Here is a 70,992-nt window from a genome sequence, read left to right as displayed (position 1 = left end):
AAATGTATCCTCAAGGAGAAAATGTAGTCAATATATTCATTGAAACATCATTTATAATGATGAAAAATGAGAAAATCAAAGTTCAAAATAAAATTATTACTTAACTGAAGGGTTGGAAAACTAAGACAGCCTATGGACAAAACCCAATGCATTGGCTGTTTTTATAAAGTTTTAGTTGACACACAGCCATGCCTATTTGTTTACGTATAGTCTGTGGCTGCTTTTACATTAAGTCAGCAAAGCTGAGTAGTAGTGATCAAGACCAAAGGGCCCAAAACCCAAAAATAATTACTACCAGTCCCTTCGTAGAAAAAGTTTACCAACTTTTACTTAATTTATGGTACTTCCATACAACAAAATATGATTCAATCATTTAAAAGTACATTTATTAGAGAAAGTTCAATGACATGAATAAAGATTTGAGATTTAATGTCAAGTTAAATATGCATATGCACTTTGATTCCAACCATGACAACAATATGCAGAGAACTCATTTATAGCCTCAATATTCATTGGTTCCACACTGCACCTCAGAACATGTTTTCAAAACACTGCTGCAGGTCAGGGTGGGGACGATTCCTTCACACAGATAACTAAACAGGCCATGATGATGCAGCCACACAAATGCCCTGAAAGAGGAACTAGAGGTCACATACGCACACAGGAGCAATGTCTGACCTGAGCCTGGGCCCAGGGGATGCCTCCAGAAGACGTGGTGTTTCCATCTACAGCCTGAAGCAAGCGGGTACACTCCAGGGAGCTACAGAGAGAAAGTGCTCATCAGAAAGCAGCAAACCAGGGAGAAACAGGGTAAATCAAAGCCTGAGGGCAAGAGAGGAGTCAACCCTGCCAGACGCCTAAAGCCAAGCCATCATAGCCACAACTCGGGGTTTGAAGGGACACCAAAGAAACCCGGTCAGGACAAAATCTAGCATGAATAATCACACCACCATCCCCTTCTCTCTCCCTGGCCTCCTCCCTTTCCCAAGAAGGAAGAATTGACATCAAGGGCAGTTGAGTCATTGTACACAGTAAGAAGTAGGGAAGAGTGAAGAAAAGGGAGAGAGCAACACCTTTGCATGAATAAGAAATGCAAGTAAAATGTTTTAGTTATTTTTTTAGGACCTGTTGAAATTTGTTTCCTTAAACAGACACTTGGAACTGGACAACATGGGCCCTGAAATTATAAAGATCCAATGTGCTGCAGAGAGAATATATGGCACTTGTCACACACACACAAATAGATTCTTTTTTCAAGACAGGACTTATTTCTATAAATAGACAAGAAGCAAATGCTTTGTCTCATAAATCCTTTTACTGACTTTAAAATTAGATGTTCTTCCAGTACTTCTTGAGGGATTGTCCTCCTTAGTGGAGTCTGGCTGGACACCCCTGCACCATTTACTGAACACCTGAGGACTCACACGATGTGTGGTTGGTATCAGAGCAGTGGATTCAGCCCCACATCCCCACCCCCATTTTGCCTAATTCTAGCACCTTCCGGACCTGGGGAGACTGTGACTTCCTCCTGCATCTTGTTTATGAAGTTCTGTCCATCTCACTCTAGTCTCTCCTCATTGTCAAGGGGAGCACTCAGAAGCCGTGGCCCCATTTTCCTAAGAACACTCTAGAGCTCTGCTGTTCCCACTACTAGATTTCAGCTTTGGCCCCGATTGTCCCCATTCTGGTACCAAATGTAAATGATGCTGTCAATAGTTCTTCCAGAGCCACGCTGCAGGCTGCTGATGCCATCCCTTCTGCGTGTGTGTGTGTGTGTGTGCACGCGCATGCTCGTGCACACTTCCCCCTGCATCACATCATACCGGAATGACCACGGTCACTCACTAAGTGATTTGCCTTCACCAAGCCACTGTGCACATTTTCAAAAGCATCCTTTCTTCAATCACTTCCCTGTTTTGAAAACTTTCAGTGGTTTCCCTTTAGCCGCGGGATAAACTTCATACTCGTTACCCTCATCTGTTCATGTTCCTCAAATTCAGATTACATCTACCTGCAAATCTTCACATTTTACCAGCTCCCATCACTACCATTGAGACAGGCTGCTCAGACTCCTATATGCTCACCCTGCAGAGGACCCGACTTTTCCTTTCCCTCCACCTGAACACAGTCCAGAACCCAAGGCCGGGAGGCTGGGAGCCACCCTGAGCCAGAGATGGTGTTCTCTCTCGTCATTCCTCAGCTCGCTCTCAGCGCACCTCACATTCTGCCACGGCAGATTTCTTCCCATGAACGTGGGGCTTCTCTCCCTAACCAGATCTTAATTTACCTGATAACTAACACTGACTTCCTCAACTTGTACCCAGTGCTCAAAAAATTCACCTGGCGATAGATCATTCCTTTTATGACGGACGCATTCAGGGTCTGCCCTCCCTCGGCATGAAGCCCGTCCCCCAGAGCCGCAAGAGCCTCCTGGCCAGGCTTTCTCCAGGCTGCTGTTGAGGCAAAGCTGAGGCAGTCCAGTTCTGTCTTGGCTGCACACTGCACCTGGGGCTGAACAGACATCTGGCATTGACTGGCTAAGAGCTCAGGGCAGAGAGCAGAGTGCACTCAATCCTGATTTAGGATAAAATGCATTTACCCTTAATATACTAATATTTAGTGTAAAACTCAATAAAAACTGCTAACTATTGAACCCTCATCATACATACGCCTCTAAAACAACACACTGAGTACTTTGCATGTTGTCTCATTTCAGTTTCATAACATTCCAATGAGACAAGCATCATCCGATCTGCTGAGCTGGGAATCAAGAACTTATTAGCGGGACCGATGCTGTGACACAGCAAATGAATGCCACTTCTGATTCAGCTCTCTGCTATGGCTTGAGAAAGCAGTAGAAGATGGCCCAAGTCCTTGGGCCCCTGCACCCAAACAGGAGACCCAGAAGAAGCTCCTGGCTTCTGGCTCCTGGCTTTGGATCAGCACAGCTCTGGCCGTTGCAGCCAACTGGGGAGTGAAACATTGAATGGAAGACCTCTCTCTTTCTCTCTGCCTCTCCTTTCTCTGTGTAACTCTGACTTTCAAATAAATACATAAATCTTTAAAAAATTTTAAAAAGATCATCAAATTCAATGCAAAGATTAAGCTCATTGAAAGTCATGGGCTATTAAAGAAAAAAAGAACTTATTAGCAAGGTCTTGACCAAGGACACCTGTGCTATTGCATGGCACCTGCAGTGCCCTGCTTGAGTGATCCGGTGGAAGGAAGGCAATCAACCTGCTCCTCCTCCCGTCTCTCAGGTAGAGGTGAGGGATCGTGATGATGTGTTGAAGAAGGTGTGGAATAGACAGGAAGGAAACTGGGGGTCTGCTCTATTGCTCAGTTATGGGATCTTCCTATAAGCTTCGAGTCCGAGGCAGGTGAGCCCAGGTACTGCCTGCTTCCTATAACTGAGTATTGACAATGCAGCCATAAAAATAATTATGCATCTACTGGGCAATTTCAACCTCATACTTTCTTTTTTGTTGTTTTTGTTTTGTTTTGTTTTCATCCAAGGACCTCAGAGGCCATAGGTTCAGGCATATACTTTCATGAGTCTGGGAAAAAGGAGCCTGCTAGCTACAAAATAAAAAGTATACAGAAATGTAGCCATTCTAAAAAATAAATAAACAAATAAGCAATGTAGCCAAAACAGAGCACTGCTCTCCCAAGCCTCGTGCACAGGGTGATGTAACTCCACAGGGTCTGTAATTCCATGCAGATCTTCCCCTTGCCACCTGTGACACACGTCAGAGTGGCTGATCACGAGCCACATCATCTCCGACGCCACTGATTCTTTAATCCTCTGTGTGGTTTTGACTCAGACATTGTTCCTTCTGTTCTCCCGGCAAGCAGCTGCCTCCTTTGAAAACCAAGGACACCAACTGATCCAAATGACATTCAAGTCAGTGTCGCTGGATTGCAGTAGACCTGGAAACAGCACACAACTCAGCTTCAATCTCTGGAAAGAAACAAAAAACCAGTCATCTAGCACTCGGCTGATAAAGACATAAAAGACCATTCTCAGAGCCGTTGTTCTGACCATAGTCCATCATTCTGTTACCAGAGAATGGCAGGGTTCTTGTCTTCGTGCAAGAAAGAATTCAGGCGTGAAACAGAGAGTAGTGGGAGGTAAAATAGCAAGGTTTATTAGGGCAGGGACATCTGTAAGAACGGATGGGCACCTCTCCACACAGAACCTGAGGGAGAGTGCCCAGTCGCTCGGACTGGAGGGGGAAGGAGCGAGGTTACATGGTGTGGGGAGAGGTTACACCTGGGCAGGCCAGGTGGGCGGCTCAGCAGAGAGGCAGAGGGCTGAGCTCGCCACCGGTTGAGGCCAGGGGTTTTTAAGGAGATGGGTCTTTGTCTTCACACATCTCCTCCCGAAACAAAGGATTTTATGGATGTAAATATTAAGAAGCTCCTATCTGAGTTTTCCCCTGAAGGTATCAGACAGGAGGAAGCCTAGCTGAGTTTAGAGGAAGGATGAGCAAGACCCCCTGGAGAATTAGGATCCAGAGAAGGGTATTTGAAATGCAGATACTGGGCTGCATCTGGAAGGTTATCAGGCAGAAGGGGCGGGACCCCCACCTGGCAGGTTATCAGGTAGAAGGGGGCAGGGCAGGTTGCAGATACTGGGCTGCCCCTGAAACGTTATCCAGATGGCTTTGAGATGCAGATGCATATGCTGGACATAAATGTCTTTTCTTTAGGCCTTTGTCACACACACATAAGCTCATATCTGACTTCCTACCTAACAATTCCAGATGTCCTGCTACTGACATTTAGGGTAACGGATGACAGGAAGGTATCACCTCGGAATGTACCCTTCTGCAGGCTGGAAACCGACTTGCAAGCCACTCGTCTCTGAAGGATGAGTGAAGATTAATGAGGCACTCTGGCTCTATTGGTCTGAGTTTGAAATGACAGCAAAGGGAGAGAGAGAATAGCACAACAGACTGCTGTCACATACAAAAGGAAACTTTGTTAACAATTCTCCCCCTAAGTCTAGGTTCTGAACTAGCTGAATTGTTGAGCAATTATCTAAATGTCCTCAGTAGATGATAATAATGCCCTCAGTATCTATTGTTATGCCCGGCTTCTCATGTCTTCGTTTGCATTTCCTCCTGATCAGATTTACCTAAGATAATTTTATTAGCATTTTATTGTGCAGTGTGGAATGCCACAGTTCATACTCCAATCAATCTCTTGCAAAAATCCCGGCTGTCTCACCCCTTTCTCCCTTTGCTTAACTCACTTGCAAAATGTGAAAACACAGATGAACCCTGAGGACAGCACACTAAATGAAATAAGCCAGGAAGACTGAGAGGGTTGAGCCAGACAAGATCTTCCCCAGAGTCTCCCCACAGACACCGATCTGAGCAGCTACTCACACACCAATCAACCTTTCGAGAGCAGGGGAAACACCGTGAGGGGGCATAGTGCCTGGTTTTAGTATAATAAGAAAAGACACATTGAGGAAGGCAGGGAAGAGTTGCCTGCGTGTCGTCCCCCCATCCTCTGCCCAGTGTTGCAGAGTGGGGAACACCATGGCCTTATAAAGAAGAGAATTATGCACATGACATCTACTGGTCTCTGTTGAGACCAAGAGGGACTTGTTCAATGGGAGAAGGGTAAGCAGGAAGCGCTTGGCAAGCCTCGCTTGTACAGCAGACACCAGGGATATTTCAAAACCACCGCTCTACCTTCCTTATTCATTTTCTCTGCTGGTGAACTTGTTGTTTTCTTCCATCAGTATGGATTTGTGTTTGACTATTCTGTTTTTCATTCCAATAAAAATCTTGCTAAAGCTTCTTGTTCACAGACATGACTCCGTCTTGTAGATTAAAAAAGAAAAATTAGGGGCAGGTGTTTGGCCCAGAGGTTAAGATACTCATTCAGTCTCCTGTATCCCATATCAGAATGCCTAAGTTCCAGTCCCAGCTCCATCTGGATTCCAGCTTCCCACTAATACACATCCTGGGAGGCCCAGGCGGTGGCTCAAGTAGCTGGATCCCTGCCAAGTATATACAGGACACTTGGATGGAGTTCTGGGCTCCTGGCTTTGGCCTGCCCAGGTCCAGCTGTTGTAGACATTTGGGGAATAAATGGTAGTTCTCCCTTTCTCCCTCCCTCCCTCCCTTTCTCCGTCTCTCTTCTTCTCAAATGAATAAAATAAATAAACTTTATTTTTAAAAAGTTTTTTTAAAAAAATACCTTAAACAAATATCTTCTAAAATTTTCTTCTGATTTTTACAATAAATCTAATTTATGATTTACATTTTTTCTTCTGTCTTTAAAATATCACTTCCCTTCTTTAGTGCTATGGGGTGGGGGGCATTCCTTCAGCTGTTTCTTTACTTATATTTATCACGAACTCAAAGAACCCAACCAGGCCTCATATTAGAAACTAGACCCTGTACTGTGATCATTCTTGTGCGGTTGGTTAAGCCACCACCTGCAATGCCAGCATCCCATATCACAACAAGTCCCAGCTGCTCCGCTTCCCATCTAGATCCCCGCTAATGAACTCGGGAAAGTAGCAGATGATGGTCCAAGTACTCGGGCACCTGCTCCCCATGTGGGAGACCTAAAGGAGTTCTAGGCTCCTTTCAGGCCTGGCCCAGCCCCAACCATTGCAGACATTTGGGAAGTGAACCAGCAGATGGAAGATCTCTTTCTGTCTCTCTCCCTGTCACTCTGCCTTCCAAATAAACAAAATAAACCTTGAAAGAAAGAGAGGAAGGAAGGAAAGGAGGGAGGAAGGAAGAAAAGAGAAAGAATATGTACTGTGCCATTGTGATCTCCATAAAATTGTTAAGAATCCCCCCCCCTTTGAACACTCGTATGAGCTGAGTGCAAGTGTGTGCGCATTCTGAGCCCAGTTCTTACAGGTGGTTCCACCAGGGTTCTTCAGTAAATGTAATAAGCAGCACACACCCCCTTTTATTCCTGAGTGAGAAGAAGAAAATGCAGCTCCCGGGCAACTGAAGCTATCTGTGCACCAGTCCACTTCAGGGAGCAAAGTGAGGAAAGGGAGACTTGCCCTGTAAGCAGCTCTCTCCTGAGGGCTCTCAGCATGAGCCTCTATCCAGCCTCTCACATCTGGGAACCTCCGCTTAGAAGAAAGGCTGTGACTTACACCTCAGACATCAGCGTTCTGTTTGATGATGCCATGCTTTTGCACGTGCTAAAGAAGCCAGCTGCCCTGGCCTGCCATACGCGACCCATCCATCAAGGTTGTTCTCCAGATTTCTGCTCCATGATCTCTTCCTCTGCGAAGACTTTCCTGGAAAACCCCTCATTCAGATGGGACTGGTCTCTGCTACTTATTTGCAGACATACTATTTAATTCATTAGTTTAAATACTCACTGGCCTGGGTTCTGTGGCGCCGGCATCCCATATGGGCGCCGGTTCTAGTCCTGGTTGCTCCTCTTCCAGTCCAGCTCTCTGCTGTGGCCTGGGAAGGCAGTGGAGGATGGCCCGGGTGCTTGGTCCCTGCACCCGCATGGGAGACCAGGGGGAAGCACCTGGCTCCTGGCTTCGGATCAGTGTAGTTATGGCCGTTGCGGCCATTTGGGGAGTGAACCAATGGAAGGAAGACCTTTCTCTCTATCTCTCTCACTGTCTGTAACTCTACCTGTCAAATAAATAAATAAATAATCTTTTTAAAAAATACCCACTGGCCATACTAGACTGTCTCTCTATATCTTTTTTTTTGGGGGGGGGGGGAGAATGAGAGAGAGAGAGAGATCCTTCATCCACCGGTTCACTTCCCAAATGCCCACAACAACAGTCCGAGTTGATTCAGGTCAAATCCAGGAGCCACACAACGTATCTCTCACATGCGTGGTAGAAAACCAAATACTTGGACCATCACCTGCTGCCTCCAAGCACATCTGCAAGATGCTGAATCAGAAGTTGAGGTGGAACTCACTCCAGTAGAGGACATGAGCACCCCACGTTGGCGGCTCAACCCGCTGCACCACAACGCCCTCACTTAGCAAGGGTCCTATCTAATAGTGGATCATCCATGAGTGTTAAACCCAAGGCTGTGCAACAAAAAGACACATGCCAGCTACCTTCAGAAACAGTATTTGTCCTGAGGGAGGCTGTTGCCTCACTCTCCAGTTTCTAGAGCTTTCCTGGAGAAGACCTAGAGGTGGTGAACTAAGGGATCACCTCTGACTGATCCCTGAAGACGCTACAGTAGTGCAGGAGGACCCTGCCAGAGACAGCATGGCTGGAGTCTCCTAACCCAGTCCCACAGTCAAAAGAAGCAATGTGGGTGCCTCCTGGATAATGAAAAATGGTCAGCTCTCATCCTTGACTTTCAGAGCGACTGCAGACTTGATCATGGGAACTTAGGGAAGGGACTGTGCTGAACATCTGCACTTCTAAAAACTGCAGCAGGGGGCCGGCGCCGCGGCTCACAAGGCTAATCCTCTGCCTTGCGGTGCCGGCACTCCGGGTTCTAGTCCTGGTCGGGGCGCCAGATTCTGTCCCGGTTGCCCCTCTTCCAGGCCAGCTCTCTGCTGTGGCCAGGGAGTGCAGTGGAGGATGGACCAAGTACTTGGGCCCTGCACCCCATGGGAGACCAGGAGAAGCACCTGGCTCCTGCCATTGGATCGGCGCGGTGCGCCGGCCGCAGCGTGGAGGCTATTGGAGGGTGAACCAACGGCAAGGGAAGACCTTTCTCTCTGTCTCTCTCTCACTGTCCACTCTGCCTGGCAAAAAAAGAAAAAAAAAAAAAGAAAAAAAAAAACTGCAGCAGGGCTTTGCCCTTCCTGGGAATACAGATACCCAGTGAATTAAACAATTACATTAGCCCATTTTCTCACAGAAGCTTAATGGGTATATGTGGAAGTCTAGTCAAAATGAATCAGATTGCAACAATTTTTTAAAAAACTGCATTCCAGGGGCAGGCAAGATGTGGTTAAGATCATGGTAAAGACATTAATATCCCATATTGGAAAGCCTGGGTTCAAGTCCTGTTTTCATTCCTGATTCCAGCTGCTGGCTAATGCACACTCAGGGAGAAAGCAGGTGCTGACTCAAGTAATTGGATCCCTGTCACCCACATGGGAGATTTGGATTGAGTTCCTGGATTCCAGGTCTAGTCAGTCTAGCCCCAGCCATTGTGAGCATTTGGGGGAGTAAACTAAAAGACAGGAGTCTCTCTCTCACACACACACACACACATGCACACAAATAAAAAAACTCATTTCAGGTCGAAGGTTAGTGGCAGCAGAGGGAAAAAGGCACACAGAGACTGCTTTCAATAAAAGTCATTTAGAATATTTTAGCACCACCTCATGAACTGCTTGGAACCAGAAACATTTGCTGCTGCTGTTGTTATCCTCTGCATTCAAAAAATATTCCACCCATAAAGTCCATGTCCTTGGCAGTAACTCTTGGCAATCTAATTAATTGCTTCCAACAGGGAAAAGGCCAGATATGTTTTTGCTGCCCTTACACAAAATAGTCAATAATCTGAGAGTCAATCTATGGCAATTAGGCAGGCTTTTACTATGTATGTGGAATCACCCGAATCAAAAGCTATTTTCTATCTTACAAATGTCCCTTATCATTGTTGGGAGCTTATGAGTGTGCACTGCAAAGCTGAATAGAGGCCCTTCATTTGTCCATGCAAGACAAGCAACTGAAACTGGCTTGTGGTGTTTATTAGACTATCTCAAACGGTGCCTTTCTTAGTCTAGGCTGAATCCAGTCCCAATCAGTTTTCTTGTTAGAGTTGGCTCAGGACAGCTTCTCTCTTGAGCCAATATTTAAGATATCATAATAGGTGGATTCTTTTTGGTATTTTTTAAATTATTTTATTTATTTGAAAGGGAGATGGAAAGAGAAACAGAGATAGAGTTCTCCCATTTACTAGTTCACTACCCAAATCCCCACAACCCTGGGGGCTGGACCAGGCTGAAGGCAGGAACTAGCAGCCAGGAACTCTGAGTCTCCCACATGGGTACTTAAGCCATAACCTCTGCCTCCCCAGGTGAACGTTAGCAGGAAGCTGGAAATGGAGAACGGAGCTGGGACTCAAACCTAGAGGACCGTGATATGGATGCGAGAGTGCCAGGTGTCACCACTGCACCAAACGCGCACCTCCAGGTATCCTGATAGATGGATTCTAATGCCCAGACACCCAGCTGACACAGAGTTCCCCTCTGCATTCCCTCTGCACCCTCATGCTGATTGCTGCATCCAATTCTTCAGCGGCCCCACCTGCAAATGGGAGGCTTGATCAGGGTTCTCCAGAGAAACAGAACCAAAAGGACTTATGCATGCATGCATCTACAGAGAGAGACAGAGACAGAGAGACTGATTTATAGTAAGGGGTTGGCTCACCTGACCATGGAGGCAGCAAGTCCCAAGACCTGCAGGTAGCCAGCTGCAGACCCGAGAGAGAGCCGACGCTGGAGTTCCTATCCAAAAGCCAGCAGGCACCAGACCCAAAAGAACCAGTGTTTCAATTAGAGTCCAGAGACAAGAGCAGTCAGCTGTCCCAGCTCAGGGCAGCCAGGCAGGAGGCGCTCGCTCTTGCTTGTGCGAAAGGCAGCCTCTTGGTTTGCTACGGCCATCAGTGGATCAGAGGAGGGCCACCCACATGAGACGGGGCCATCTGCTTCTGTCAGGCCACCACAGGCTAACGTCAGCCCCCAACACCCTCACTGCCATACCCAAAATAAATGTTTAACCAGACATCTGGGCACCCCAGCCCAGTCAGGTTAATGCATAAAATTAACCAGTCAGTTGTACCTCCAATACAAACAGCTTTCCCTAATCCGGCTTCCCTAGTGACCCCCAGGCTAGAGTGACAAGGCTGATACTCCACTGTGTCTTCACACAACTACATCTCTCAGTTTCTCAAAGCCCGTGCTGGGTGTGTTTTATTACTAAATCCCCGAATGCAGTCTTCTACTTCCTTTTCCTGGTTTCTTCCTATCTCTCCTTCTGAGTCTCAAGTACTCAAGGGAAGCCTCACTATTCACCCTGATTTTGTGTTGAAAATCTTTAGACCTTCTCCATGGTTCCACAGCCCAGTTCAAATCCAGCTGCATTTTCTGCAATGAGGCTGTGACCAGCAGACAACCCAAGACCACGCCCAGCTAGTGGTGCTCCATCAGCTGCCATCTTGATGTCTAAGCCTGAGATCGCGTAAGAAGAGACCTGGGCCTCTCACCTGGAAGTTTCTGTACATACGATGAGCCTGACACCACACAACACCTTTTGGCTTCAAGCGCAGAACACAGTCCCTCGTCCTCAAAACTTCCTCAGAAAAGTTAGAACGGATGCATCCCAATAAACATAACTATTAAGTATTTTCATGAAAAGTTTTCCATCTGAATTCGTCATTTGAGCTTATAGACTTAACTTCCAGTTTGCAGGGGACAAGAGGGACTAGGAGGACAAGTTAAATATTCCACAAGGCTCACTCGGACTTACCTCCAATGGTGGAACTAGAAATGTGCCAGGGTGTGGGGAGCAACTCGGACTAGACTAAGTTACTGGAATTAAGACTTATTCTATGCATCTGCTCTCCCACAATATGGCGCTGGGAGAGGAGGAAACAGCTTCTACACAGCTGCCTCCAGTTCAACCAATAAACAGCAGGACCTGCTCCTGATTGCAGGAGAGCAGCGTACTCGGTGTGTGGGTAGCAGAGTTGGGATTGGTGGAAAAGGACTATAAAGGAGGAGAGAGACAACATGCACCAGGAACATCTATCTGAAGGAACACCTGTGCAGCCCCCGAGAGAGCCGGCCGGCAGTGTGCCGCTCCCCCGCGGAAGTGGGGAAGGTGGCAGGGGGAACCGCCCTTCCACGGAGGTGGAAGGGATGGTAGCCAACCCAGGAAGAACCCGCAGCAAACCCGGGGAGGGCCGAGCAGACAAAAGAACAACGCAGGGTCCTGTGTCGTTCCTCCACGAAGAGGGGGAGCGACACCAGGGGATTTCAGCTCAATCTTACCAAGGAGGCAGGAACCAATGCCAGCGCACTTGGTAAAGTGATAAGTATAAATACACAACCGATCAAAAAGATAGGGTAAGTGTCGAAGAGATTTCACAAATAAGACCAGTGTAAGCAACTAATGAAGGATAGAATTAAAAGGGAGAAAATGATCCTGCGGGGGAAACAGGACACACAGCAGACTCATAGAATGGCAGCACTCCTGCCTCAGAATCAACCCTTGGGACATTCGGATCTGGCTAAAAGATCCATGAGAGTCTCACAGGCATGGAAAGCCATGACACGGTGGCAAAAAACAATCTAAATGAAAGATCCTGGTGAACAAGACCCCAGCAGAAGGAACAGGCCATCAAGGAGAGAGGCGCCTTTCCCTGAAGGGAGGAAGGAACCTCCACTGTGATTCGGCCTTGACTAAACAAGTTCAGAGTCAGTGAACTCAAGGGGCTTCCATAGCCTAGACAGCTCATAGCAAGAGTCTTGGTGATTGCTGACATCATAAATAAGAGTGCCAATTGTTAATCAATAACGGGAGTCACTGGGTACATGCTCCCCACGTAGGATCTCTGTCCTTAATGTGTTCTACTATGAAACTTAAAAAACAACACTACTAGTCGAACAATACCCTATACCTTGTGCGGTTGTGTGAGTGCAGCCTGTTGAAATCCTTGCTTAGTATATACTAAGTTGATCTTCAGTATATGAAGGTAATTGAAAATGAAACTCGATGAAGGGCGGGATGGGAGAGGGAGTGGGAAAGGGGAGGGCCACGGGAGGGAGGGAGGTTGGTGGTGGGAAGCCATAACAATACAAAAGTTGCACTTTGTAAATTCACATTTATTAAATAAAAATAACTATATAACAAACAAAAAAAGAAAAAGAAAATAAATAAATAAATATTCCACAAGGAAATGGACAAATTGGGGACCTTAAGGCCATCAGGCTTAACTCTTCCAAGATTCTGAAAACTTGAGATGTTACAACCAAATGCAGTGGGTGAATTTAGCCTCAAAGCTATTTTTTACATAAATAAACAAAAGAGTAATAGGCTCATTTATAGATTTTGTTTTGGGACAATGGTGGAATTTTGAGTATGAATTACAGCTTAGTGATATTATGACACTGTTGTTAACTTTCTAAGGTAGATATTTAAAAAGACAAAGTCCTTATGCTTAGGAAAAGCATGCAGAAGAGTTTAGGGATGAAGTGTTGGGAGTTTGCAAAAATAACTTCCAAAATTTACACTACAAAACATATAAAAATAAAGCAATTAAGGCACAATTCTAGTGAGCAATAATTGAAGCCACATGCAGGGTTTATAGGTATAAAGTATACTAGTCTTTAAACTTCTAGGTTTGAATTTTTTCACAATAAAACATTGAGGAAAAAATAATCCTCGGTAAAAGCGCATGCGTTGGGTGAATATTCTGTCCACCTGCGCACTCCAGAGAACCAGCTCAGAGTGGCGGAGCAGTTGGTAGCAGGATCCCAACCCCAGGAGCCTCCACCCCCACCTCCGTGACCTCCCACAGCGGCGCACCGCCCCTCCTGGGGGCCCCATCCCTGGGCTTCTTTTTCCTCCCAGGCCTGCCCCATGCACAAGGAGAGACTGGTACGTCTCCTTGGTCACTCCCCAGCCTGCGTCGGAATGGAAAGGACCTCTCTGATCTCTGATTCTTTCACAGCTCTGTCTGCAGTAAGAGGTGCTCCACAAAGAGCTGACAAAGGAGTCGATGGTGCTTCTGCCTTCCTCCACCATCTTAAAACACCCATCCGGGGCAAGAATTGTGCCTCACTAGTCTCGATAACATGCATTTGGTCTCTGTTCAGAACTTGTAAAAATGGAACTGATGCAGACTGTCCTCATCGCACAGCCGGCAGCTCTGTCTCAGTTTCTGGGCCGACCCCGGGAGCTGAGAAAGCAGAAAGGGAAGCTGCTGGGAGCCTCCATGATCCATGTGTGATTGCCCCCGCCCCCGTCTTCTGCATTTGACCCTCACCAAACCCTAGAGAAGGGTTTCCCAAAGCACAGTCTCGATTGGAAATGGCCGATTTCCCAAGCCCTGACTCGGGGATTCTAACTCATTCGGGTGGAAGCGCGGCCTGGACACCTGCTGCCCTCCATGCTCCCCAGTGACTCTGACAGCAGCCAGGTCTGAGAACCACCCAGCTGCAAGCATTTGTTCTGGTTACTGGTGGTGCACAACCCCCACACCAAACACACACACACACCACACACACACATACCATACACACACCACACGCCATACAAACCACACATACCACATACACACACCTTACACAACACACACAGACACCCACACCATACACACAAACCACAGATACCACATACACACACCATACACCACATACACACACACCATACACGCATACCATACACACAAACCACACACACCACATACACACCACACACCACATACACACCACACACCACACACAGAACTCCCTGTGATTTGGCTCTGCTTGTTTTCCCTCCCCTGGCCCCATATTCCCTCTCTGCCTCAGTCCTAATTCTGCTGCTAACAGCCGGCTCAGCTCATCCTCCCGCCTGGGCTCTGGCTCACTGCACCTTGGGCTTGTCTGTGTCTTTGTGGCTTTTCTCACCCTCCTGTACCTCCCACTCCAGCCTTCAGAAAACCACACAGGCCCCTCACACCCCTCCTGCCTGGAGGAGAGAAAAGCATGGAGGTAGATGCGCCAATGCTGAGGGTACAGAGCTGCGTCCTGCTGCCTGCTGCTACTCCCTTTTTGTCACCACTGTCACCACATGCATACAGCTTCACCGTGACATAATTCAAAACAATAGCTAAGTTAAAGCTGCAACACCCAATTTCCAGCCTCCTTCCCCAAAGCAGTTCCTGGGGTTCAGTTTCCCATCTTTTGCCTTTGCATACACCGAGTTCAATACGTAACTCTCAAAGAGGCAGGGAGAGTTTGCCCCTGGGGGACCTTCAGCAATACCTGGCAATGTTGACGGTTGTTGTACTTGAAAGGGATACAGGCTGAACATCCCAAACCTGAAATACTCCAAAATCCAAAACCTTTGGAACACCCAGCATGATACCACAAGCAGAAAACCCCACACTTGACCTCATGTGACATGTCACAGTTCAAACGCAGCTACACTACAAATATTGTACAAAATTTCCCTTAGACTATGTGCACAGGTATATGCAAAACCCAAGTGAATTTCATGTTCAGATACTCAAAATAGTTCATTACATACACGCAAATATTCCAGATTTAAGAAAAATCTAAAATCCAAAACACCTCCATCCCAAGCATTTCCGATAAGAACTATTCAACCTGTGCGGGCATCTAGTGAGTGGAGGCCAAGGTGAAGTTTCACAGCCTACAATGCACAGCCTCTGCCACAAAGATGAATCTGTCCCTGTGACGGTAGTGTCACAGTTGAGGAACACTGAGTTAAACCACGTGAAACTACTAATGACTGGCCCGTTCCAACCTTCAAAAAGACAATTTCCAATGCTACTGCCAAATACTTTGTACACATGTAGAAACAGAGTTTTGCATCTGACTGTTTTATATGAATGCATTGTACCTATGGCATTAGTCCATTTTCTGTTACTATAATGACATATTTGAGGCTGAGTATACAGAAAAGAGGTTTGTGGGGCTGGCTGTGGTGCAGTAGGTTAATCCTCTGCCTGCAGTGCTGGCATCCCATATGGGCGCCGGTTCAAGACCCAGTTGCTCCACTTCCAATCCAGCTCTCTGCTATGGCCTGGGAAAGCAGTAGAAGATGGCCCAGGTCCTTGGGCCCCTGCACCCACATGGGAGACCAGGAAGAAGCACCTGGCTCCTGGTTTCAGATCAGCGTAGCTCCAGCTGTTGTGGCCATTTGGGGAGTGAACCAATGGAAGGAAGACCTTTCTCTCTCACTGTAACTCTACCTCTCAAATAAATAAATAAAATCTTAAAAGAAAAAAAAAAAAGAAAAGAGGTTTGCATGACTCACGGTTCTGGAGGTTCAAGGGTGTGGCCTAAGCACATGGCATCACAATGGCAGGAGCCTGTGTGAGCAAGAGATCAGTTATGTATGTATGTCTGAATATATGTATGTATTTCATTTGAAAGGCAGAACGCGGACAGAGAGAGACAAAGAGAGAGGGACCTGCTGGTTCACTCCCTAAATGACCCTAACAGCTGGCTGGTCTAGGCCAAACCAGGAGCCCAGAACTGTATCTTGGTGTCCTACATGGGTGACAGAGGCCCAAGTACTTGGGCCATTATCTGCTGCTTCCCAGGTGTACATCAGCAGGAAGCTGAATCAGAAGCAAAGCAGCAAGGACTTGAACCAGAGCTCCGATATGGGATGTTGGCATTGCAGGGGGCAACTGAGCCCATGGCACCCCAACCCTGGCCCCTGGACTCATTTATAAAGAGCAGAGATGTATTCCTTACCATTCTGGAGGCTGGAAGTCCCCCATGGAGAGACTGCACCTGGCGTGGACTTCTTGCTGCATCCTACATGGCAGAAGGCATCACATGATGAGACAGAGCGAAAGAACACACAGAGCGGGGAGCAGCGGGAAGATGACTCATCTGCCAGGAGCCCACTCCCCTGGATGACTAACCCACTCCCGAGACGGTAGCACGAACCCATTCATGAGTCACCTCTTAAAGACCCCACCATCCAGCACCACCGCACCAGGATGACCCTTCTAACACATTCAACCCAATGCAACTCCATAAGACCAATTCTACAAATACCTTCTTTCCTTTAACAAAATGCCTAGAAAGTTCTCAGGGTCAGGAACCAGAGCTCCATCTGACACTGTCCCAGCTGCTGTATAACGCTCTGGCAGAGAGGGCTCCCTGGGGTCCTTTAATCCATCCCTTTCGGAGAACGGCTGGACATTTCCAGATCTCTACCATTGTAGGCAGCGCTGCCGTGAGCATGCTGGCCCATCCCCCTCTCCCCACACTGGTCAGGCCTCAGGTGGGGCTGAGGAAGGGGGACACCGAGGACCAGAGAGGAAGGGGCTGGCGAGGGAGCAGGGGTAGGAGCAGCCTCCATTGTGAGGGAGGGCAGGGAGTTCTGGGCTCCTGCCTACCCCAGCGCTTCCTCAGCCCCCTACAGCAGCACCTGCCACCAGCTCACAGAACTGCCTGCACAGCAGAGGCCATCTCATGCCACCAGCACTTACAACAGTGTAGTGTGAGTCCCTGAGCAGGGCGGGCTCAGGGCCCAGGGAGTGATGGCTACCACTTGCCTGCCATCAGGCCTCTCTTGGGATGCTGGGAGTTTTTGTCATTCCTCTCTGAAACCTCCTCAAATATCAACACAGCACTCAGCAAAGCAGACCCTACTGCCACTAAGCAGGCCATGTCTTCATCTGCAAAGACCCAAAGCGAGAAGAAACCTCTGCTTACCCAGAAATGGTTTAAGGGCTTTAATTATCACGGAGAACTGCATGTGGACTATTCCGAGACAAAAAGATTGCAAGAGATAGAGCATTGTCATCTGAAAGAGTAATTTATTTCCACATAATTGGCTCTATAAAGGGCATCTTTGGTGTCTAATTCCCTAAATAACTGGGGGCCAACTGTCGCCAGTGCTGACCCCATGGGGGAAGGAAAGCAGTAATTAATTGACTCACTTCTGATTAATGCATTCCAGCTTTGCTCTGCTGCCAGTCTTCCAGGGGGAAATGGTCCAGCCCTATGACTCTCTTTCCAAGGATCTAATTCATTTCAAGGAACGGAAGAAATCTGGCTGACAAGCAAGAAGTTGGTTGCTTGTGGAAGAACCCTGGAGGCCACACCTTTCCTGTGTGCTCCTGTCCACCTCAGAAGTTTATCTCAGAAAGGGACTTTGCTCAGCACTCAATAAGGACCTCAACACACACCCGTAAATACCTGCTTTAAAAAAAAAATGTCTTTTTGTCTCTTGGTTCATTTAGTCACTAGGGTTCCTGAAGTAAAGTAGCTAGGTAGATAAGTGTGCAGGAATGGAGAAGAGAGGCAGAGGACAGAGAGAGAAGAGAGGAAGACCAGAAGACCATAAAAGCATTTTGAGCCCTGCCCTCCGCCCCCATATACCATGAAGGCTACCTTGGGTAACACCCAACCAATCTGCTTTCAGAAAGGCTGTGACGTACCAGAAGCTGCCAACACATCCTTCTCGCTGCCCATGGTGTTTTGTGGACAGCCTACTGTGTCTTTTCTTTGATCTTGTTTGGGCTCAAATTCATGGGAATGAGTAACTCCATCACTTGGAACTCCCAAATAGAGCTCTTCACTAACCAGCACCATTCTTCTAAGCAAGGCTGGCTACCAGGCACCTCCTCACTTCCCCCATTTTTTCCCTGTTTCTCTGTCAAAATCAAGTTGCCCTGTGTCCCATTCCCTGTCTTGAATAATGAAATCCAGATTTAGAAAAGTGTGCTTCAATACCTGCCATGATGATTATGATTGTTTTTTACCTGTTGCAAGTTGTACTACCCCAAGAGGGTGAGATATGAGTGTCTTCAGTGGGGCACCCCAATAAATCCCCTAAACACTCTGCTATCACCTCCACTCTATTCCCCTCCCAACCCTGGCTTTCTCAGGCCTCAGATGATGCAGTTGGACTCTTGGCTCTTACATACCTCCTCACCCATCCTGAGCAATCTCAGGGTGATCACAGGGGTCCCGGGGAGCAGTAGGGTCTGGCACGTGAAGCTTTTAGTTTAGAGATTATTACCAGCCTTTTGTTTATTTATTTTTTTATTTGACAGGTAGAGCTATAGACAGCGAGAGAGAGAGAGACAGAGAAAAAAGTTCTCCTTCTGTTGCTTCACTCCCCAAATGGCCACCACGGCTGGCGCTGCGCCGATCCAAAGCCAGGAGCCAGGCATCTCCTCCTGGTCTCCCATGCGGGTGCAGGGCCCAAGCACCTGGTCCATCCTCCACTGCCTTCCCAGGTCACAGCAGAGAGTTGGACTGGAAGAGGAGCAGCCGGAACTAGAACTCGGCGCCCATATGGGATGCCAGCACCGCAGGTGGAGGATTAATCAAGTGAGCCACGGCGCCAGCCCCACCAGCCTTTTACTTTTGAGAAAACTGGAGATCAGGAGTCAACACCCACCTTCACGCAACCCCATCGGTGTTCCAAATTCATCATTCATTGACTACCAAACTTTAATACCTTTTTAAAAATATTAATTCTTTTTTTTTAAATGATGTGCAATTCAAGGAATAGAGGCAGTAAGGGGATCAGACATGAGCCGGGCCTCAGTTCAGAGCTTCAATTGCCACTGCTCTGAGAACTCACACAATGGTTTGCAAGGGATCTTGGGCACTCACCTTGGAAAGATCTCTTTAACTCATGCTTCCAAAGACCTGGACTCTGAGCAGATACCCCGAACACATAGCATAGGCAGGTGATCTAGAGATGCAAGCAGAATCTTGCCAACCCAGGCTGCACATGAGAACCATCTGGGGGACTGAACGCACAAATGGCCAATTCCAAGAGACCCTGGTTTGGTTGTCCTGGGGTGGTACTCAGGCCTTGGTGCTCAGGATTAGCCAGGAATGAGAATTATGGGTCCACGGGTATCTTTGGCACATGGCTACCCCTAAAAGTTCAGGAATGCTGCCCTTCCTCCCCTCTCTGGCTCCTGGACTTCTCAGCATCCTTTTGACAATTCCTTCTACAAAGGCCTCCCAGAATCACTTTCTCAAGATTCTCCCCAATTAGTAAATATGAGCTTTGTCACAGGGGATGAGGGACAGCGAGAGGGCTGAGGACAGAGGGAAATTTTGTTTCATTATTTATCACTGAAAACTTATTTAGCACCCTTGATGCACTGAAAGAAAGGATTTTAAGATTTCCTTATCTGGTTTCAGCTGTTAGGAGCAGTCAGTCATGCAGTTTTATTTTTCTCTATTTAACTGCCTGTGAAGTTAATAGGTAGATGCAATGGCAGAGTTGAGAGGGTTCAACTCTGAACTCCACATACAGCTTCTAAAGAAAAGAGCAATTGTCGCCCGGATGATTGCAAAAATCCAATTAAGTCCCACTTTCCCCTGCTGCTGGATGGGCTTAGGCCCTGGAAGGAATGTTAATGACACCCCATGAACACCCAGGACAATCACTATGCCCCTCCTCCCCAAATCACACCCCGACCAGCAATTAAACAGAATTTTTATGCAACCCCCTGGCTTTCAGTTGTCAAACAAAATACTAAGAAAGGCAGGGGGTGAGAGGCTCAGCCAATAAATTTAAAAAAAGAATGATGTGCCATTTATTCTGTTTTCTTTTTCAAAGAGAAAGTAGTTCAAGGTCAATAAAACAGATTACACAGCTATTGCCCCCCCCCCCAAAGATGTATCTCCTGGGATCTGCTGGTCCCTCCCCTGCGCTTGGTGCTGTAATTGAGATACACGTGCTGAGGGTGACTTGGGGAGCGGCTGACAGACAGTTCAGCTGCCAGCAAAGTGCGGATTGCCGACGGCAGGTGCTCAATGTGAGACGGTGCCCCCGGCAACACGAGGCTGAGCTGCTACGCCTGGGACCCAGGTCGACTACAAAGCGGAGTGTTAAACAGTTTCAAGACACACACAAACCAGCGTTTGATTTAGAGCACTGTCTTTCCCCTCAAAGGCGGATGAAAGGGTCTTCCCAGGACTGAGCCACCTCGTCAGGTTCTTGCCACCTGCTCTCCATCCCCAGCAGGGACCTCTTCCCGGCTCAGGCTGACTTAGGACCGACCTTGCGCCTGTCCTGCTCCAGAATATGAGTCTGATCCTCACACTGTGAGGAAAAGAAAGCAACAGGACCGCAGTGGGCTGAACTGGGTGCCACCAAGATTCGCATCTTGAAGCTCTCACCCCAGTACCTCGGAATCTACTGTATTTGGAGACAGGACCTCTAAAGAGACTTTAAAGAGACATTAAAACAAAGCCCTTATGGACAGGCACATGGTGCAGGGCTTAAGTTGCTGCTTGAGACTCCCACATTCTGTATCAGAGGGTTGGGGTTCAAGTCCTGGCATCTCTGCTTCCACTTCCAGCTCCCTGCTGATACGCACCCTGGGAGGCAGCGGGTGATGTTTCAGATAATTGGGTCCCTGCCACCCACATGTGAGAATCAGACTGAATTCTGGGATCCCAGTTTTAGTCTGGCTCAGTCCTGGCTGTTGCAGGTATTTGCGGAGTGAACCAATGAATAGAACATCTCTCTCCACCTGTCTATGTATCTGCCTTTCAAATAAGTAACTAAATAACAAATAAAGTTTAAAAGATACAAGGGAGAGACACCAGAGATGTGTGAAGGCAGAGGAAAGGCGCGCGGGGGGGGGGGGGGGGGGACACATCCACAAGCCAAGGACAGACTTTGAGACTTTGGGAGCAGCCACTGCTGCTGGTGCCTTCATCTTGGACTTGTACCCTCTGGAACTGCAAGAAAATAAACCTCTGGTGTTTAAACCACCCAAGCTTTGTTAGGCAGCCCCTGTGTTGGCGTGAGTGGATGCTGCAGAGACAGAGCAACCTAAGGACACTAATATTTCAGTTGTTGAGGAAGACTGGGTGAGCACTCTCCGCCAGGCGACTGCACACTATGCACATAGAATTGAACTTCATTAGCTAAGGCAAGGAGAAAATTCTGAGAGCGCTGGCTCTGAGGACAGCTGATGTCCCCTCAGTGACCTCATGAGACAGCCTGGTCGCCAATCCAGGAAGGCTGCTCAGCCAGCCTTGGGAGGTGTTCTTGGGTAGTTGCCAGATGTTGAAATAGCCAAAGTCAATCATGAAAATGACAGCTGTCCCACAGACCAAGGCCATGCTCCAACTTGGGTGAGTGGGGGGCTCAGGAGGTTTCCCATAATCCTCCTTTCAACGGTGGCTAAGAGGACAGCCATGTGATGCAGCAGCTAAGACACCACTTGGGACGTCCATATCCCATCTCAGAGTGCTGGTTCAAGACCCAGCTCCAGCCCCTGAGCCCATCTTCCTGCTAACGCACACCGGAGGAGGCCGTGGTGATCACTCGAGTAGCTGGGTCTCTGCCACCCAAGTGAGAGACTGGAACTGAGTTCCCAGCTCCTGATTCTAGCCTGCATTTGGGGGTTCTCTCTCCAATAAACAAAATAAATCAATAAAAATTTCGAAAAATAGGTTTTGAGGTGAGATAGCTAATGATTTTTGAGATCTCTGAGATGAAGTACTCTCAGAAGAGTCTGTTACCTGTGGAACTTAGAACAGCTCGGATGTAGGCAGCTGCAGCCCAGCAGTGGAGGGACTGAAGCGCAGCACACGTGCGCATGACCAGGGGGCCGAAGGAGGAAGCTCTCAGAGACAGGAAGCACACAAGCCCCTCCAGATCCTGCCTCCAGAGGGCTCCCTCAACTTGCACCCTAAAGTCCTTTCTGCAAAGCCATAAGTGATAGGAAGTGGCACCCGCCTCTATATTGGCCACCCAGGAAATACCTGCCGGACAAAGGTAACTTCTGGAGACCTTTGCCCCAATGCCCAAATAGTGATTAGAAAGGGATGATGGACAGGGGGAGAGGGCCTACATCAGCTCACCAGAGTCATTACCATGCTTCCTCTCCCAAAGGACTATTTTATCAGATTCACACAGGCCCCCCGGCTTCCTGGAATGACTTTCATTGGTGCTACAAGTCAAAGACCAGGCATTCAGCAGGCTCACAAGTGGGCCAGCATCTGACTTGTCTTAGCCTGTTTGGGCTGTTACAACACAATACCATAACCCAGTTAACTTACAAGCTACAGATACCTATATCTCCATTCTGGAGGCTGGGAATTCCAATGTCAAGGTGCCAGCAGACTCAGTGTCTGATGGCGGCCCACTCTCTGGCTTCTCACTGCTTCCTCATGCTGCAGGCATGGGTGTCCTAGTTGTCCTTCATCACTGGGCTCATTGTCTCATGTTGGATGCAGGGGGTGAGTGACAGGTGCAGCAAAGTGTAGCTGACGTAAACAGAGACAGCTCTTACAGCCAAGCAGCTCAGTGCAAGGGACCTTCTGAAACAGAAAAGAGCAGAGGGGGTCATAGTTGTGGCGTGGCAGGTAAGACTGCTGCCTACAAAGCCAGCATCCCATATGAACTCCTGTTTGTGTCCCGGCTGCACCATTTCTGATCCAACTCCCTGCTAATGCACCTGGGAAAGCAGCAGGAGATGGCCCAAGTGTTTGGACCCCTGCAAGCATGTGGGAGACCCAGATGAAGCTCCTGGCTGCTGGTTTCAGACTGGCCCAGCCTGACTGTTTGCAGCCATCTGGGCAGTGAACCAGCAGATGGAAGACCTCTCTTTCTGTAACTCAACTGTCAATAAATAAATAAAATCTTTAAAAAGAGAAGAGCACAAAGAAGACTCCCTGGATAGCAGCAAGAGGGGCTTTTCTTAGCAAGAAAAAAGTCATTGAAAAGACCTGACCTGGGGGTTTGTCCGGGGTCCTTTAAGAAAAGTGTTCATCATGCTGTGGGCAAATCCTGCCTTATCTTCCATTCCTCCCATGTGGTTAGTCTCTATCCTAGGTGCCCCCCCCTATTTTCTTTGGGTTACTAATTCATGATATAGGAGCCATCTCACCCTATCCCTGTTCTTTATAGCCCTGGGTTTGTTAGGCTATAATCCCTGACTTTACTGTCTATCTCAGTTCATTTCGAATCCCAGATGTCTTTGTCCTGCTAACTTAGAGTCCCAAACCCCTACCTCCTTATGTTGTTAGGCCCCAGCTTTTTTGACTGTTTTGTTTTTAATGGTCTGTCTCTTAAATGCAAGCCTTTATATAAGGCTGACTCCCTGCACTTAGCCTAGGTTTGCCTTTATGCAAAGTCCCCATTAAGGGCCTGCAGGCTCCAGTGTATGTTAGAGACCATTTTCCCCATCATGTAGCCTCCGTTTTCTGAGTTTAACCCACCCTAACCTAACTAGCTCCTTCCTACCTGTATCACTCACACTGTGGAAGGGGTAAATGGGGTCCCTTGCTAGTGCTCCCTCTGTTGTAAGGGCACTAACCCCATTCACGAGGACTCCACACTCGTGATCTAGTTGCCCCAGAGCCCCACCTCCTAACACCATCGCCTTGGAGGCTGGGATTTCAACAAACGAACATTCAGACCATGACATTTTGTCCTTGGCCTCCTAAAATTCACGCCCTTCTCATATACAAAATACATTCATCCTAAGCTTCAAAAGTCTTAACTCATCCCAGGAGCAATTCGAAAGTCTAAAGACCAAAGTCTCACCTAAATTAGATATGGGGAGGCTCAAGGTCGGATTCATCCTGAGGCAAATCCCTCTCCAGCTCTGAGCCTGTGAAATCACACATGTTGTGCGCTTCCAAAACACAATGGCAAGACGAGTACAGGATAGATACTCCTTTTGCAAAAGAAAAAGAAAGAAAACAGGAAAGAAGAAATGGTAATAAGTCCCAAAGACATCCGAAACCCACCAGGGCAAACAACATGAACTCTTAAGGTTCAAGAATAACTCCTGGCCGGCGCCGCGGCTCACTAGGCTAATCCTCCGCCTTGCGGCGCCGGCACTCCGGGTTCTAGTCCTGGTCGGGGCGCCGGATTCTGTCCTGGTTGCCCCTCTTCCAGGCCAGCTCTCTGCTGTGGCCAGGGAGTGCAGTGGAGGATGGCCCAAGTGCTTGGGCCCTGCACCCCATGGGAGACCAGGAGAAGCACCTGGCTCCTGCCTTCGGATCAGCACACCAGCTGTGGTGGCCACTGGAGGGTGAACCAATGGCAAAGGAAGACCTTTCTCTCTGTCTCTCTCTCTCTCTCACTGTCCACTCTGCCTGTCAAAAAAAAAAAAAAAAAAAAAGAATAACTCCTGGCCGGTGTCGCGGCTCACTAGACTAATCCTCCGCCTGCAGCGCCGGCCAGCTCTCTACTTTGGCCCAGGAAGGCAGTGGAGGATGGCCCAAGTGCTTGGGCTCCTGCACCCGCATGGGAGACCAGGAGGAAGCACCTGGCTCCTGGCTTCAGACTGGCACAGTGTGCCGGTCGTAGCAGCCCTTTAGGAGGTGAAACAACGGAAGGAGGACCTTTCTCTCACTGTATAACTCTGCCTGTCAAAAATTAAAAAAGAAAAAAGAAAAAAGAATAACTCCTGTGGCTGGATGCTCTGCCCTCCAGCACTGCAGGGAGGCCCTGCCTTGGCTGGGCAGGCGTTCAGCTCCCAAAGGTGCAGGTGGCCCAACCCCAGGACTCTTCCAGGCACAGCCCACACCACTCCTCCCATAGGTTTGAGTCTTGCACCTGTAGCTCTCCTGAGCTAGAACCACACACTAATGGCTCTGCCCTGGGGTCTCAGGGCCAGTGTGGCCCCCATGGCTCCACGGAATATTGTCCTAGGGGGCACTCTGCAGCCATTCTCTGCCTGGCTCTCAAAGCTCTGAGATCACTCTGAGATCTGGATGGAGACAGCCTCACCCCAACAGCAACAATACACCAGGACACAGCAACAGTGTGTAGGAGTGGAGCCCGGGAGGTGAGGCAGCAGCACTGGTGGCAATCCCACCATTATGCCCCCACCCATGGCCTTGATACTCTGGGCCTGTGACAGAAAGGTCAGCCCCCAGTGGCCTCCAAAATGCCTTTGGGGCCATCCTTTCATTGTCTTGGACTTCTATTGTAATGGTCAATCCATACTAATCTGCTTAACAGTCTGTCACTTGGCCGTACTCTTGTTCTCTCCCAAACACACTTTCTCACTGCTTTCAACATGAACAGGCAGAGAATTTTCCAAGTTCTTCAATTCTGCTTACCATTAGCTAAAGGATTCTATTTTTAAATATTTGCTCTCTTCTCAAATTTTACTACAGGCAGTCAAAAGAAGTCAAGCGGGACTTTGAATGCTTTGCTTAGAAATAAGCACAGCTTCAGCTAAATGTTCAATTTCATCACTCACAAGTCCAGTACTCCACAACACACGGGAAACAGACACAACTCAGCCAACTTCTCTGTCACCCTGTAACCAGGATTCTCTTCCCTCCAGATTCCCATAACGTGTCCCTCATTTCTGACCCCATCAGAATGACTTTTACCCTTCATAGTGCTCCTAGTATATTCCTCTTGACCTCCTGGGTGTTCTGTAAGAAGACTTTCTCTCCAGCTCTCCTCTCCTACGCTCTCACAAGAATCCCACTTAGCGCTCTGTTCACAGCAATACAAGCTTTTTTTCCCACATGCACCACCACATTCTTCCAGCCCAGCCCATTCATTGTCCAGTTCCAAAGCTACTTTGTTAGGGGAGCACCCCCACTTCTCAGAACCATGTCTCTGCCTTAGTCTGTTCAGCCTACTACAGCACAGTCCCATAAGCTGGGAGGCTTATAAACAATGAAATGTATTTCCCCCAGGCCTGGAGGCTGAGAAGGCCAAGGTCAAGGCACCAGCATATGCAGTGTCGGGGAGGGGCCACTGGAGGGTCACAGGTGCTGCCTTCTCATGGTGTCCTCACACTGGACAGGGCCATTGACCTCCCTCGGGCCTCTTTCCCAAGGGCACTCATCCCATTCACGAAGTCTCTGCCCTAGGGACCTGATCACCTCCCACAGACCCCCGTCTTCTAAAAAGACCTCAACACAGCATTTTGAGAAACAAATATGCAGACCACTGCACTGCAATAGCAGTCCCACGTGCATCTCTTGTACGAGTACTTACTCCAACTGGAACGTGACTTGTTTCCAATCCGAACAACTTTGATTTTTTTTTTTTTTTTATTTATTTATTTTTTTTATTTTTGACAGGCAGAGTAGACAGTGAGAGAGAGAGACAGAGAGAAAGGTCTTCCTTTGCCATTGGTTCACCCTCCAATGGCCGCCGCGGCCGGCACACTGCGGCCAACGCACCACGCTGATCCAAAGGCAGGAGCCAGGTACTTATCCTGGTCTCCCATGGGGTGCAGGGCCCAAGCACTTGGGCCATCCTCCACTGCACTCCCGGGCCACAGCAGAGAGCTGGCCTGGAAGAGGGGCAGCCGGGACAGAATCTGGCTCCCCAACCGGACTAGAACCTGGTATGCCGGCGCCGCAAGGCGGAGGATTAGCCTAGTGAGCCACATGCCGGCCCAAACAAATTTGATTTAAATGCGTACTTCTTAGAGCTTTCCACATTACATTACAATAGAACCTAGGTTCATTTTTTAAAAAGATTTATTTATTTATTATTTATTTATTTGAAAGGTAGACTTACAGAGAGAGGGAGGAAGAGAGAGAGTAAGAGAGGTCATTTAATTGCTTGTTTACTCCCCAAATGGCCAGAGCTGGGCCAGGCCAAAGCCAGGAGCCAGGAGCTTCTTCTGAGTCTGTCACATGGATGCAGAGTCCCAAGCACTTGGGCCATCTTCCGCTGCTTTCCCAGGCTCACTAGCAGGGAGCTGGATCAGAAGTGGAGCAGGCAGGGGCCGGCGCCGTGGCTCAATAGGCTAATCCTCCACCTTGCGGCGCCGGCACACCGGGTTCTAGTCCCGGTTGGGGCGCCGGATTCTGTCCCGGTTGCCCCTCTTCCAGGCCAGCTCTCTGCTATGGCCAGGGAGTGCAGTGGAGGATGGCCCAGGTGCTTGGGCCCTGCACCCCATGGGAGACCAGGAAAAGCACCTGGCTCCTGGCTCCTGCCAGGATCAGCGCGGTGCGCCGGCTGCAGCGGCGGCCATTGGAGGGTGAACCAACGGCAAAAGGAAGACCTTTCTCTCTCTCTCTCTCTCTCACTGTCCACTCTGCCTGTCAAAAAAAAAAAAAAAAAAAAAAAAAAAAAAAAAAAGAAGTGGAGCAGGCAGGACTCAAACCAGTGCCCAAGTAGAATGTTGCAATCACAGGCAGCTGCCTAACCCACTACACCACAACACTGGCCCCTACCTGGGTTCATTTTCTTCAATAATTTCTCTCCTCATTTTCCCTTGAATTCCTATGGTAACTTTAAATGTTATTATTCTTAGCTTTGGCCCACCTTCAATTTTTTATCACTTCTAAACCTCAGAGTTCCGTTTCTGGGCCCCACAATGCCTGAGAGAAAAGCAAAGTGGACCTGTGAACACCTTGAGCCTGCTAAAAACTAAAAACTAAACAAAAATTAAAAATAAATAAGCATCACCTCATTTTATATTCTGATAGGAAGTCATAATTGTGAGTATAAAATGTTAAGAATACACAGAGGAAAGAAGGAAAGAAAGAAAGAAAGAAAGAAAGAAAGAAAGAAAGAAAGAAAGAAAGAAAGAAAGAAAGAAAGAAAGGAAGGAAGGAAGGAAGGAAGGAAGGAAGGAAGAAAGAAAGGAAGAGAGAGAGAGAGAGAGAGAGAGAGAGGAAGGAAGGAAGGAAGGAAGGAAGGAAGGAAGGAAGGAAGGAAGCAAAACTGTGGCCTTGTAGGCTAAGCCTCCACCTGCAGCATCAGCATCCCACATGGCCTCCAGTTCGAGTCCCGGCAGCTCCTCTTCTGATCCAGCTCTCTGCTTATGGCTTAGGAAAGCCGTGAAAGATGGCCCAAGTGCTTAAGACTCTGTACCCATGTGGAAGACCCAGAAGAAGCTCCTGACTCCTGGCTTCCACCTGACCCAGCTCCAGCCATTGCAGCCATCTGGGGAGTAAACCAGCGGATGGAAGACCTCTTTATCTCTCTCTGTCTCTCACTCTGTCTATGATTCTGCCTCTCAAATAAATAAACCTTAAAAAAAATACACAGAGGAGAGAAATGTAAAAACTAAAGAGAGAGAGTGCCTACAACAGCAGAAACTGTACATGACGTAAACATGCTTTCTTTTTTTCTTTTGGTCTGTGTTTCTGCAGGAAAAGAAACACAGAATCTGTGCCCTCAAATCTGCTGACTGAGAAACACAGCTTGGGGCTCCACACTTGACTCCAGATGAAGACCCCATCTCCAAAGGAGGAGACTTCGTCCCCAGGGGAAGCGGGAGAAGCGCATGTCCCACACACAGGAGCCTTCTCAGAAAGTCTGGCCTGACTTGAGTGACCCTGGTGCTGAACTAGAGCCTTCTCTAGATGACCTGGGGGATGTACACAGAAGTCGTCCTCCTCCTCCTCAGAGGTTCCAGCTTCATTGCTCCTGGGTGCACCCAGAGCATTGGCAGCATCTTAAAGCCCTCCCATGGTTGTAAATGTGCAGCCATGGATGAGAAACACAAGGACCGTTCCTTGGTCAGGTTCAAGTTGGCTTCCATGAGCTAAGAGAGGGTATCCTCAGTCCAGGGGCTCCAGAGGTTGGACAGGGGAAGGGGAGAGAAAGGGGAGAGAAATTCATGGAAAATGGAAATAAAAGATATATTTATTGTGATACAAAAAGTTCTTAAGTTCCTGCCTAGTTGTTTCCTATAACACACATCCCACATGAATCATTTGAGGACCCCCCAGGCGTGGATTTCAATTTGTTCTGCAGCAAAATTAATTTGTCTCTTAATTCCATCTTCCATAAACTTTTTAAATAGTTATTTATTTATTTACTTATTTGAGAAGTGAGTTACAGACAGAGAGAGAAAAAAAGGTCTTCCATCCACTGCTTCACTCCCGAGTTGGCCACAATGGCCAGAGCTAAGCTGATCAAGAGCCAGGATCTTCTTCCAAGTCTCCCACATGGGTGCAGAGGCCCAAGCACTTGGGTCATCTCCTACTACTTTCCCGAGCCACAGCAGAGAGCTGGATGGGAACAGGAACATCTGGGACATAACCAGCACCCACATGGGATGTCAGCGCTGCAGGCGGAGGCTTAGCCTACTGCACCACAGCACTGGCCCCTTCCATGAACTCTTCAAAGTCCCCTCATATGTTATTCCCCATGGCATAGAGCAGGACACAGGGGTGAGGGCAGGAAAGGAGACTGGGCGAGATGTACTGACAGCCTTGATGGTGCCTGTCGCTTCAATACGAAAAAAGAGACATGGAAGGACATGCACACAATTAACTTTCTCTGGGTGGTAAGATTTCAGGTTGAAATTTCTTCCCCAGTTTTCACTATCTGTGTTTCCCTCTTTTGCACAATGAGCATGTAATGCTTTGGAGAATGGGATGTAAAAACAATGTCTAATTAAAAGTTTTGAGCCGGCGCCGTGGCTCAATAGGCTAATCCTCCACCTTGCGGCGCCGGCACACCGGGTTCTAGTCCCGGTCGGGGCGCCGGATTCTGTCCCGGTTGCCCCTCTTCCAGGCCAGCTCTCTGCTGTGGCCAGGGAGTGCAGTGGAGGATGGCCCAGGTGCTTGGGCCCTGCACCCCATGGGAGACCAGGAGAAGCACCTGGATCCTGGCTCCTGCCATCGGATCAGCGCGGTGCGCCGGCTGCAGCGGCGGCCATTGGAGGGTGAACCAACGGCAAAGGAAGACCTTTCTCTCTCTGTCTCTCTCTCTCACTGTCCACTCTGCCTATCAAAAATCAAAAAAAAAAAATAAATAAATAAAATAAATAAAAAAAAAGTTTTGCATCTTCTATGTGACTTTTAAGATTTATTTTATTTATTTGAAAGACATAGTTACAGAGAGAGGTAGAGGCAGAGAGAGAGAGAGAGAGAAAAGAGAGAAGTCTTACATCCACTGGGGTTCACTCCCCAAACGGCCACAATGGCTGGAGCTGAGCCAATCCAAACCCAGGAGCTTCTTCTGGGTCTCCCATGCGGTTGAAGGGGCCCAAGGATCTGGGCCATCTTCCACTGCTTTCCCAGGCATAACAGCAGGGAGCTGGGTCGGAAGTGGAGTAGCCAGAACTCAAACCGGCACCCATGTGGAATGCTGGCACTGCAGGCCAGGGCTTTAACCTGCTGTGTCACAGCACCGGCCCCTTCCACATGACTCTTAACACTCACATATGTCCCACTCTTACCTCCCCACCACTGCAGTTTTGCTTTCTGGGGCCCATAAGTCCTAAGCAACCAGACCTGCCAGCACATGGACCCCCTTGGAGAACGGAGCACAGAGCCTTGGTCTATGTTTCTCAGATACTGCAAGATCTTCTCAAACAGTAGAGTTGAGGGTACAGAGGTCCTCACTTCTCTGCCTGCAGATACACATGCACAACGACGGGGGTGGGGAGTCCGCCCACTTCCTAAACATAAAGCCTTGTTCCGTGGGACTGCTGCATTATGAAGCCTGAACCTGCAACAGCATGAACTCTGCAAACAGGGTCTGGGTGGAATCTGCTCGAACCTGGTCAAGTTCATGAACCTTTGTGTATCTCAGCATACGTGGCATGGAGAAGAAAAGCTACTCCGGGGACCAGGGATGGGGCGCTTGGGGTTTAGTGGGTTTCAGCCCCTGTTCTGCCCCTCGATAGCTGTATGATCTGGGATGCACATCAGCCTCTCTGAGCTCCAGCTTCAAAATCAAGGAAAGCAGGGTGAAAATTAGAACGTGCCCTGTCCCTTCGCGGTGTGAGGGGCACCTGTGACAGTGGACGGGGACCCTGAAGGGGGTTCTGATTTGCACAAAAGTTCCGATCTCATTTTGCCACACCTGCCCTATGCATCCCCTGCGACTGTACGGAGCCGTGACTGGGGCTGCACTGCCTGCACGTGCAGGGAAGCTCAGAGCCCCCAAGCCTGCAAAGGTGCTCATCACTGTCAAAACAGGAGAGACTTTGGCAGCGTCTCAACCCCGCGATGCGGGCTGAGCCCCAGGAACCTGGCACGGCACGGCCATCTGGCTGTATCCCAGTGATGACTGCTGAACTTCCGGGCTTGGAAAGAGAAACCCGCCAGCTCTGACAGGACAAGTGTGCTGTCCCAGTGGGTGACGGTATAACTCTTGCCCTCACTGGAGAGCTTGAAAATGCCACACGCCCACAGCTCAAATCCGATCCAAACTGCTCCCAACAGTCATCTGCAGGGCGCTGGTGGCAAATTCCAGCTCTGTCACCCTGAGACACCTGCTTGCCTCTGTGGGGTCTTTAAGGTCTCCCTGCAAGCAGGCCTTGGATACACAGGTCCTGGGCCACACAACCCAAGACCCTCCACTTCCTGAGGCTGTGCCATCAAGCTCTGACCTTCGACTTTGAGCTGGATTCCCTCGTGGGTGTCCTCAGAGAGCCCTGGCCCGGGTGGGGCAGAACACAAGACCCTGGATCCACACTAGAAACAAATGGGGACATTTTCTAAAGTCAGCTGTGCAGGGAGGCAGAAGATCAGGGTCTCTCATGGCCAGAGACTGGGCAACCTCTGCACCAAGTCCCTTAACACAGCAATAACATAGACTTCTGGGGCTTGCGTTGTGGCACAGTGGGTTAAGCCGCCACCTGCAGCGTGAGCATCCCATATGAGTACCAGTTTGAGTCCCGGATGCTCCACTTGCAATCCAGCTCCCTGGGAAGCAGCAGCCAACCAGTGGATAAAAGATGTGTGCATGTGTGTGTGTGTGTGTGTCTCATGCCCCCACCACCGTAACTCTGCCTTTTTTAAAAAAATAACTGCAGGGCCGGCGCCATGGCTCACTTGGTTAATCCTCTGCCTGCGGTGCTGGCATCCCATATGGGCACCGGGTTCTAGTCCCGGCTGCTCCTCTTCCAGTCAGCTCTCTGCTGTGGCCCAGGAAGGCAGTGGAGGATGGCCCAAGTGCTTGGGCCCTGCACCCACATGGGAGACCAGGAGGAAGCACCTGGCTCCTGACTTCAGATCAGCGCAGCGCACAAGCTGCAGCAGCCATTGAGGGGTGAACCAACAGAAGGAAGACCTTTCTCTCTGTCTGTCTCTTACTGTCTAACTCTATCTGTCAAATAAATAAAAAAATAAAATAAAAATAATAACTGCAGTCAACAGGGAAGGGGCTTGGCCACCCAGTCTAGAGGTGGAGAGATGACCTAAACTCTCAGGGGAGGGCAAGAGAGATGCCTTCTGGTTATTCCTTAGCAACCTGTCAAAGAGCTGTGTCAAAAAAGGACACTAAGGGGGCCAGCACTATGGCTTACTGGGTAAAGTCATTGCCTGCAGTGCCGGCATCCCACATGGGCACCAGTTCCAGTCCTGGATGCTCCACTTCCAATCCAGCTCTCTGCTATGGCCTGGGAAAGCAGTGAAAGATGGCCCAAGTGCTTGGGCCCCTGCACCCATGTGGGAGACCTAAAGAAGCTTCTAGCTCCTGGATTCAGATCAGTGCAGCTCCAATCATTGCAGCCATCTGGGAAGTAAACCAGCAGATGGAAGACCTCTCTCTGCCTCTGCCTCTGCCTCTCTGTAACTCTGCCTTTCAAATGAATAAATAAATCTTAAAAAAAAAAAAAAAAAAAGACCAAATTGTTCAGGTCTGACACTGTGGTACAGCAGGTTTAGCCATAGCTTGCAACACTGGCATCCCATATCACCATATCAGAATACTGGTATAAGTTTCACCTGCTCCACTTCAGATCCAGCTTATTTTTTTTTAACATTTATTTTATTTATTTGAAAGACAGAGTTACAGAGAGAGGTAGAGCCAGAGAGAGAGAGAGAGGTCTTCCATTTGCTGGTTCACTCCCCAAATGACTGCAATGGCCAGAGCTGAGCTGATCTAGAGCCAGAAGCCAGGATCTCCCTGGGGTCTCCCACCCAGGTACAGGGGCCCAAGGACTTGGGCCATCTTCTACTCTTCCCCAGGCCAAAGCAGAGAGCTGGATTGGAAGTGGAGAAGCCAGGACTCGAACCGGCGTCCCTATGGGATGCTGGCGCTACAGGCCGCAGCTTTAACCCGCTGCGCCACAGCGCCAGCCCCAAGATCCAGCTTCTTGCTAATGTTCCTGGGAAGGCAGTGGATGATGGCCCAAGTGCTAAGTCCCTTCCATCCACATGGGAGACCCAGGTGGAGTTCCAGGTTCCTGGCTTCCACCTGGCCCAGAGCTGGCTGTGTGGCTATTTATGGAGCAAGCCAGAGGACGGAAGATCTCTTTCCCTGTCTCTCCCTCTCTCTCTGTAACTCTGCCTTTCAAATACATAAATAAATAAATCTTTTTTCAAGATTTTATTTATTTATTTGAGAGGTAGAGTTACAGAGAGAGGGAGAGACAGAGAGAAAAGTCTTCTATCTGCTGGTTCACTCCCCAGTTGGCTGCAACAACTGGAGCTGAGCCAATCCAAAACCAGGAGCCAGGAGTTTCTTCCATGTCTCCCATGTGGGTGCAGGGGCCCAAGCACTTGGGCCATCTTCCACTGCTTTCTCAAGCCTTAAGCAGAGAGCTGGATCAGAAGTGGAGCAGCCGGGACAAAAACTGGCACCCATATGGGATTGCAGTGCCACAGCGCCGGCCTCAAAGAAATCAATCTTTTAAAAAATACTTTCATTTCCTCAAGTGTTCACTGGGAGGCATTCCTTCCTATTAGTAACGTATAGGCCAGTTACAGCTCGAAGCACATTACTGCTATTCATGCATTTCCTCCTTCCTGTGACCCCAGAGGACAGGCTGAGTAGACCGTGTTGTTAACCCCGTTTTACAGACGAGTCAACGAGCTTCAGGAGGTAAGTAACCTTGCCTTGTCAAACAGCTAGGACAAAGCTGGCTGGAACCCCAGCAATCTGAGAACCACTCACCACCAAACCACACGGCTCCTTCACACTGTGAGGATTAAACGAGGGATACAGGCTCAAATGGGCCAGCCTGGGTGTTGTGGGTGTCTGGGTACTGAACCAGCAGACAAAAGATTCTCTCTCTCTCTCTCTCTCTCTCTCTCTCTTCTCTCTCTATGTATCTCTCTATCTCTGCCTTTCAAATAAATAAGTAAAAAAGCACAAAAAGTGATGATGTATAAAAAGCATTTTAGCACACTACTTCATATGTAGTAAAAGCTTAGTTAATGCCAGGCCATTATTTTTATTACTATATCTATTTTATAACAGTCATCCTCATTTTAAAACTGAAGCACAAAATAACATTTAAAACTGAGGCATACCAGCACAACTCCAATAAGCAGACATCTAACCTTTTTAAAATGATCTTATTTTTAAAGGAAGTCTATTGCCAAGGCAGGATCTTAAAACCCGTCCTAGACGGCTGGCACCTTGCTAAGCATCCCATTGGCGCAAGCAGCCTGGTAAATGCCTAGGGAGCGGAGAGGCTCCGTGGACCACCTGCTGAGGGGACTCCCACCCCCACCCCCCCGGCACACAGTTTTCTGAGGCTCATCAGCACACTTACCCTCCACCGGCTCAGTGTCCCTCCCTGACAACCTCAAGAAATTGCCGTATTTTTTTCCAAAAGAGAAAGAAAACTAATTGGAAAGGCCCACAGCCTTGGGCTGCCATGCAAAACCTACCTTTAATACTCAGCTCAGAACGAAGAGGTCAGGCAGGGCTGTGCAGAAGGCCACGGGGCTCTGTGGGGGCCTTCCATGACAAGCACAGTTAAAGGGGTCACCCTTCAACTCACCCTGGTTTCTTCCACCATATAATGCATCCCCCAATCATCTCGTGTCACTTGACTCACGTCTACACACACACACATCCCTCTGTAAAAAGCGTCATCATCAGCTCAGGCTGCTGTAACACAGCATCATAACTGGATAGCTTATAACCAATAGAAATCCATCTCTCATAGTTCTGAAGCCTGACAAGTCCAAGAGCGAGGCCATGGCAGACCCAGCAGAGTGAGGGCTCAACTCCAGGGCCACGGTCAGCTGACTTGTCCCTGTGTCCTCGTGTGGCACCCATCACTCCCCAAAGGCCCCAACCCTTAATACCATCACATTAGGGGGTAGGATTTCATTGTATGGTGGGTAGTGCAGACAGAGACATTCAGTCTAGAGGAGCAAAAGTGCTGTGTCGTTCACCAACATCTCTCCAACACCTGCGATGTGTTCAAAATGTACATGTTCAGTAAAGGAAATGGAAATTCTGATCTCAAATCAAGTTCTGAAGTCGCATCTGTGGAAAACACTTCAAGTGGCCAAAGGTGACATCCAGAGCCAGGGCCACACAGTGCTGTCTTCTCTCCACTCTCACACAGCACAGTCCAGGAGAAACTTCTGACCACCTGCACTACTTCACATGGTATTACCAACACTTAATATTTAAAAGTGGCCGGCGCCACGGCTCAACAGGCTAATCCTCCACCTTGCGGCGCCGGCACACTGGGTTCTAGTCCCGGTTGGGGTGCCGGATTCTGTCCCGGTTACCCCTCTTCCAGGCCAGCTCTGCTGTGGCCCGGAAAGGCAGTGGAGGATGGCCCAAGTGCTTGGGCCCTGCACCCTGCACCCCATGGGAGACCAGGAGAAGCACTTGGCTCCTGCCTTCGGATCAGCACGGTGCGCCGGCCGCGGCGGCCATTGGAGGGTGAACCAACGGCAAAGGAAGACCTTTCTCTCTGTCTCTGTCCACTCTGGCTGTCAAAAAAAAAAAAAAAATAAATAAAGTTATCAAGGAGATCTTCAATATCCTTTTTCTTCTTTTAACATTCAATCTTCAAAATACAGTGCAAATTCTTTCCCCACAACATGCCTCAGTTGGACCTCTGGCCACATGTCAATGGCGCCATGGAACTAGACTGTCATATTGGACAGCATGGCTCTTGCACCATAAAACTCCAGAGAGTCTCTCTGTCTTTCCAGTAGCAGGAGAGCGAGCTCTCCCTACACTTGCTATTCCCTCTGCCTGGAGTCCTCTCCTTCTCATTGTTCCTACATGACTGATTTCACAGCTGTCACTCTCTTCTGGAACATAAGCCCCCGGGGGCAGGGACCCTGGGCTCAGGCACACAGACTTCTAGAGGGACCCTCCATAAGCATCTATGAATGAATGTCGGACTCATTGATCCCTTTTCCTTCTCTCCTGTGCACCTGCCTCACTCGGACACAGACTCACTCCCCTCCAGGGCCGCCCTGGGGAGCGGGAGTCATCCTGGGCCCAACCGCTCCCATCCAGGTTCCTCACCACTGTCGGATTGTTGGACCATGAACCTCTATGGCCCCCTTCTCAAAATACTGGTTTTAATGCATAAAATAATATGAACAGATTTATAAAGGAGATTAACTATATGTAATTACAGTTCGCAATTTTTTAATTGTAATATGGAATGGGGCACAAGGGTTTGGCACAGCAGTTAAGATTCTACTTGGGATGCCTGCACCCCATATCTGAGTGCCTGGGTTTGAATCCTGGCTCCTTTCTCCATTTCAGCTTCCTGCTAATGCATACCCTAGGATACGGCAGGTAATGGCTCTAATAGTTGGGTCCCTGGTGCAAATCTGAGAGCCTTGGACTGAGTTTCTGGTTCTTGGCTTTGGCTTTGGCCTGGCCCAGCCATGGCTGTTGAAGGCACTGGGTGAGTAAACCAGTGGATAGAAGACTTCCCCTCTCTCACTCTCCCTCTCTGTTTCTCTCAGCTTTCAAAGAAAATAGAGAAATAAATTTGAAATAAAAATTGTTGACTGTAATATGGAAATTCAGCACTTTGTAATTAAAGTTGTAACTAGTAGGATCCAGCAATGAGTCAAATAGGTGGCCTAATTTTGCAGTAGCAGAGAAGGCGAATGGTACGCTGAGACTGTCAGGAAAAGAGGCACAGACAACAGAGGAAGCAGTGTATGCGTTTACAGCCAGACCGAATTTATCCAGAGAAAATAAACTCGTAGAGGTGGTTGACCAACTGCTGGCATGCATGTGATGGAGCAGGAGGCCCCGACCCCCAGGGGCTGGGACATTTTATATTTCAGGAGGGCTCGGGATGAGGGTGGAGGTGGGGGGTAGCAGGCAGAGCTGAATTCCTGGAACTGGGCAGGGTCTTGGGTGGGGTATGAAGGCAATAGGGTGTGAGACCCAACTGAGATGCAAGGGCAAGGAATACATTCCAATGTTTATTGATCTTTTGGGCAGTGAGCATGAATGGCTGAGGCGTCTATCTTGTTCCATCAGAGATCACTGCCAATGTGACTTGCAAACACTTGCGATTGCGCTGGGCAGCAGACCTTCAGGTGTCACTAACTCCCTGCATTAGAAATGGCAGCCAAAGCCACGCTTAGGGAAAACAATGAGCACCTTTCTCGCCTTTCCCACCCACCCAAGCTTACAGATTTTCTTGATTTCTATCCTCTTTTTGGTATGAGGAGTCAGATGGATTAATAGCCAGTCAGTGAAAATTGAGGGTGGAAAATGTTCCCCAAAAATTAATCTTTTTTTGAAGATTTATTTATTTGAAAGTCAGAGTTACACAGAGAGGCAGAGGCAGAGAGAGAGAAGTCTTTCATCCACTGGTTCACTCCCCAGATGGCCACAACGGTCGGAGCTGTGCAGATCCGAAGCCAGGAGCCAGGAGCTTCTTCCGGGTCTCCCACACGGGTGCAGGGGCCCAAGGACTTGGACCATCTTCCACTGCTTTCCCAGGCCATAGCAGAGAGCTGGGTCAGAAGAGGAGCAGCCGGGACAAGAACCGGCACCCATATGGGATGCCGGTGCTTCAGGCCAGGGCGTTAACCCACTGCACCACAGCGCTGGGCCCCCCCAAAATTAATCTTTAGCTAGGTCACAAGTGCCTGCCTGCCCACTCCTTGGGAACTTCCAATCTTATCCTGAGACTAGCGGGAGAGTGGTGACTCCACCCTTCTGAGCTCCAGGCTCACAGTAAAACAAGTTAGGAGGCAGGCGTCACGGCTCACTAGGCTAATCCTCCACGTTGCGGCGCCAGCACACCCGGTTCTAGTCCCGGTCAGGGCGCCAGATTCTGTCCCGGCTGCCCCTCTTCCAGGCCAGCTCTATGCTGTGGCCCAGGAGTGCAGTGGAGGATGGCCCAAGTGCTTGGGCCCTGCACCCCATGGGAGACCAGGGTAAGTACCTGGCTCCTGCCATCTGATTAGAGCGGTGCGCCGGCCGCAGTGCACCAGCCGTGGCAGCCTTTGGAGGGTGAACCAACGGCGAAGGAAGACCTTTCTATCTGTCTCTCTCTCTCACTGTCCACCCTGCCTGTCAAAAAAAAAAAAAAAAAAGTTAGGAATCCCACCCTTATGCAGCAAGCCAGACAGGGTAAAAGATGGCAAATCAGTTCTTTTGATGGGTTTTGTCCCCACCCTGTGACTGAATGTCAATCTGATTGTCAAGCTTTTTCTTCCCCAAAATTGTGCTTTAAAAACCCAGTTTTTTTAAAAAACTTAAACACCAGGATCTTCGAGTGTTTTCCCGTCTTGGAAGCCCCCCTCCCTGCCACTCTGGCTGGGAGTCTCTGACTCTAGAAATCAACCTTGCTTTTAAACCTATCTGCTTGTCTGCTTGGAAATTCTTCTTCCGTGTGAGACAAAGAACCGAGATAATAATATTCTCTCCACCGCCGTTTCACCCATAACATTGGTACCCATGGACCCTAGGCTAAGAACCCCTACATGACTGGGAGATGCCAGCTCTCAACCGCGTCCCTTCTCTACTCAGAATGAAGCATTGAGAAGTTAACTAGAAAATATCTCAGCCTCCTTTTCCATCGGCAGCCTGGGGGTTGCGGCCGGCCCAGGATTATAAGCATCCTGTCCAGACCTCACAACTGCTCAAAAGACTGAGTTCAGATTCGCCTATGGTGCAAACACCAGCCTCTCTGCTTCCCCTGCAAGACTGCAAGGTGAGCCTTTCAGCAGGCTGAGATCAAGCAAGTCAGAATGTACAGGCTCATCTCCAGCCAGTCGCTGACAGAGCTGCCTTCCTGTTGGCCCACCTGCGCCCTGTTCCCTTGCTCTAACACCAGCTCCAGTCCAGCAGCTCCTCCGCACCACATTCCCTGAAACCGTCCGATCAGCGACACCTGCCTTCTTCTGCTCAGCACTCAGGTGGGCTCCGTCCTGGGCCCCCGCCAAGCCACACGCCCTAGGAGAAAGGAACCGCCCTGTCGGATCTGAACCATCCTGGAGATCTAGAGATGGGTGAGGCTCAGCCTCTCACAACAGCATAGGGAAGAGGCTTCCCTCAGTGTCGCCGTGAGAAACAGACACAGCAGTTTGTACACAAGGGGACTTGGTTCATGGAAAGCAGAATTAGAAGATAACTATTTAGGGGCCAGAGCTGTGGCACAGTGGGTTAACGCCCTGGCCTGAAGCGCCGGCATCCCATATGAGTGCCAGTTCTAGTCCCGGCTGCTCCTCTTCCAATCCAGCTCTCTGCTATGGCCTGGGAAAACAGTGGAGGATGGCCCAAGTCCTTGGGCCCCTGCACCCATGTGCGAGACCCGGAAGAAACTCCTGGCTCCTGGCTTCGGATCAGCACAGCTCCGGCCGTTGTGGCCATCTGGGGAGTAAACCAGTGGATAGAAGACCCCTCTCTCTCTCTCTCTCTCTCTCTCTGCCTTTCCTCTCTCTGTGTAACTTTCAAATAAATAAATAAGTCTTTTTTAAAAAAAAAAAAAAGGAAGATAACTGATAACTATTTAGATGCAAAAAATATTAAAATTTATGCATACAATGGGTCTTCAAAGAGTTCACAGAAAATCAATATCATGAAAAAACTATGCATAGGTTTCCAAAAAATTTTACACCAAAATAATTTTATGTTTTCATTCTGTTTTTCCATGTACTGCCTGAAGCCCTCATAATAAATGTTAGTTGTATTGATCCATTTTAGGATACTACAATGAAATACCTGTGGCCGGGTAACATTTTATAAAGAAAGGGGCCTTACTTGGCTAAAAGCTGGTCTCCCACATGGATGGCAGAGGTTCAAGCGCGTCAGCAGGGAGCTAGACTGGAAGTGGGGCAGCCAGGACTCAAACCAGCACTCCTATGAGATGCCAGCATCGCAGGTTGGGGCCACTGAGCCACATACTGGCCCTAATTTCTAGCCTCCTAATCCCCCACCAAGGGGATTAAATTTTACTCCATGAATCCTTCCAGACACACTCAAAACACATCCCAAACTTGGCCACAGTTGTCTTTAATATTCATTCTGACGAAAATGAATTACCCAGGAAGGCATTCAGATAAAACCAAAGGTACTGAGAGAAGGAAACACAACAAGAAAGCAACCTTCCTCACACCAAGTCCCTTTCCCTTTCATTATTGATTGTTTTCTGACTTTAAGTTGCCCGGTCCCAAACCTCCAACACCTACTTCTGAGATGGGAAAGACTCCCCCGCTGGAAGATAAGAATCCCTCCACCTAGGGTTGGTGTGTGGGAGACCCCGATGGGGTTCTAGGCTCCCGGTTTTAGCCTGGCCCAGCCCCGGGCACCACAGCCATCTGGGGAGAAAGCCAGGCTGGAAGATTCTCTCATATTCTCTCTCTCTCTCTCTCTAACTCAGCCTTTCAAATAAATAAAATAAATCTTTTTAAAAAAATCTCTTTCTCTTCATTCACTGACAAGGGACCAGGTTGTGCTGCTGGCACATAAAATAGTGGCTTGGCTTTGTGGGGAAAAAAAAAAACTCAAATTGCTCTAAGGGAGATGGTAATTGGCCCAGCAGTTAAGACACCTGCGTCCCATATCGGAGTCCCTGCCTCCAGCTCCAAACTCCAGCTTCCTGCTAATGCAGACCCTGGGGGGCAGCACTGATGGCTCAAGGAACTGGGTTCCTGCCGCTCACCTGGGAGACCAGGATTGTATTCTCAGCTCTCAGCACCAGGTATCATGGACATTGGGAAGTGAACCAGAGTCAGAACCCTTTCTCTCTCTCTCTCTCTCTCTCTCTCTCTCTCTCTCAATAAACAAATAAATACATTTCTTAAATGTGCTTGACAGAACAGCCAAGGGTTTTTTAATCTGGTTTCCTTGCAAAAGAGAGAATTTACCTAGAGGCTGGTTCTCAGGGCCAGTCTCAGTGATGTGACCTTCTGCCACCACTGCCCTGCCCCATCAACCCCATCTGCACTGAGAGGGACCATGCATTTTGGCAACAAGTGTGGGCTTAGAGTCACATAGGCCTGGATTTATGGCCCATCTCGGTCGCTAGCCCCAGGTATAAACTCCAACAAGTCAGTTTTGCTCTGGGTCTCAGTTTTCCTCATCTGTAAAACAGAAAATGTTGCTGTCAGGAAGGTGTTAGGAGGAGCATAGACTCTATAGATAAAGACCCGGCACACAGGGGCTGTCCCGCAGACAGTAAACTTTACCACTGGGGCTGGTGCTGTGGCGTAGTGGGTAAAGCTGCCTCCTGCCAGGCTGGCATCCCATATGGGCACCGGTTTAAGTCCTGGCTGCTCCACTTCTGATCCAGCTTTCTGCTGTTGCCTGGGATAGCAGCAGAAGATGGCCCAAGTCCTTGGGCCCCTGCACCCATGTGGGAGACCCGGAAGAGGCTCCTGGCTCCTGGCTTCGGATTGGCGCAGCTCCAGCCATTGTGGCCATCTGGGGAGTGAACCAGCGGATGGAAGATCTCTCTCTCTCTCTTTGCCTCTCCTTCTCTCTCTGTATAACTCTTTCAAATAAATAAATAAATCTTAGGAAAAAAAAAAGACTTTACCACACAGTGGGAACCACAGAGCCAAGCAGAGGGACACACTGTCTGAAAAGGGAGAAGGGAGAGAAGCCAAGGGGCAGGAGCAGAGGCAGGAACCCAAAGGAGAGTTCCAGCCGGGGCAGTGCAGCTGTGGCATGGGTGACACTGTCGAAGTGATTCGGGGGCAATCTTCTACAACACAAAAACAGCTTCTTCATTAGCCCAGCACAGGGCAAGAGATGAGAACTGACATGCCCAAGAGATTCAATGCCAGATACGGCTCCCAGCCTCGGAGGGGCACCTCTGTTAGTAAAATGGTGCGGTCTTGTCTGTGGTACAACTTACATCCGGACACCACCCTAGGCTCCAGCCCCCGCCCACCCTTGCTGGAAGCCGGGTAAACAGATGGCCCAACCACAGGTGTCAGCTCCACTCCCACCCTAAGGGGATCCGCTACTCCTATTTCCCTGCCCCCCCCAAAAGGTACAGCCCCAGGGGCTTCCCCCACCCCACAATAAACCTTTCCCTTAACTCCAGTGTTTGGTGTGTTTTGCAGCGGCCCGGCAGGGGTCACATCCCACAGTAGGCTCATCCAGCTCTCCCAGTACACAGCTTGGCTCACCAAGGGGCTGCGGAGGGAAGACCCTTCTGTTTCATCACTTGATGGCAATAATTACATGTCAGAAAACCGTGGTGGATGGTCACTACTTCTTTGGTTATGGGGTTATTTTAATTTTTCAATTCCCCTTTCCTAACACTTGGGTCCTTATAACTGGCAACAGTCTGAAGTCCTGAGCATCCAGAAAATCTACACGTTGTTCACCGCTTCACTCTCTTCCCAAGCTCCCTTTTCCCATGGAGATTTGGCTAGGGAGAGACCAGTGCCAGAAGGCACAGCAGAGCCTGGTGCTTGCTGTTCAGGCTCAACCGAAGTCCAAAGTCCGAGGAAGCCCCATTCGCGATGGATATCTTTCTCTCCTGCCTGTGGCCGCTCTCTGCCTCTCCCCATCTCCAGCCACACTCCCTCCTCCCAGCCTGAGACAGCTGTTCTGCCTATGGGAGCTCCGTGGGGAAAGCCAGGCCTGGCATTGCCAGGAACAAAGGAAGGAAGAAGGAAAGGTGACTTTGGCTCCTATGGTTGTTCCACATCCTGGACATTATTCCACATCCTGGGGAGACACTAGGGCCTGATGATACTGACAGTCTCCTCTCTCCACGTGGTGAAGGCCAATGCCCCTGCTGAACCCAGTACAGAACTCCTCACGACCTGGCCCAGCCCTCACAGCCCTCACAGCCCACTTGCAACTCCGTCCCCTTTTGCTGTCACCACACAGCCCAGAGTCCAGGATGAACTCTAGGTGCTGGGCCTATGCAAGGAGCTGTGCTACATCTGAAAGTATGCACCCAAGCACCGCTTCTTACAAGCTGTGTGGCTTGGGCGCATTTCTTGACTTCCCTGGGCCTTGCTTTTCTCACTGGCAAAATGTGGCTTGTGATACTTTCCTAGGCTCACATGAAGATGAAAGGAGATGACAGGTGTCAAGCGTGTGCCACGTGAGTGAGGGCACCTCTCCCCAGGTGCCTATCTGAGGCCGGCCAGTGGGGCTGGGAGTCTGTGGGCCCCTTCAGGCATAGGTAGAATGTCCCTCACGAAGAAGCTGTCAGCTGTGGCTGGAAAGACTGTCTCCAGACCAGCTGGCATCTCCCCCACTAATAGCTTCTTGTGTTGCATGTACGACCTTGTGGCCTTAAATCACACCTTCAAGTTAATTGCAATCTTCCACTCAGAGCTATCAAAAGGGGCTGAGCCCCTAAGGAGACAGTCTCCAGGAGACCCCCCCCCAACTATCTCCCTGAGCCCCAACATACATATGTGAAACCCCCTATCCAATGGGCACCCCCAATAGGATGACCCAATGATCAGACAGTAATGCCTTAAAAACACGGGACCCTTCCTCAAAGCCAGTGTTCCGCTCGGGCACTCCCCCTGGTCTCCTCTCGGACCACACACTTTCTCCAGTTCGCTTGCCAATTGATTAAAGTTTCTGCCTCTTCCCAAATTGTTTGCTGGCTTTTTATTTCTATACTTAGCTGAGGAAAAGAACTAGCTCCAGCACCCGCCCTCCCCTCTGGGACTGGTAACACCATCCCTCCCCCTAGGCTAGATGTGGGTAGGAACAAGGGAGGGGAATCACTCATTGCTGGAAACAGACACCTTGAGAGATTCACTTTTGTCAACAATGTCTTCTTACAAATGCAGATCACCCCTGCTTAAGCCTCCCAACTCCCATTGTATAAACTATTGAAATTTAGTGGGCACTCCAGAGTTGGCGATTTCAGTGCTGTGACTGCCTTGAGGAGCACCAAGGTTATTCTCAAGTTTTTTGAGGAAGGACACAGATGGCAAAGGAGAATGCTCAGAGCGCGGCAGCCAGGTGGTTGGAAGTCAGGGCCAGGCTGGGTGGGGAAGAAAAATGGAAGGGGAAGGGAGAAGGACAAGGAGGCTGAAAGCGGAGCAGGGGTCGTGATGCACACACGTGTCTGCTTGGTCACGGCGCCTTCGGCTCTGGTGGCAGCTGGAGTGCCACTAGCAGTGGGCTGAGACATCAACATGCATTTGTCAGGCTGTCTAGTCAGCTTGCCCTGGTTCTGCCAGATGCTGCCCGGGTACCACCCCTGCGGTGTCCCCCACCAACACTACATGAAAAGGGTGGGAGGAGAAGTCGGGGAAAGGACAGAGAGACATGGCCACACATCAGAGCAGGTCACAGCCAACCGCCTCCTCCGGCTGCCCCTGCACGTGGGCACCACATTTCCCACCCACACTCGTGTCCTCCTTCACCTCTTCTTTTTGTGTTCTCAAACCACGTGATGGGAAATGACAGATGTGTGCGCGGAGCAGGTGGAACTGCGCCCCTGTGCAGCAACAAGGAGACAGGGGTCAGAAAGGCTGGCGTTTCCCAAGTTGCAAGTGCTCGGTAGGAGCCAGGCCATGCAGGCCCCGTCTCCAAACCCCTCCTTCCTTCCAGGCCAGGGAATCAGGACTCAGGTCTTTAAGCACTACAACACCTGTGGGGGATCTCCCCTCGGGAGGCTGGGGGCCTGCACAGAGGTCCTGCCGCAGTATCCAGCCCTGTGTCTGCCAGGAGAGTCTTAAAATCATGGTCCTCCATGTTCTTATCACTTATCTGTCTAGTGAGCCAGGAGGTGTGGACACTCTCCTGACTGTAAAGTGCGTACGTGTGTGTGTGTGTGAGAGAGAGAGAGAGAGAGAGAGAAGACACAGAGGAAAGCGAGGCGGGGAGAGAGGAGGAGGAGGGAGGGAAGGAGGACAGCAGCAAGAAGTACTTCAAAGGAAAATCAAGGCAGAAAGGGTCAAGGACAAAATCAGGCTTCACCACTGTGGCTCAGTTGCATCTCACTGACCCACTATACCACCATCTCCAAGGGTCCAAGTCTCTGTAAGACCCAAAATAACCTCCAATACAGGCAGCATTGCTGGAAACCCACGGGGAGGCTCATCTCCACTCTTCCCAACCAGAGCACCAGGACACCCACCCCTGAGGAGCAAAGAAGTACCCCTTGGCCACCCTCAGTGCTAGTGCCAGGCACACAGATCCCAGCAGCACAGGTAAACCATGAGAAGAGACCCTAGAAGTGGGCTTAGGACCCCTGGGGGAATCACAGCTACCACGAGGTCTAGAAGAGGGGTCTGGTCTAGGTGGGCACAACCACGAGGCCCACCTCTCTGCAGGGCCAGGGCGGGGCCTCTCCAGGGCTCGGCTCTGGGTAGCTCTGCCTTGACTACTCACCTTTCTCTCCCTGCAAGGTCTGCTTCGTTCCAGTTCCTATTGCTGGCACAGCCCATTCATTCATACGGACTTCTTCACCTGCAATGCAAATAACAATGCAGAAGGCACTCTGTCCTAGAGTAATGGCTCCCAACCTCGCTTTCATGGGAATATCTCCCACTGTCTCAAAAGAGAAGGCATGACATTCTTGGCAATCATCTTTACTACAATTTAAATTAAAAGATAAATGCCAGCCGGCGCTGCGGCTCACTAGGCTAATCCTCCGCCTTGTGGCGCCGGCACACCGGGTTCTCGTCCCGGTCGGGGCACCGGATTCTGTCCCGGTTGCCCCTCTTCCAGGCCAGCTCTCTGTTGTGGCCAGGGAGTGCAGTGGAGGATAGCCCAAGTGCTTGGGCCCTGCACCCCATGGGAGACCAGGATAAGTACCTGTCTCCTGCCATCGGATCAGCGCAGTGCGCCGGCCGCAGCACGCCGGCCACGGCGGCCATGGAGGGTGAACCAACGGCAAAAGGAATACCTTTTTCTCTGTCTCTCTGTCCTCTCTGTCTCTCACTGTCCACTCTGCCTGTCAAAAAAAAAAAAAAAAAAGATAAATGCCTGTTCACCAAGGTCAAAAGGTGAAAATGACCCAAATGTCTATTAAGAGATGAATGGATAAACTCAATGTGGTATAGGCACACTTGGAATACTCAGACATATAAAGGAAGGAAATTCTAAAACAAGCTACAGCATGGATAAAATGTCACACCAATAATAATAATACAGACACAGGTGACAAATGTGGTATAATTACATTTATACCAGCTACGTGGAATAAGCAAATTCATAGAGACAAAAAATGAAAAGTGGTTACCAGAATGGGAAGAGAGGCAAATGTGGAGTTATTATATAATGGGTACCCAAGTTTCTGTTTGGGATGATGAAAAGATCCCAGCAATGGATGGTGGTGACAACAGCACAACAGTGTGAATATACTAAATGCCACTGCCTTGTACACGTAAAATGGAAAATATGGTATGTAGATATTGCCATAGTTTCTTTTAAAAAGATAAAATGTCACATCGTACCCCAAGGTTTTCTGCAGGAGAACGATAAAGAAGCAAAGAGACAGCCTGCAGTCAACAGTCCAAAAACGCTGTCCCCTCTGAAGAAGACAGGGGTCACCGCACAGAGAGAAGTGAGGATGTGGATGTGACCTTCCTCCACCACCCACGGGTGCCACTGAGCTTAGACATCCTCTGCGCCCTGTCCATTGTCAAAGCAGTCTGCATCCAAGTCAGCTGTTCCTCCCCTTTTGCAGTCCTGCACCAGCAGAAGTGGAAGACAAACCACCCAAGGCCAATGCCAAGAGCAGCTCACTGCTCACAGTGGCCCAGGCAACAGAGCTAAAACCAACACCGAGCATCAGAAGCAGCCATGGTCTGAGGGTGCTTTTGAATTGCTAGCTTTCATTTAAAAAGGAAATGAGCCCTCTGCACCCATGCCCCTCCTCAGTGAGTGCAGACGCATTCCTGGCACTCAGGGAACGGTGACACATGACAGATGTGACTGCAAAGGCAATTATTCCTTTGTCACTTTAACACCATTTCTAGCCAGGTCTTAACTGCCACAGTGGGAAGCGAGGCCGTCGTCTCATTAATTTGTATCTCAGTTATCTGGGCAGCTGCCTGAAGGCTGCTCTCTCCTCCGTCCCTGGAAATGTGGCACGCTTGGAGGAGTGAGACACGACACGAATGGGTGCCCGCTGCTTTCATGAAAACCCCTGGTTTCCCTCTTCAGGAAGCGCTCCCCGCCCTCCCTGCTCACTCTTTCCTCCTTACACTTTTTCCTCAAGGTGTGGCCCGTGGGCTCCCAGCATCGGCAAAGCCAGGAGCCTTGTGAGAAAGGCAGCAGCCTGAGGCCACTGCCCAAGCCACTGGGTAAGAACCCCTGTACCTGTTCGGGGGGTGGAGGTGGGGGGATTGGTGTGCGTCAGCATTGCCTGTGGCTGTTGAAACAGGTTGTCAAGAACTTGATGGCCCAAAACTACACAAATCCAATCTCCCAGAGCTCAGCGCACCAGGGGTCTGGACTCTGTTTCCCAGGACAGAAATCAAGGCATCAGCAGCGCTGCCTCTCGCTGGTGGCTCCAGACAAGGATCTGCTCCTTGCCTGTCCCGGCTCCTGATGACCACTGAGACTCTGTGGCTGGCCTCTTCCCATTGCCTTCTCTCTCAGCTCTTTTTTCCTTTTATAATTTTTATTTATTTACCAGGCAGAGAGACAGATTTTTCATTCCCTGATTCACTCCCTAAATGCTCACAACAGCAGGAGCCAGGCCAAAGCCAGGAACCCAGAACTCAACCCAGTTCTCTGACATGGGTGGCAGGGACCCAACTACTTGAGTCATTGCCTGCTGCCTCCTAGGTTCTCATCCGCAGGTAGCTGGAATTCAAGGTGGAGCCAGGACTCGAACCAAGACACTCCAATGTGGGATTGTGGGCATCCTAAGCAGCATCTTAACAGCTGTGCCAAATGCCTGCCCCCTGCTCTGCCTCCTGCAAGGACATTTGATGGCATTCAAGGCCCACCTGCTAGACTCAAAGTAACCCACATAGCTCAGGAATCTTCATTCAAATCCCGTCTGTAAAGACTCCATTTCCAGATAAAGGAACACTTACAGGTTCCAGGGACTGGAATGTAGACATCTAGCGAGGCATTTTCCTGCCTGCCACAGTCGTGTTCAAAGTTTGGCTGTCAGCTGCCAATCAGAACACAACCAAACCTTATCAGTCATCTGTATAAATATCAAATCCAGACATAAGTAAAAAATCCAACAAAAGGTCAGCCTTCAAAACTTATATTCGGCCAAGAAGCACTGAAGTTTCAAAGGTTGCTCTGTGAGCCAAAGCCCAAAGCCTCTGAACTTCCCTGCTATTAGCGACTCGTTAAACGCAGCCCCACAGTGCCTGTCAGTCTGATTTCTGGGCCCTGAGCCCAGACCTGCCAGATCCACGTCCCCAAGAGGGGCCAGCGAATTTGTGTTTTTAAAAGGCACACTGGTGATTCCAGCCATCAGTCACATCCGAGAACCACCTGGCCCAGCGGTCCCCATCGCTCCCTGCGTACTACAATCATTTAGGGGAATTTTTAAAATACCGAGGCCACGTCCACCCACACCAATTCAACCAGATTCTCCTTGGAGGTGGGTGTTTTCCAGAGCTCCCCAGTTGATTCCACTGTGCAGCCAGGCTTGGGAACCCCTGATTTTACCTCTCCAGGCCCAGTGAAGAGAGCTGAAGACGCCAACAGACCCAGGGAAGGCACTCGTTGGACTAAGCCTCTCTGGGCTGCCGCCCTCTTCACAGAGGGAAACACCCAGCAGTTAGAGAGGGCTCCAGAAGGCCAGCCCCGCCCGGAGGAGCTCCCACGACCCCCCACAGAGCCCAGCCACAAGGACACTCACCACCCACTCCTGAGCTCACTCCAAGAGCCCAAGCCCAGCCCTCCATATCAAAAGGATCTCACAGTTTTCTCCTGCTCTCCACCTCCCTCCTGCTCTCCACCACCCCACACACGCTTTCTTCTGGCCCCATGAGAACAAAGGAATAAAAGTAAAGAAAAACACTTCATGTCTCCTAAGTGGAAATGTTGCCCACTCCCATGGCCCGAAGCATCTGGAAGGCCCTTCCTTTGCAGATTTGTTATCTAACTGAGGAGCCCAGGGTGAAAAGGGAATGACTCAAGGCCACGGTTCTGCAAGCCACTAGAACACAGAACATGGCACCAGAGGGAGAGCAGCTCTTCCTGCCACAGGGAAGAATTTGCTCTCCACGGAAAACTGGGCCTGTTAGAGTCGACTGCCCGAAAAATGTCACCAAGAGACACGTCTCTTATGCAAACAGCACGGGGAAGTTTTATTGATTATCCAGCATGCTGGGGCTGTCTGATCATACATGAGCAGAGCAGCCCCGAATAACCAAAGGTTAGGGTTTATAAAGGCAAAAACCGCAAAACCAGGAAGGGGAAGAGAATAAACGGCTGCTAAGCGGTTGCTAAAGTCTTACAATCAGCAATTATGATCTTAAGACATAGACAAATCACATCTTCATTATTAGCCCAGGTAACCCAGGCGCAACCTTTCTACTTTTAAGCTTGAGCAATCATGCTAGGGAGTTTTTGTGCGTTGCCAAGGGTGATGTAGTGCACTGCTATTGTCCGACTATTTGAGATCATAGTTTCAGACCAGAGTCTCACGGGGGTGGGGGGGGGTGCTTTCCCAGAATGCAGTCTCAAGTGCTCCAAAATGGAGTCCCTACTGTCAAGGTGCTACTTCACTCTGTCTTATTTTCACAGCTGCACCAGGAAGGTTTAAACCTGTAAGCTTAAGCTTAACTTTTTACACCCGCACATATACAATTTTAACTCTTCAGGCCTTGACTCTAACTCTTCTGCATTATCTCATCCTGAGACCGCAGAACTTACTCTTCAACTCTGTAAATCACAGATAACTAACAGCAATGCAAGTAATCCTCGTCTTGAAGGACCCCAAAAGTGGTGCCCTTTTGTGACGACCCCAGAAACACAGACTCCAGACCAGGCGATGCAAAAAGCAAGAGGCAGTTTTATTTCATTTGCACAAATGGGCCCTCTGCTGCCACAAGCAGCGGGAAAGAGAGAGAGAGCCCCGAGCAATCATTTCACACAGCTTTTAAAGGGCAAAACCACAAGATTAACATATTATAGGGTGGCGTAAGTTCATTGGGCAACTAGACAGTTGGGCAAAGTACATGGACAAGGGGAGGGGGTCGTTGAGGAGGAGAAATGGGTGGCTACGTGCCTTACGTGCCTTGCGGTTTCTTTGTCAAGCTTGAGCAAGCACAGGGGAGGGGGTATCAGTGGAAAAGTACTAGGTTGAAAGGGCACGACGGGGAGGGGTTGAAACTGTTTGTCTGAAGTTTCTGTTTTTCTATTTTATCAAGGCCACTTTTAAGGCGGCTCTCGGTGGCTCTTGGCCGCTCCCTTCAGTCTATAGACAGATTCCCTCCTATCCAGTAAGAGTTCAAATGGCTTATGTCAAATGACAGAGAAAAAGCTTTACCCTCGTGTGCACGTTCAGGCCAACCTTCCTTTACTCCATAGCCATTTGTGCTTGTAAAATTGTTCCCTTTGAAGCTTTGTGATCAATAAAACTTTAATGTATGTTAGTTTTTGTAGTTGTATGAGAGGCATGATTCTACCCTTTTATGGAATAGCATTTTAACATTGCTCATGACCACTTTAAGTTGATGCTTTTTTATATAAATATATTTTTTTAATTTATTTTATTTGGGAGGTAGAGTTATAGACAGTGAGAGAGAGAAACAGAGAGAAAGGTGTGCCGGCCTGCGGCACAATGAACTGGGTCTTCCTGAAACAGAGAGTGGGAATGCGGGGACAAGGACGCAAAGAATGGAGCCAAGACAAGTCCTGATCAAGGCTCATTTATTGAACAAATCCAGTAGTATTTAAACATGACCAGTTGTTTACAAGAGGGAGCACAAAAGATTTACATATCAAAAAGGCTTTTAAGGTTACAATAAAACACTTAGGTGATAAATGCAGGTTTCAGGTGTGACTGATTATCTATATTATCTCTTGTGAGAGGTTTAGGTTCTTCCTGCCTCTTCCCAGAATCTCCCTAGCCTAATTGTCTGTGCCGGGAAGTCTCCATTCATATGTTTAAGTGTAAACAAAGGGAGCGACTACCTGTGGCTGCCCACAGAAAGGTCTTCCCTCCTTTGGTTCACTCTTCAAATGGCCACCACAGCCGGAGCCACGCCAATCCGAAGCCAGGAGCCAGGCACTTCTTCCTGGTCTTCCATGTAGGTGCAGGGGCCCAAGCACTTGGGCCATCTTCTACTGCTTTCCCAGGCCATAGCAGAGAGCTGGGTAGGAAGTGGAACAGCTGGGACTAGAACTGACACCCATATGGGATGCTGGCTCCAAAGGCGGAAGGTTAACCTACTGCACCACGGTGCCAGCCTCCCCTTTTTTCTTTTATAAGATTTACTGTATCTATTTGAAAGGCAGAGTTAGAGAGAGAGAAGGAGAGAGAGAGAGAGAGAGAGAATCATTCATCCACTGGTTCACTCACCAAATGGCCTCAGTGGCCAGGACTGGGCCAGGCCAAGCCAGGAGCCTGAAACTCCATTTGGCTCTCCCATGTGGGTGTCAGGGGCCCAAACACTTAGGCCATTTTCCTCTGTCTTCCCAGGTGCATTAGCAGGGAGTTGGGTCAGAAGCAGAGCAGCCAGGACTTGAAGCAGGGCCTGCAGTATGGGTTGCCAGAATCATAAGCAGCAACATAACCCCTGGGTCAAATGCTCATCCCTTGACCACGTTAGATGCCAAAGATGACAAGACCCATGTTTGTAGAGAAACCATGAAACAACCAGGTAAGGGTCAGCAGAGCTTGTACCTGGGCCCCACACTTGTCTGCTTCCTTCACATCCAAGAGAGTTTCATCACCAAGACCTGCTGCTGAGAAAACCTCAGCACTGCACCAACTGGCATCACTACAAATCACTGAAGCCCAACTTCCACCAAATCCTCAACTTGGCTCCACCAATAGCCTCATTACATGGCTCCCCCCGGCACAGCTATCTCACATGTTCTGTCTCCTCTCACCTCTGACTCAGCAAATAATCCAACGTGGCAGGGAAAGCGGGAGTCTTCGTGTAGGGATGCACTCGACATCTTGCTTTGAAACTTCCCCTACCTCCCAACCCCCGCCCCAACTCCTGCCAGTGAAAGGCAGCCACTCTGGCCTGGGCCCATCCCCTCCTGCCTCCTCAGGGGCTGTAAGCACACGGGCAGCCACTGCTCTGCTGATCTGTGTCTGACCTCCTCAGAGCCGCTGGATTCTTCCCAACCACAGCTAAACACTTTGAAGTGTCTCCCCTGTTTAATAACAGAAACAAAATCTCCTGTTTCCAAACTTCTTCTGAATAGTTAAAATTGTATATGTGCGGGTGTAAAAAGTTAAGCTTAAGCTTACAGGTTTAAACCTTCCTGGTACAGCTGTGAAAATAAGAGTGAAGTAGCACCTTGACAGTAGGGACTCCATTTTGGAGCACTTGAGACTCCATTCTGAGAAAGTACCCACCCACCCCCACCCCACCCCCCCGCACCATGAAACTCTGGTCTGAAACTATGATCTCAAATAGTCGGACAATAGCAGTGCACTGCATCACCCTTGGCAGAGCACAAAAACCCCCTAGCATGATTGCTCAAGCTTAAAAGTAGAAAGGTTGCACCTGGGTTACCTGGGCTAATAATGAAGATGTGATTTGTCTGTGTCTTACATGAATGTCAAGTCCTAATTGCTAATTGTTAAGATTGTAACTGGTATTGTCAAGATTATGATAAATATTAATTTCACTTAGGTTTTAGGTTATGTTGACCCCAGTAACCATATACTCTCTTTTGATTTTATGTACTCCCTTTTGATCTTAGCAACTGTGTATAGCAACCGTGCATAGCAACCGTGTATTCCCCCCCTTCCCGGTTTTGCGGGTTTTGCCTTTATAAACCCTAACCTTTGGTTATTTGGGGCTGCTCTGCTCATGTATGATCAGACAGCCCCAGCATGCTAGATAATCAATAAAGCTTCCCCTTGCTGTTTGCATAAGAGACGTGTCTCTTGGTGACGTTTTTCAGGCGGTTGACTCTAACACTTCCAACCTTCTTTTCCTTTGATTCGTCCTACACCCCTCATTTACCTCCTGGTTGACCCTCTCCTCAGCTCAGTTAACTACTCATCTTTCTCTTCCCAGCCTCTAATTGGGTGATTTCCTCAAGGCTGGGTCTTCTGCAACCTTCTCTTCTCTGTACTCAAACCATGGTCACCTGTAAACTGATGACTCCCTAATTTAGACCTGGAGCCCTGGCCTCCCTCTAAGTGCCAATGCCCAAATCAAACTCCTTCCCCTTAATAAAACTGTTCTTTCAGTTCCCCATCTCATGACTGGCACTATCCATTTAGCTGGACAAACTGAACTGTTCAAGCCATCCCTGATACTTCCTTTATCCTTTGCCTACATATTCGTTTAAGCACTAAGTTCCACATTGCATGTCCAAATTCATTGCCACAACTATTCCCCCTCGCTACCCTGTCTATCCTGGACTCTCGCTTGGTGACAAGCCACTCCTGACAATGCCTATGGTTCCTGGACAGGCACTTTCACAGTAAATCATTCAGATACAAAAGGCCTGAAGGAAACACGATTTGCTGGACTGGCCACTATAAAAGAGTCTATTCACTCAGAAAATACATCTTGTGTTTCTCTTCTGGCCTAGGAATTATACTAGGCAATAGGAAAAGAATCAAAGAGTTCCTCCTCAAAAAACTCACAATCTAGGGGCTAGCGCGGTGGCACAGTAGGTTAATCCTCTGCCTGTGGCACCAGCATCCCATATAGGCACCAGGTTCTAGTCCCTGCTGCTCCTCTTCCAATCCAGTTCTCTGCTATGGCCTGGGAAAGTAGTAGAAGATGGCCCAAGTGCTTGGGCCCCTGCACCCACGTGGGAGATCTGAAGAAGTGCCTGGCTCCTGGCTTCGGATTGGCACAACTCCAGCCATTGTGGCCATTTGGGGAGTGAACCAACGGAAGGAAGACCTTTCTCTCTGTATCTCTCTCTCTCTGTAACTCTGCCTTTCCAAAAAAAAGAAAAAAGAAAAGAAAAGAACTATGTCACCAAACAGAAAAAAGATCAAGGGAAGGGCAGTAACTAGGCAGCAATGTGCTATCACATACTGATGGAACAAGGATGGAAGCCTCGGCCATTCTCCCTCATTGCCCAGAGGAGATAAACTGCAATGTATTCCCTGCCCTGGAAACTCAACTGGGCCTCACACCCTATTGCCTTCATACCCCACCCTGCATTATTTTCCAGGTTCCCAAGGCCCCACCCAGTTCCTGGAATTCCCCTCCATGCTGCCCCCTACCCCACCCCCAGCCCTAGCCCTCCTTAAATAGGCATCTGCCTCTTCTCTATTCTGCGCCTCTTTTCCTAACATTCTGGTGCTCCGTGTGAGGAGTGGGAGGAGGAATCAGCATCTTGCCAGAACCAGCCGCTCCTGCATTCCCTGCGTAAGATCCTCCACCCTTCCTCCAAACTCTTCTCTGAACTCCTTCCACTTTTTACTGTCTCTTCTTCCCATCCCTTACCTTCTCCTTTCTACAATTACCTTTTTCCCTTCTGACCCGAGCAGGCCTGAGAGACATCTCTCCGGAACACGCGCTCGCTTTTACCTGCACTTCTCCATATACAGCCAGAGCCCTTTGCCGGATCTCATCGCTGCACACAACATCGGATCTCATTCTCCACCCGTCGGACTGGTAAGGGTGGCCTTTGTCGCCTGCAGTGCACTGGGGCGACGCTCGTGTCTGGTTCTATCCCCCCATCTTAGGGGCCTGGGGTGTTCAGTCGGGCTGCTGCATTCCCCAGTCGGTTTTCCCTCACTCAGAACTGGGACGCTGGTCTAAGCTCGGGAGTTTTACTCTCCTCTTAGGAGGACTTTGGTTCTCAGTTGGGGCAATCCTCTCCAGGGTGACACCCAGTGAAAAGCACTCCCTTCCCTCGGGCTGCATTTTACCTCATCCATGGGTTCCAAAATTTCTCGGATCTCGCCTGACTCCCCTTTGGTCTGCCTCTTAAAAAGCTTGCACATGCTAGGCCTAAAGGAAGTGATAAAACGGAAGCGACTAATTAAGCTCTGTACTAAAATCTGGCCTCAATATGAATTGGACAATGGCTCAAAGTGGCCAGAATTCGGCACTTTTGATTACCAAATTCTCTGCGACCTTAATAGTTATATACAGAGAAACGGCAAATGGTCAGAAGTCTTTTATGTCCAAGCTTTCTTCCTCCTTCGGGGTCGATTTTCCTCACTCCAGGTTCTCATAGAGAGAGAAGGCTTGGATCCCTCCCTTAAACCTTCTAACTCCCCACCTTGTGCCCCATCGTCACTCAATCCCTCAGCTCATCCGCGCTGTGACCCTGATCCTGCTGACCATCCCCCATCCCGAGAAATTCTGCAGCCTCAGCTTCCAGACTCCTCTCCTACCGACCCACCTAATCCTCCTTCGGATGCTGCTTCCCTACCCCTTCCCACCTTACCTCCCCCAACCCTACCTCCTCTCACTCAGTCCCGAACCGAGCAACCAAAACCCCTCCTCCCCTTAAGGGAGGTGGATGGAGAGGAAGGTCCGTTTGGCCGTTTGCCCTTTCTAGCAGACCTTCGGCAGAAGGAAACAGATAGAAGATTAAAGTCTCAGATGCTTGCCTCTGTAGTCCACCAAGACCCCAATCGCCAGCTAAGTCCCACCCCTCGGGGGCCACGTTATCAACGCAGCAATGCTGGCCACTGGGCCAAGACCTGCTCCACCTTGGTTAAAGACTCTGGCCCTCCTGGAGCCTGTATTAAGTGTGGCAATACTGGACATTGGGCCAGGAGCTGCCCTAACCCGAGGCCTCCCCCTTCCTCATGTCCCAAGTGTGGACAATGGGGTCACTGGAAGATGGACTGCCCCCAGGGAGGGAAACCCCCCTCTGGAACAGTCCTCTGCTCAAACCTCTGGCACAGGACATCTCATCTCTGTTAAACTTAACAGAATGAGGAGGCCCGGGTTCCAACAGCCCCCATCAGATGAGTCCAGGGACCCAAGGGTAATAGGGACAGTGTCTGGCAAGTGAGGTTCTTTTCTTGGTGGACATTGGGGCTAGTTTATCTGTTAAATGAATATTGCGGTCCACTCCTTCCTTCCTCAGTCTCTGTTGTTGGCATGAAAGGTCTAATCGAAAGGCCTGATAAGACCCCTCCCTTATATTGCTCCTTTGGAGATGTTACTCTTGTTCTTGTCCTTCCTAACTGCCCCACCCCCCTCTTAGGCAGGGACCTTCTCCACTGCTTGAGGGCATCCATCTCCATTATCCACCGGGGATAAAACACAAACCTTTATACTTCACACATTATGGACCTTCCTCTCCCCACCTCTCCACCCCAGACTTCCCTTGGTTAATCCAATAGTGTGGGATACCTCCCACCCAGTAACTGCCACCCACCATACCCCCATTGGCGTATCTCTAAAAGACCCTACAGCAACTGTTACTGTTCCCCAATATCCTTTAGGCCCAGAAGGCCGTAGAGGTCTAAAAAACCTCCATTCTATCAAACTCTCTTCACTTCCTGAGATCACACATACACCTAACTCCCGCCACAAGACAAACTGCATAATTTATCTCAGACATGCAGCATCTGTCAAACTGCTAACCCCAATTCTAATATCAAACCACCCCCATTTCCCACTCACCAGGCCTGTGGATCACTCCCAGGAGAGGGCTGGCAGATTGACTTCACCCATATGCTGCCAGTTAGGCGAACACATTACCTTCTGGTGATGGTGGTCACCTTCTCGGGGTGGGCAGAAGCTTTCCCCACCACTAACAAGAGCTTCCACTATTTCCACTTTATTATTAAATGATATTTTCCCAAGATTTGGATTGCCTGCTCCCATTCAGTCAATGGACCAGAGTTTACCTCTCAAATTACTCATACTATTGCCTCTCTTCATGTCTCATGGCGTTTTCACATCCCAGATTGTCCCCCTTCTTCAGGAAAAACAGGTGAATGGAATTTTAAAACAGGCTCTAACTAACCTCTCCAGGTCCACTTAGACTGGGTGAAACTCCTCCCTTCAGCTCTGTTTAGAATCAGATCTCTTCCCCGGAAGTCCTTAATGCAAAGCTCGTTTGAAATTCTCTAGGGAAGCCTCTCCTTTCACCTAACTTCCCTCCCCTACAGAATTTTGAAGCTATTCCTCCTCCTCTCGCATTTCCCTCTTACTGAAATGCACTGACTGTGGACCTATGCAGACACGCACCTACCCAACCCACACTCTCTGCCTCCCGACTATATTCCCACCTCTCAACCTGGTGACTGGGTTTATCTAAAACAAAATGAGGCTGCTCTAAGCCTTAAGCGGAGCGGGCCCTACCAGGTGATATTGACTACTCCCACCGCTGCCAAACTCAAAGGGCACACCTCCTTGGGTACATTTTACTTCATTAAAACTAGTAACATCTTCCTCATAAGTCTACCCCCACAGGACGCACCTCTCTTGGGGTTGAAGCGCTAACGAGATGTAAATACAGGTAACTGTCTCATTTTGGCCATCGTTTACCTCTGTGGGCATTGTCTCTAGTATCTCCTCTCTTTCTCATGATCATAGTGCTCCTATTTCTGCCATGCATCATTAACCCATTCCAAAGGTTCTTGCAGGAACAATAACTGCTATATCTCAAGCCATGTCGCAGGAACAACACAAGACTATTCTTCAATCAATCTGATCTCGAGTATAGGTCCTGACTCCATGTCTACGCCCCATATCAGCAGGAAGTAGCCAGAGAGAAATCGACGCCCCTTCTCCTTTTCTATACTCCGAGTCGGGATTGATGGAACAAGGACGGAAGCCTCAGCCATTCTCCCTCATTGCCCAAAGGAGATAAACTCTGTATTCCCTGTCCTGGAAACTCAACTGGGCCTCACACCCTATTGCCTTCATACCCCACCCTGCATTATTTTCCTGGTTCCCAAGGCCCCACCCATTTCCTGGAATTCCCCTCCCTGTTGCCCCATACCCCCACCCCCAGCCCTAGCCCTCCTTAAAAAGGCCCAACACCTGGGGGTCCCGGCCTTCTGCCACATCTCCATCTTGTACACACACGGGCAGTTGGTCACCCACCTCTGCGGATTTACTTTCTCTGAATAAATTCAGTCTGGCTATAAATTCGTAAACTGCCTCTTTATTCTGCGCCTCTTTTCCTAATATATTGGTGCCCCATGTGAGGAGGCACCAATCTGCAACTCTTCCTAACATACCCTCCCTCACCAGTGGCAGACGTTACCAATCAGGACACTCCCACAAAGCCCATCAGTGGCCTCAAACCACACCTGGGCACACACCTCTTCCTCCCTGGGCCCGGATGAGTGAGCTGGCAAAGGCACCGCCAACGTCACTGTGTCTGCCATTTTCAATTTTTCAGAGTCTGTTGAATGTAGTCTTGCTGCCTATATGCACCTGTGCTTATATCCTGTCCTACGTATTTTGTCCAGCCTGCTGGGCAGAAATAAAACTGGACTGCTGGGTATATTCTGGAAGTGAATGGAAGAGACTTTATGTTGTGAATGTGCTATCATGACGGCCTTCAGCATCCTCTTCATACTATAGCAAAGGCCCGAATGTGATTGCCATCAGATTTCAGCATGAACAAGGACTTATCTGCACAAAATGATGGGAAGAATGATTAACTTTTTATGTGAACACTGAAATAGGTTTCCAGATGCTGTTCTCTATGTTATTGGATCAATGTTCTATTTGAATAATTAAGATGTAGCCATTTCATGCTGCTCTAACAGTATGTCACAATCTACCTCAGTACTGTCATTACAATATTACATTCTGCAAATGTCATTCTGTTGTGTCCAACACCAATTTTGAATAAGGTATCTAAGGCACGTAGCAGGAAACAAAATTGGTAAAGTACTCCAGTTCTTGTCACTGTATTTAGAAATGATAAATCTTTATAGAATGAGATCGTTTTTGGATTGGCTCTTTAATTGAGAAAAGAATGACTCACTTTGTGTTTATAAGAATTGTATTTGAAGAACCTTAAAAATCAAACCAAGATGGAGTGACTTAAGCTAACACTATTAAAAACAAGAAGTCACCTTTGCCCCAAATAAAATTAAAGTTTAAAAATTATAGCCCTAAACTTTTTTTCCCCAAAGCTAAAATTAGGTGCAGCTATAAAAATAAGGGACCCTATGCTTAGCTAGCTGCGACACTTGTGCCTGGCTGTGCTAAGACCTAACCCAGTTTGTGTACCTCTTAATACTCAAATAACGGTGTGGGAAGCGGGACGCCGCTCTCCCTCCAGGGGAACGAAGGGAGCGAGACGTCATCCCCCTCTGGGTGAACAAGATGACACTGACAGGGAAAGGAGCTGCTAAAGAAGTAAATAACAAAATGGCGACGAGGTGCATGCCTCCCATGTGATCCCGTAGCTGAATGGATAGAAGACGCATGCCTTTCACATGATCAGCTCACGGATTGGACTGCTGTGTGCATGCCTCCTATGTGATCCCGTAGCTGATTGGATAGAGGACGCATGCCTTTCACATGATCAGCTCGCGGATTGGACTGCTGTGTGCATGGACACTATAGTGCTTTTGATTGGTCGCTGCGGGTATATAAACCGTGTGGCTTTGTACTGGGGGCGCTCTCTGGACTCCCGAGTTCAGGAGGCCCGTCTGTGCAGACGCCGAATAAATCCTCTTGCTTTTGCATCGGCTGGTCTGGACTCTGAGTCTTTGGGGTATGCCTCTCGACATGTTAGCATCCTCACTCAGAGGATCGAACAGTATTCATATTGACAATGCTTATTAATCCTCTGGCCACGCCATTTTGATCATTAACCAGAGTACTTCTACCACTCATAAACTCTGTAGCTTCTTACAGGTGTTTAACATACTTAAGACAAGTCTATGCAGGTCTTAAGGAAGATAGGAGAGGTGTGACTAGAAAGTAATGTTCACAGTTAACATAAGAGCACTAAGACCAGCCATCTGGTAGAGTAGCCTCTGAAACCTCTGGTCAAATGTAGATAAATGTCTTCAGAATAAATCTGACCAGCTAAGCTGTCATGTTCTGAAAAAGACAATATTGAGACGAAAAGAACAAATGTGAACAATTATAGAATGAAAATCATACTTGCTGTTTTCATTCTTTTTAGCATCTTTTTTTAATTTTTTATTTGACAAGTAGAGTTATAGACAGTGAGAGAGAGAGACAGAGAAAGGTCTTTCTTCCGTTGGTGCACCCCCCAAATGGCTGCTACAGCCAGCGCGCTGCACCAATCTGAAGCCAGGAGCCGGGTACTTCCTCCTGGTCTCCCATGAGGGTGCAGGGCCCAAGCACTTGGGCCATCCTCCACTGCCTTCCCGGGCTACAGCAGAGAGCTGGACTGGAAGAGGAGCAACCAGGACTAGAACCCATCGCCCATATGGGATGCTGGCGCCACAGGCGGAGGATTAACCAAGTGAGCCACGGCACCGGCCCCTTAGCATAATTTCTTTAAAAATGAAATGTTAAGTTGCCCTAAAATGAATTGTATTTTTGTTTTGTTTTGTTTTGTTTTTTAATATAGCACTTTAAACCTAGTTTGTCAACTTGAACTGGAATTGCCTGTGTAACTTTTTAGGTGATAAACAGTTCACAGTTTTCAGACTAAAACAACAACAAATGTGTGAGCTTTCACTCCAGGAAACTCCTATGAATCACTCAAAGTTGGCCCACACAAAGAACTCTGGTTTTTGTTCTTAGAATAACAGAAAGAAAATGAGAGTCTGTAGACCTGGGTTCAAGCCCAGGTTCAGATTGTTCAATTACGTGACAGTGGACAGGTTCCCCATTCTCTCAGCCATGACTTTCCACAGCTTTCAATGAAAATAAGGACCTTGCTGTGTCAAGATTCAAACGTGACAGAAAACGCTTCAAAACCAGTAGGGCCCTGCAGAGGCGAGGGGTTCTTGTGTGAGACCTTCCCAGAACACCCTGCTTACCGCTGGTTACTTGTCCAGAATCACAGGTGAAGAGAAGCCAGGCAGGAGGAACTCAGTGGTTTTCAGCTGTCTCTTGTGTTCCTTTCACGGGTCCCCATTCTAAGCAGACGCAGGTGACTCAGCCAGGCTGCTGACCCTAGTGCATTTCCCTAACAGCACACGGTGGCCCCTGCCCAGTCCTACAGTTCAAGGAGCTAAGGTTTTGCAGCCCTGGCCACAGCCAGTCAGTCCTTACCGCTTTAATACAAAGGGAACCAAGCTGGAACGTAAGAAAACAGTCTATACCAGACTAAACAATTAGCTTCTGAATGATGCTTTTTATATGAATCTATTTTACATTTTGTGATGCTATAGGAGCAATGAAGTTGCTCTGCACAGATGGGACCCTCCTAAGTTAATAAGGCCCGGGGATCATCCAAAAAGGACAATCTGGCTCGAAGTTCTGGAATTTTGCTCAGCAGCCTAAATTAAGTACCATCAAAAACTGCAAGTTCAAGGTGGGCATTTGGAGCAGTGGTTAAGATGTTGGGTTAGATGCCCACATCCCACATCAGAGTGCTGGGTTCAGTTCCCAGCTCTAGCTCTCAATTCAGGCTTACTGCTAACGCAGACCCTGCGAAGCAGCAGGCGATAGCTCAAGTGATTGGGGTCTTACCAATTACATATGAGACCTAGAGTAAGTTCCCAGCTCCTAGTTCCAGGATCCAGTACCCTGGCCATTGTGGGCCTTCGGAGCATTGAACCAGTGGCTAAGAGCTTGTCCCTCACTCTCTTGCTCTCGCTCTCTCTTTCCCTCTGAGCCTCTGTCCTCCAAAAAGAAAAAAATAAAAGCAAGAGCAGTGGGCAGAATGAGATCCTTGCAGAGAGAGCAACACGATGAAGGCTGCAGCCAAGGCCTCCGAGGAGCAGCGCCGGCGCTGCGGGAGCCCTCTTCATGTTCCCAGCGTGGCAGTGCAGAGCTTTCTGCCACTGCTATCAGCGATGAGGAGGATGAATGACGGGGCAACTGAGGAGGCAGATGGGCTTGTTTAGAGCTCTACTAGAGTCACCCAGGGGCCAGCATTGTGGCATAGTGGTAAAGCCACCCCCTGTCACGCTGGCATCCCATATGGGCGCCAGTTAGAGTCTTAGCTGCTCCACTTCTGAACCAGCTCCCTGCTAATGGCCTGAGAAAGAGTGGAGGATGGCCCAAGTGCTTGGGCCCCTGAACTCACATGGGAGACCTGGAAGAAGCTCCCAGGCTCCCAGCTTTTGGCTTTGGCCTAGACTAACCCTGGCCATTGCAGCAATCTGAGGTGTGAACCAGTGGATGTAAGATCTCTCTCTTTCTCCCCCCCTCTCTCTCCCTCCCTCTCTCTCTCTCTCTCTGTAACTCTTTCAGATAAACCATGAATCTTTAAGAAAAAGAAAAGGTATCATCCAGATGCAAGGTAATGATGGCTGCACCAGGACAGTGTCGGGAGAGGTGGCTTGTTAGGGAAGTAGAACTGACTGGATTTATTGGTGGACTAAGTGAAGGAGATGAATGAAAGGAAGAAGTTGAGAATGGCTCCATGTCTTTGGCTTGAACAACTGGACAGGTGGAGATGGTGTTTACTAAAATGAGGAAGAACTGATGGGTGTGTCTGAGAATCCACACTCCCACCTTGATCACTGGGAGTTTTCTTTCCTGACATCAAATACATGGTGTGTTTTCTGCTACCACTCCTCTCCAACCCTGACGAGGTGTCCCACACTTCCCGTTCAATCCTACACTGACTTTGGGGAAGCATTAGACTTCAGACACTGGAAGGTGCAGTCCTGGGAGACTGCCCTCACTCCAGATGCTGGTGGCAAGTAGGAGGACCCCATTCCTCTGATGAGCTGGCTATCAGCCAGCAATTCCCACACCACCCCCTCATTTCAACAACTCGCTAGCATGGATCACAGAACCCAGGAGCCCCCTCCCTGACATCTGCCAGTTCATGACAAAGGACACAAGCAGGGCTGGTGCCACGGCTCACTAGGCTAATCCTCCGCCTAGCGGCACCGGCACACCGGGTTCTAGTCCCGGTTGGGGCGCCGGATTCTGTCCCGGTTACCCCTCTTCCAGGCCAGCTCTCTGCTGTGGCCAGGGAGTGCAGTGGAGGATGGCCCAGGTGCTTGGGCCCTGCACCCCATGGGAGACCAGGAGAAGTACCTGGCTCCTGGTTCCTGCCATCGGATCAGTGCGGTGCGCCGGCCGCAGCGCGCCGACCACGGCGGCCATTGGAGGGTGAACCAACGGCAAAGGAAGACCTTTCTCTCTGTCTCTCTCTCTCACTGTCCACTCTGCCTGTCAAAAAAAAATTTAAAAAAAAAAAAAAAACAAAGAACACAAGCAAAAAGCCAGAAAAAAACATACATAGCACAAGATATGAAAGGGCCCATAGTGCAGAATCTTCTGCCCCCGTGGGGGTGGAGCGTGCAGTCTGCCGTCACACTCATGTGTTTGCCAGCTCAGAGCTCTGGGAACTCTGTCACTTTAGGGGACTCCATGAGGGGCTCCTTGTGTAGATACAATGGATTCAATCACTGGCCTTGGTGATTAAGTCAGTCACTGGCCCCTCTTGCCCCAGGAGGTTGGGAGTATGGGTAAAAGTTTCAAGCTTCTAATCAAGGCATGGTCTTTCTGATGACCAGCCCCATCCTCAAACCATCTAGAGGCTTCTGAGAGTCACCTCATTAGACCAAAAGATGCTTCACATCCCTCACCACTTGGGAAAGTCTATTGGGTTTAGGAGCTCTCTGCCAGGAACCAGAGAGAAGCCATCCAACACCCTCTTATGATGCCATCTCCACCATCCCATCAGCAGGTGGCCATAGACGAACCTCGAGCTCAGGTAGGTATCAGAGGCCAGACCTAAATCCCATGTCAGCCAAGTACTTGGTGGCAAGTAGGAGGACCCTGTTCCTCTGATGAGCTGGCTATCAGTCAGCAATTCCCACCACCCCACCCCCTCATTTCAACAACTCGCTAGCGTGGATCACAGAACCCAGGAGCCCCCTCCCTGACATCTGCCAGCTCATGACAAAGTTCATTACAAGCTTCCATGATTATGGACAACTAACCACATAACTATCCACATCTTGGCTGCTTCATCTCTAAAATACATTCACTGGCTTTCAGGGTTCTATGAAAGTAAGAGGGAGAGCATTTAAAGTGACCACTCATTCGGGCCGGCACCGCGGCTCACTAGGCTAATCCTCCGCCTAGCGGCACCGGCACACCGGGTTCTAGTCCTGGTTGGGGCGCCGGATTCTGTCCCGGTTGCCCCTCTTCCAGGCCAGCTCTCTGCTGTGGCCAGGGAGTGCAGTGGAGGATGGCCCAGGTGCTTGGGCCCTGCACCCCATGGGAGACCAGGAAAAGCACCTGGCTCCTGGCTCCTGCCATCGGATCAGCGCGGTGTGCCGGCCGCAGCGTGCTGGCCAAGGCGGCCATTGGAGGGTAAACCAACGGCAAAGGAAGACCTTTCTCTCTGTCTCTCTCTCTCACTGTCCACTCTGCCTGTCAAAAAAAAAAAAAAAAAGTGACCACTCATTCACCAAATAGCTATTGAGCCCCTGCTATGTGCCAGAAATATTCCAGGGACTAGAACTAGAACATGGGACTAAACAAATAAAAATCTACCCCTTGGGGTCGGCACCGTGACTCACCTGGTTAATCCTCCACCTGCAGCGCTGGCATCCCATATGGGCACCAGGTTCTAGCCCTGGTTACTCCTCTTCCACTCCAGCTCTCTGCTGTGGCCCAGGAAGGCAGTGAATGGCCCAGGTGTTTGGGCCTCTGCACCCACATGGGAGACCAGGAGGAAGCACCTGGCTCCTGGCTTCGGATCGGCATAGCTCCGGCCTTGGAAGCCATTTGGGGGGTGAACCAACGGAGGGAAGACCTTTCTCTCTCTCGCTGTCTAACTATTTGTCAAAAAAAAAAAAAAAAATCTAGCCCTTGGGGCTGGCGCTGTGGCGTAGTGGGTAAAGCCACTGACTGCAGTGCCGGCATCCCATGTGGGCACCAGTTCTAGTCCCAGCTGCTCCACTTCCAATCCAGCTCTCTGCTATGGCCTGGGAAAGCAGTACAAGATGGCCCAAGTCCTTGGGTTCCTGCACCCACCTGGGAGACCTGGAAGAAGCTCCTGGCACCTGCTTGGATCGGGGCAGCTCCAGCCATTGTGGCCATTTGGGGAGTGAACCAGAGAACCAGCAGATGGAAGATTCTCCCTCCCTTTCTCTCTCTGCCTCTTTTTTTTTTTTTTTTTTTTTAATCCAGCCCTTGGGCGGGCACCATGGCTCACTTGGTTAATCCTCCACCTGTGGCACCAGCATCCCATATGGACACCAGGTTCTAGTCCCAGGTGCTCCTCTTCCAGTCCAGCTCTCTGCTGCGGCCCAGGAGTGCAGTGGAGGATGGCCCAAGTGTTTGGGCTCCTGCACCCACATGGGAGACCAGGAAGAAGCACCTGGCTCCTGGCTTCGGATAGGCGCAGTGCGCTGGCCGTAGCGGCCCTTTAGGGAGTGAACCAATGGAAGGCAGACCTTTCTGTCTCTCTCTCACTGTCTAACTCTGTCAAATAAATAATAAAAAATTAAAAAAAAAAATCCAAGCCTTCACAAATTTACATGCCACTGGAGAAGACAGACAATAAATAAATAAATGAGAAAATATGAACCATGCAGTTGGTGATAAATACTACAGAGAAAAATGCAGCAGAGAAAGAAATCAGGGAGCAGGGGGTGGGGGAGGGGAGAGGTTGTCAGTGTAAACAGAATGGTCCTCCTGGAGAAGAGGACGTTGGAGCAGAGAGCTCTGGAGGGAGAGAGCCACGCACACAAGGAACAGGCCCTCCAGCCATGGAGAGTGCTCCAGGCCACAAGAAAAGCAACAGTCCTGATGCGGAAGCACGGCTGGCACATACATGGCCCAGCAGGTGGGTCAGTGTGGCCAGGAGCTGTCCCCTGAGCAGTGGCGTCCCCTGTCCGGAATTCCAACAGTGTTCACCGTTGGGACAGCCCACTCGGGCAGCGTGCTGGCCACTGCTTCTACAGTTGTATGTTGTTTTAGTCTCCAGCTGCTTTGAGATGACTCTTTATGTGCTCATTAATTCATTGAGAGTAGAATCCAGAATACTTTTGCACTGCCTCTCCTGTCCCCAACCACATGCCTCCATCATGGAAGAGCTACTGTTACCTGGTGCCTTACTCAACATATACAAAAGGTCTTCAAAACATTCATGGAAAATGCACAGTATGAAAAAAACTTCCCTGCTGGTGGCCTGGGAAAGCAGCAGAAGATGGCCTAGATGCTTGGGTCCCTGCACCCATGTAAGAGACCTGGAAGAAGCTCCTGGCTCCTGGCTTTGGCCTGGCCCAGCCCCGGCTATTGTGACCACTGGGGAGTGAACCAGCAGATAGAAGTTTCTCTCTCTCTGTGTGTGTGTGTTTCTTCCTCTCCTTCTGTAACCATAATTTCAAATAAATAAATAAATTTTTTTAAAAAATAAGAAAGAATAAAACTATGTATGGATTTCAAAAATGTTTTGCATCAAAATAGCCCTTTTAACTCCATTTTCCACGAACTTTTTGAAGGACTCTCACATATGTAGCTATAGACAGATACAGACATACACACACAAAAGCACATTGCCAACTCATCCGACTTACTGAAACATTCGTCTCTGCCTAAGTTTCCTTCACAGTGGACTGTTACTTTACATTTAGGAATTCTCTTTTAATATGGCAGTCTCCACCAAGGCTGATTTTAATGAAATTCTTTCCATAAGGACACTGTCTCCAGCAGCTCAATCAACAGCTAACCTAAGGCTGGCAATATACCTGAACACTTTAGCATGTTTTAGATGCTTTATTAGCAACACATGTTTTCTCTGCCAATGACAAACAGCTGCTGTTTCAAGGACCCTCCTTTAAGGAGCAAGCTTCTAGAGGGCTAGAAATGCAAGATGAGAGGTTTTTTTCAAATTATTTATTTATTTTTTTGACAGGCAGAGTGGACAGTGAGAGAGAAAGACAGAGAGAAAGGTCTTCCTTTGCCATTGGTTCACCCTCCAATGGCCGACACGGCTGGCGTGCTGTGGCCGGCACAGCGCGCTGATCCAATGGCAGGAGCCCGGTGCTTCTCCTGGTCTCCCATAGGGTGCAGGGCCCAAGCACTTGGGCCATCCTCCACTGCCTTCCCAGGCCACAGCAGAGAGCTGGCCTGGAAGAGGGGCAACCGGGACAGAATCCGGCGCCCCGACCGGGACTAGAACCCTGTGTGCCAGCGCTGCAAGGTGGAGGATTAGCCTAGTGAGCCACGGCGCCGGCTAGATGAGAGTGTTTTTAAAAGGCCCCCTCTACAGGGGCAGGTGCTGTAGCATAGCGGGTAAAGCCACTGCCTGCAATGCCAACATTCCATATGGGCACCAGTTCAAGTCCCGGCTGCTCCTTCTTCCGATCCAGCTCTGTGCTATGGCCTGGGAAAGCAGTGGAAGATGGCCAAGTGCTTGGGGCCCCTGCACCCTAGTGAGAGACCTGGAGGAAGCTCCTGGCTCCTAGACTTCATTTGGATCAGCCCAGCTCCAGCTGTTGCAACCACTTGGTGAGTGACAGTAGATGGAAGACCCCTCCCTTACTGTAACTCTGCCTTTCAAATAAATATTTTTTTAAAAAGTGTTCTAGTTAGAAACCAGCAATAATTTTTTAAAAGTCTTTATAATTGCTCTGTATACAAAGAATAGGCACTCCAGTGAAAACAATCATTACAATTTATTGAGCACTTATGATCAAACATGTGCTGTGCCGAAGGCTTCACCTATCCCAGATAAGTTAAAATTGCATAAAACCCTACAAGGTGGGTATTTGCCCCACATTACATGTGGAAAAAACTCTATCTGCTGTAGTTTGGGTATGACTTGGCCCCCAAAAACCACACAGGATGTTAAATCCCAAAGTCTTGTATCCATGGTACCAAGAGGGTGGAGACTGATCCAGTGATGATGCTTAGAGGGGTGGCATTTGGGAGGTAACTAGGCTGTACTGTCATGAGGACAGAGCCTTCCTGGTGGAATCCTGGTGGCTCTACAAGGGTACATGTACCTACACAGACATGCACGCTCCCTGGCTCTTGCGTGTGGCACCCTACCCGACCTTGGGACTATGCCATCCAGAACACCATCATCAGAGGCCAAACCTATGGGGTCTGTCCAATCCTACACTGTGAAGTTAGGCTGCTCCAGGTATTGTGGTAATTTTGGTACAGAGATGAAAAGGTGACTCAGAGAAGTCATTGGCCTGAGATCACACAGCGAGGGGGAAACAGGGAGAGCTCAGGTCTAAACCCAAATTAACCAGAAGTGAAAGCAGCACACCAAAGGTATTGTGCAACACAGGTCCTGCAAGTGAGCTCATGTGGAGACTCCGCTCTTTTCACAGAGACAGAAAGCTCGTCCTGACTGGTAGCCATAGAGCTAGAGCCGGATATCTGTCCTGGCTGTGACCGGGAGGGAAGAAGCACGCTGCGGGCCCGGCCTCCTTCCGCAGGAGACAGACAGGTGGGGCTTCTGTCCGCCGCACTGGAGCCTTTCCCTGTGAATCAGCCACGGGAGTCAGCACTGAGGGCTGAGAGCAATTTCACTGCTCACAGCAGCCGGAGCATATGGCGCCAGGCAAAATGAATCAACATGTCACGGTGGCAAGGTTCTCGTGCAAGACCTAGAAAGTGCTGCCAACCAGTGATTAGGATATTATCAGGGGGATGGGGCCAGCAATTAACATCTTTTTTAGCGCCTTTAAAACCCTTATCCAGTGGCCATGGCTACAGCTCCAGATTGTAGATGGAGAAATAAAGGTACAATGTCATTTGCCCCAATTTGCTAGAGCAAGGCATTGGGCAGATCCAGTGTGGTTTTGAGAAGACCTGAAAAATAAACTCTCACTTTTTCTGCCTGGGTCTTGAACAGATTAAGAAATGAAATGATGTTTAATGCTCCAGAGGTGGAACACAAAATACCATTTTTATTGCAGATAAAGCTGGGTTGGAAGACAAGTGGCTTGGCTAACTCTCCCACACCCAACTCAGGGATAGGCCACTTGAAGGGATGGTGAAGGTCACCTGTCATTTCTTCCAGTATCCTGGGCACAGAAATGTCGTGACCTTAGGGTCTCGGCCACGTGGATCAACCCATTGGTGAAAACATGGACCAAAGGCCACTGCCAGCCAACCAGGTCATTCATTCATCTACAAGGGCAGCTATTAGGGATGGCCTTTGAGTCTAACTACACTGCTGGAAGTGGCAGAGGGGCTGCTCCTACAGCAAATGGGTGTTACCACTGCCAATCATCCCAGGGAAGATATCGGCCCAGACAGGAAATTCAGCTTCAGGGAGACAAGCCCTGGATGGAGATGAGAGGAAGACAAAACCTTTTCTGTCTAGGTCTAGAAGAGGTATTGGTGCAACAGACCCTGCCTCTGACAAGGTGTTCATGCTGCCCCTGCTCTCTGGACTTGGGTCTCCAGTTCACTCTGTCCACAGGGCCTGACTTCACTCCTGTCAGTGCTGTCCCAGCACCCAGGCAGGAACAGTAAACAAAGTCCCCCAGAAGCTGAACCCACAAGAAGCTCCTCCAGCGCTGAGCAGATCCCAGCAAGCCAAACGCCTCAGCCATGCTGGGCCTCTCCCTCTCTCCTTAGCCCATGACCTGTGGCCTGTGGACAGGGCCTTTACATCCCAAGCCTCCTTCTGCACAGTTCCTTTCACCACGGGGTGGGGGGGGGGGAGTAGGGGAGGGACATCTTATGTTCCCCCTCCCAAACAAAACTTTCTGCTATTCCACCCAGTGAAAGACAACTTTCCCAGTTGACTGTAGACGTCCGCTTTAAACAGAGGCAATGTGGCTTATCATTGCATTCAACCTTTCTGCTTGCAGGGAGCTGCTTCCCATCACCTACACATAACCAGAAAGCCAACTGGAGTGCTGCTTTTGTTGTGGAAAGAGCAACCTGTCCTCAAAAGTCAAGGCAGGCTGGTGCCGCGGCTCATTAGGCTAATCCTCCGCCTAGCGGCGCCGGCACACCGGGTTCTAGTCCCGGTCGCCCCTCTTCCAGGCCAGCTCTCTGCTGTGGCCTGGGAGTGCAGTGGAGGATGGCCCAAGTGCTTGGGCCCTGCACCTGCATGGGAGACCAGGAGAAGCACCTGGCTCCTGCCTTCAGATAGGCGCGGTGCACCGGCCGCAGCAC

General features: G+C 49.3%; 1 protein-coding gene and 2 long non-coding RNA genes across 12 annotated transcripts; 1 reads left to right on the top strand and 2 right to left on the bottom strand.

Annotated features, from left to right (window-relative positions):
• Window positions 1–372: 372 nt before the first annotated feature.
• LOC149121747 (uncharacterized) lies at window positions 373–12,298 on the bottom strand. The gene is made up of 2 exons (XR_016222552.1): window positions 11,465–12,298; window positions 373–3,961 (listed from the first exon to the last, which is right to left on the bottom strand). It is a non-coding gene; the product is annotated as an uncharacterized LOC149121747 (long non-coding RNA).
• Window positions 12,299–35,210: 22,912 nt separating this feature from the next.
• On the bottom strand, window positions 35,211–49,726 carry LOC127492599 (uncharacterized). Of its 3 annotated transcripts, none has more exons than XR_016222551.1 (4): window positions 49,542–49,726; window positions 46,614–46,661; window positions 46,097–46,174; window positions 35,211–36,267 (listed from the first exon to the last, which is right to left on the bottom strand). It is a non-coding gene; the product is annotated as an uncharacterized LOC127492599 (long non-coding RNA). The 3 variants fall into 3 exon arrangements; XR_016222549.1 differs by lacking the exon at window positions 35,211–36,267 and adding an exon at window positions 41,308–41,853; XR_016222550.1 differs by lacking the exons at window positions 35,211–36,267; window positions 49,542–49,726 and adding exons at window positions 41,308–41,853; window positions 49,349–49,528.
• Window positions 49,727–55,072: 5,346 nt separating this feature from the next.
• On the top strand, window positions 55,073–58,689 carry LOC149121746 (uncharacterized). 8 transcript variants are annotated; one of them, XR_016222548.1, is made up of 4 exons: window positions 55,073–55,209; window positions 55,332–55,458; window positions 58,228–58,273; window positions 58,401–58,689. XR_016222548.1 is itself a non-coding variant. In XM_089315398.1 (2 exons), exon 2 carries the CDS (start codon window positions 55,723–55,725, stop codon window positions 56,722–56,724), a length of 1,002 nt encoding a protein of 333 aa, XP_089171524.1. In that variant the 5' UTR covers window positions 55,073–55,209; window positions 55,332–55,722; the 3' UTR covers window positions 56,725–57,259. The 8 variants fall into 8 exon arrangements, 1 of the variants encoding a protein (XP_089171524.1); XR_016222544.1 differs by having other exon boundaries at window positions 58,391–58,689; XR_016222546.1 differs by having other exon boundaries at window positions 58,215–58,273.
• Window positions 58,690–70,992: the final 12,303 nt, after the last annotated feature.

Source organism: Oryctolagus cuniculus, chromosome 16 (genome assembly GCF_051225735.1).
Source record: "Oryctolagus cuniculus isolate XC-2025 breed Fujian yellow rabbit chromosome 16, ASM5122573v1, whole genome shotgun sequence".
NCBI classification, from domain to species: Eukaryota; Metazoa; Chordata; class Mammalia; order Lagomorpha; family Leporidae; genus Oryctolagus; species Oryctolagus cuniculus.
Note: the sequence above shows the minus strand (reverse complement) of the source record. Positions and strands in the feature narration are given on the sequence as shown.

Excerpts from the sequence above, each read along its gene's own strand:
- LOC149121746 (XM_089315398.1), top strand. The coding sequence starts at position 55,723 with ATGGGTTCCAAAATTTCTCGGATCTCGCCTGACTCCCCTTTGGTCTGC.